Genomic DNA, 72,089 nt, shown 5'->3' on the forward strand with positions numbered 1-72,089 from the left:
AATTAATAAGCGAATAAAAAATATACCTGTACACATGAAAAAAACATAAGTTTTAAAAAATTAATATAATATTAAAATTAATTAAATAAATTAAACATGTGTATATAAAATATAAGTATGCGAAAATTTTAGTATAAAAAAACGTAAATAAATGCTTAAATATACATATAAAAAAATAATAATTGCATATGAGAATTATAAAATAAAAATTAAAAGAATACAATTGCATTATCAAAAATATTGATTTTTAAAGAAAATATGAAAATGGACTAAATTGGATCGCAAGTAAAGATCCGGGGTAAATTCGCAAATAAATAAAGTCTGGAGGACTTAATTGAACGCTCGAATTACATAGAGGGGCTGGAAGGGCAATTTTCCCTTCTCCTCTAAACGACGCCGTTCAAATTAGACCAAATTGAAATAAAAATAAATAAAAGGGTAAATTAAAAAAAAATTAATTACAAAAACATTAAAAGGCAGAGGGGCTAAATAAAATAAATAAAATTCGCAGTGGTATCACATTTTCCCTTTTTTTAAAATCGTAAATAAGTAAAAAATAATCAAAAGAAAAAAAAATAGTAAGCCACCTTTAAAAAACTGCCAATCGTTCTCTTTTTTATTCCTCCTTTCTTTTTTTTCTTTACAATGAAGGGAGAGGACTCTATTTATAGTTGAGCCTCCCCAAATCCAACGGTACAGATCAATTACATCAACGACTGAGATTAAAGGGTATCTACAAATTAAATCTCTAAGATTACAAAATCATATCTTCTAAGATTGCATATCCCTGAAGATTATGTTTCCATAAGCTTGTAGATGGACCTTCAACCTTTTCAAGTAATGGGTAATTCCGATCGGGCAAAATGATATTACTTTGGGTTTTTTTTGTGAGCCCGGGCTAAAATTGGGTATTACAGCTACCCCTCTTTGCTCGTTGTCGTGTAACAGGAACGGAGCAAAAACTTTAGAAATGGCCAATTTTTGCCCAGTCACGCTGAATCTTAGTGTTCTTCTTCTTCAAGCAGCCACATTCCATCCTACTGCATCTTCAAATGTATAAGAATTGGTGCTTCAATCTACTCCACTACAATATCAAGGAGATATGACTTACAATCTTCAACCTATTCCACTGCTAACCAAGGAGATATATTACTAGCTTCAATGTACTCCATTGTAACCACAGGGAGGTAAAATCCGCCATCTTCAATTTGCTCCACTACTGCTTAGGGAGATAAGATCTGAAATCTTCAATCTATTCCACTGTTTTCCAGGGAATTAGAATTACTGGCTTCAATGTACTCCACTATAACCACAGGGAGGTAAAATCCGCCATCTTCGATCTGCTCCACTACTGCTTAAGGAGATAAGATCTGAAATCTTCAATCTATTCCACTATTGTCCAGAAAAGTAGAATTATTGGCTTCAATGTACTCCACTGTAACCACAGGGAGATAAGATCTGAAATCTTTAATCTATTCCACTGTTGTCCAGAAAAGTAGAATTACTGGCTTCAATGTACTCCACTGTAACCACAGGGAGGTAAAATCCGCCATCTTCGATCTGTTCCACTACTGCTTAGGGAGATAATACCTGAAATCTTCAATCTATTCCACGTTGTCCAGGGAAGTAGAATTACTGGCTTCAATGTACTCCACTGTAACCACAGGGAGGTAAAATCTGCCATTTTCGATCTGCTCCACTACTGCTTAGGGAGATAAGACCTGAAATCTTCAATCTATTCCACTGATGTCTAGGGAAGTAGAATTACTGGCTTCAATGTACTCCACTGTAACCACAGGGAGGTAAAATCCGCCATCTTCGATCTATTCCACTGCTGCTTAGGGAGATAAGACCTGAAATCTTCAATCTATTCCACTGATGTCCAGGGAAGTAGAATTACTGGCTTCAATGTACTCCACTGTAACCACAGGGAGGTAAAATCCGCCATCTTCGATCTACTCCACTACTGCTTAGGGAGATAAGACCTGAAATCTTCAATCTATTCCACTGTTGCCCAGGGAAGTAGAATTACTGGTTTCAATGTACTCCACTATAACCACATGGAGGTAAAATCCGCCATCTTCGATCTGCTCCACTATTGCTTAGGGAGATAAGATCTGAAATCTTCAATCTATTCCACTGTTGTCTAGAGAAGTAGAATTACTGGCTTCAATGTACTCCACTGTAACCACATGGAGGTAAAATTCGCCATCTTCGATCTGCTTCGCTGTCAATGTAGGAAGGCAAGATCTGCTATCCTTAACCTGCTCCACTACAACCGAGGAAGGCAAGGTTTTGTTTTCGATCTGCTTCGCTGTCGATGCAGGAAGGCAAGATCTGCTATTTTTACTGATCTATTCTCTGGGGAACATGACCTGTATAATGAACCTAATTATGCCTAATGATTAGGATGGCATAATCAAAATGCATCAAATGCTCCTAACTAGACATGTGTGAATGGTGTTTGCATGAATACAAAATTTTATTTTTCCGAGAATGATCCCGCTTAGGTTGTCATTACTCGAAGTTTATTAAGGCTTTGTGACTGGCATGCTACAACGCCTTCTTGCTTGACTGACTTTTCTGAAGAAACATTTAGCCAGGTTGCCCTCCACTGTGAACCTCCAAGTTTAATCCATTAGGGCACAAAAATTCATACCATCGTTCTCCCACTGTAACCCAAGAGTATATGGCTTTTCTTCAATCCTTTCCTATCACAATTTAAGGATACAGGATCTAAATCTTTCTAGTCTCTTACACCATTCCCAGGGTGTCGTACCAAAGGCTCATGTGCAAATGAAGGCTCTCTTCCCGATGCAACCTCTTTCTATTTCCTGGTGATCATTACTTGCTTGTTGATTTAGGCTTTGTCATCAACACGACATCTTATTATTTTGTTCAACCAATGTTTTTGACAACAAAATCCAAAGCGAAAGTCCTAGTTTAGACTTTTCCTTTTCAGATTTCCAACCTTTAAACCTGATGCGTTCTAAATAATAGTCATGTTTCAGGCTCCTGTATTATTTAGAAACTTCTAGAGTAATATGCAAAACTTTCCTTGTGAAAGTTTTATTAGTCCATTGATCATTATTCCAATGCAACATGCTTACAAAAAGGTCATAACAAGGGATAAGAATAAATTATAGTAAAAAAAAGATAACAAAGAAATTGATTGGGAATGTGTATCTTTGAAAAGAATGAAGTATTCCAAGAATAACAAATTCAATAGTATGAAAATTGGGTACCCCAGATATCGCAGCTTGAACTTCTCTGTACAAATTTTTTGAAGATCCTTCTGAGTTTGACATGTGTTTAGGAGATCCACAGTATTCTGCCAATGCCCCAAGATTTTGCCTACTCTTTCCTGTTGATTCAGATATAACTAGATCACCACATGCCCCAATCTGATCAAGATTCGAGTTGCTCTGATCACCTCATGCCCTATTTTGATCAATATTTGAGCCGCCCTTTTCGGGTTTTCAACTCAAATCCCCTTTAGTCTCAAGGCGTCCTTTGCGGATTTTCACATTGGCCTCTCCCTTTTTTTTTGAAATATATTTTATTGAATCTGAACTCATAAGATTAGCCATGTCCTTGTTATCCCTTCTGATCAAAGTTGATGCTTTTCCAGATAAGGCCTTCCAAATAAGGTCCTTCCTAGCTTGGGATGAAGTTTTTTTTGTATAGGAAGGATCTTCTTCAATACCAGGTCTCTCTCAAGGAATTCTTTACGGCGGACCTTTTTTGTGAGCTCGCATCATTTACTTTAGGCGCATTTGACCATGACGGATAACTTTGAACATTCTTCCTTAATCGGTATTGGATCCAAAAACTCAGAGAGAAAGAATCTTGTCTTCAATAGGCAAAATCGCAATGGACCCAAGAGAAAGACATTGCCCTAGTAGATTTTGTTTTTTTATTTTTTTTGTCATCCCCTTTTTGGCGATATGGCATTAATCATGAACAGACTGCAAACTTTTGATATTGTGCTGTTGTTTAGTACATTGTCAGATATGATCCTTTTGGCGTTCCATACTGATTCTTCACGAATTTGCTAACTGTCGACTTTGTGACATTGACATATGAAGCAGCTTCCAAAAAGATGAATTGATGACCGTCAGACTCTTTTGGCGAGATCGACCAAATGACCTTCATGCCCCACATAAGGAGAAGTCATGCATCCCAATGATTCTTTGTAGGGTAAGATCTGTTTCTCAACTTGTTCTACCATCCTTAACAAGTCTAGGAATAGGTTACAATCTATATCATCTTCAAAGTCATGAGATCCCTCTAAACACATGCCTTGCTCAAAAGAAAATTCTGAGTCTGCAGCAGCGTCACTCATGTCATTGATATCTAGGGACCCATAGTAAGTTCCAAAGAATATACAAAGAATGTGCGAATTTATGAATAATTATTTGTACAATATAATTATGAATGAGAGAATAATGTGGAAGAAAATCCAAAAGAATGAAAGAATAAAAAGAATAAAAAAGTATGAATGCAAAGATGTATTTTATTAGAATAATGACGTTCAGACATGAGCCTATTTCGCAAAGGAATTTTTATCATTTTTAGGCTAAAACAACAAAATTGTTCTGAACATTACTCTAAATAAACTCTAAAAACTACAGAGATTTCTTTCGCAGTTCAATTACTTAGAACACCTCCAAGTTGATAAGGGCGAATATCTTCAAGGTTCCTTGTAAATTTTGTCTTCAAATATGACATTGATGTGTACGCCTCTCAACACTTCTTCATACATCACATTCACCCCCATTATCAAATGTGATTGGGTAGTAGATTTCCTTCACTAGATGAGTCATCAAACTTGACAACACCCAGGTTGATGAATCTTTCAACTAGCTTTTTGAAAGTAGTGCAATTCTCTATTGAATGCCCCGTAACTCCCGCATGATAATCACATTGTAGACTTGCGTCGTACCATTTGGGATACGGAGGCTATGGAGGCTTCACATGAAAAGGAGAAACAACATGTGCATCAAACAATTTTTGATACAGCTCCTTATACGACATTGAAATTGGCGTGAACTGGAGCTTCTCAGTGTCTTGCTTCACACCTAATTCTTGTCTTAATGAACCCTACTGATTAGTAACCACCTTTCTTGGTTGATTTGTCGTAATCGATTTGTTGTACGTATTCACGCTGTTCACCTTATTTTCTTTTCCCTTTGAGGCTTGCCTTCTGTTATTTCCTCCAGCATCAATCTTTCCACTTCTGATAGCATTTTCTACCATTTCACCATTCATGATTATGTCAGAAAAGCTTTTTGTGGCACTTCCCAACATATGTGTGATGAATGGAGCCTTCAATGTGTTAACGAAAAGCATTGCCATTTCCTTTTCCAAGAGCGGTGGTTGAACTTGGACGGCGACCTCCCTCCATCTCTGTGCGTATTGCCTGAAACTTTCACCAGGCTTCTTATCCATGTTCTGAAGAGTAATTCTATCAGGTACCATGTCAATCACATGGCTATATAGTTTTAAGAACGCCTGTGCTAGATCTCTCCATGAATTAATCTGGGTACGGCTCAATTGATTGTACCACTTGGATGCTACCCCTGCGAGGCTATCTTGGAAACAATGTATCAACAGTTGGTCATTATTAACATACCCAGTCATCCGTCTGCAGAACATAGTAACATGAGCTTCGGGGCTGCTAGTTCCATTGAACTTCTCAAACTCAGGCATTTCGAATTTATAATGGAGTACTAAATCCGGAACCAAGCTCAATTCTTTAGTGTCAATTCCATGGTAGCCCTCAATACTTTCCATCGCTCTAATTTTTTTCTCCAGCCATTTGTACTTTTCTTCGAGTTGTTTTGGCAATTCACCATTCATTTTCTCAACTGTCTCATCGAAGTCAGGGATAGCGGGATTAGCAAGGTTGTCTCCAGGGTTAGAGCCTGATCTAGCTTGAAAGTTCATTGGTGTTACATCATCGGCCTGAAACTGCTGAGGCTTGATGGTGACAGAGGACTTGCACAGATGTACCACAACTTGCTAAGGGGTAAAGCCTAGAGGATAGACATGTCCCTCATTGTCTCTTTCTTCAACATTGAGCACAGAGCCTTTTCCTTTATCAATTCACTTGTTCAACCATTGAGTTAACTGAACCATCATACTCCCTTGAGATTCCATCATTTTGTCTATCATTTTTTGTTGCTCATTCATTTGCTGTTGAAGTTGCTCCTGCATTTCCTTTTAGAACTGTTCTAGCCTTTCCATCATTTGATCCATGTCCTTAGTTTTTGTTCGAGTACCGTGGTGGTGTTTAGTAGGCTGGTTGGTTTCCAGATTAACTAAGGAATGATTTTTATTAATTAGAAATTTGTAGTGGACTTTAATGTTTATGATGTCATGCAATGCGAATGCATGAAATGAATACATAAAGAGACATTGATTCTGATTCAATTTCATTTAGAAAACTTTACTAGAAAACAAATCTCTTTACATAAAATGGATATTTATATGGCCTTGCCCTCATAGGTGGAGATATTCGATCCTCTTCTTCATTCGAGTATTAAGATAAATCTCACGAACTCTTTAAAAAACGTCTCTTCTATCTCCTTTTTTGCTCGATCCAGGCCGTAACTTGTTGCTCACTCATCCTTGTGATGCTCGTTGGCTTCTCTTTAAGAAGGTTCAGCAGCTTTCAAATAATCTTTGTCATCTTGAATCCTTGGGCAATGGAGCCATAGTCGTGTAGTCTTCCATTAAATTATCATCCTTCTCTTATCACGTGTTCTTGGACCATATTCGGACAACCATATTGTCATCCACTTTATCAAGAAACCCATTTCCTTATGACAAGCTCTCTATTTAGTAACTGAACGTGAATCAACACCTCTTTTTTTATGATGAAATGAAATGTCATGTCATGCAATCAAAATAAAACACAAAAAGTCAGTATCGAATATAAACATAGAATATAATCAAGAAAGAGTAAAACGCCTACTAGGATATCTACTAGGGTTTAGTATAGTTCTACCTAAGGTGGATTCCTAAAGTTCACTATATGAAGTTCGGCTTCTAGGGCAAAGGTACCCGAACCAGTAGATTCCTCGATCTTCACCCATTATAGGCTCATATGGACCGAGTTCAGTTCAGGGGAATACATTTCCCTATGGCTGCACAGAGATGAAAATCTCACAAAGACATAGGTACGGATGTATCCCGGAAGCAATCCACTACCTTACACGGAGGTGAAAACCTCACGAAGGCATAGCTTCTCACTCCCACTTAAAAGGGTAAAATTGTTCAGCTCATGCAATGTATAATGCAAACAATATTTAAACAAGGAGATAATGAAGGATGTCATGAGTTTTTTTATAAAAAATATTTCTTCGACTATAAAGCAAGGATTAATCAACTTTGTGGCTTGACTCTCTTAAGTTCCCCAGTGGAGTCACCAAGCTGTCGAAACTATTTTTTTGAAAAAAACAAAAATTTAGGGTTGTCGAAAAAAATGAAAATTGGGAGTCGCCACCAATCTTTTATTAAGGTGTGATTGGGTCGCCTAAAAACGACTTTGGTCTACAGATTTTAGAAAAACGGGTTCGGGAGTCGGTTACGTATGAGGAAGGATTAGCACCCTCATTACGCCCAAAAATTGGTACCTAGTTAATTAATTAATGTCTTAATGTCGAAAATTTGAAAATCGTAATCCTTAGAAAAAACTTAAAACGTTACGTATTAAGACCCTTATCATTTCAGAGAAATAAAATACCACACCCAATACGTTAGGGCACGACATTCTAATTTTCCCCAAAAATGAATTAGGGCAAAATACTAGTACAATAAAAAATGTAAAAGAATATCCATTTATTCAAGATTTAAGAAATCGCGGCCCAATACGTTAGGGCACAATTCCTCTAAAATCCCAAACTTGGAATATTTCCTTTATTATTTTTTAAAAATATTCATTTCAAGAAATCAATGCGTCACATCCAATACGTTAGGACACATAAAAAAAATATACATGTACACATAAAAAAAACATAAGTTTTAAACATTTAATATAATATTAAAATTAATTAAATAAATTAAACATGTGTATATAAAATATAAGTATGCGAAAATTTTAGTATAAAAAAACATAAATACATGCTTAAATATACATATAAAAAAATAATAATTGCATATGAGAATTATAAAATAAAAATTAAAAGAATACAATTGCATTATCAAAAATATTGATTTTTAAAGAAAATATGAAAATGGACTAAATTGGATCGCCAGTAAAGATCCGGGGTAAATTCGTAAATAAATAAAGTCTGGAGGACTTAATTGAACGTTCGAATTACATAGAGGGGCTGAAAGGGTAATTTTCCCTTCTCCTCTAAACGACGCCGTTCAAATTAGACCAAATTGAAATAAAAATAAATAAAAGGGTAAATTAAAAAAAAACTTAATTACAAAAACATTAAAAGGCGGAGGGGCTAAATAAAATAAATAAAATTCGCAGTGGTATCACCTTCTCCCTTTTTTTAAAATCGTAAATAAGTAAAAAATAATCAAAAGAAAAAAAAATAGTAAGCCACCTTTAAAAAACTGTCAATCGTTCTCTTTTTTATTCCTCCTTTCTTTTTTTTCTTTACAATGAAGGGAGAGGCCTCTATTTATAGTTGAGCCTCCCCAAATCCAACGGTACAGATCAATTACATCAACGGCTGAGATTAAAAGGTATCTACAAATTAAATCTCTAAGATTACAAAATCATATCTTCTAAGATTGCATATCATATCTAAGATTGCATATCATATCTAAGATTATATATTATATCTAAGATTGCATATCATATCTAAGATTGCATATCCCTGAAGATTATGTTTCCATAAGCTTGTAGATGGACCTTCAACCTTTTCAAGTAATGAGCAGTTCCGATCGGGCCAAATGATATTACTTTGGGTTTTTTTTTTGTGAGCCCGGGCTAAAATTGGGTATTACAATAGGTAAATCTTAATAAGAAACTAAAGGCAAATAAAAAGAAAATACTTCTAAAACTTAATAGGTAAGAAAAGATTGGTTGCCCGACATTGAATTACTAATTAAAATTAATTTATTAAAGATATTGAAGACATCTTTGCATTTAGGATCGAATTCTTAAATCAAACGGAGATTTTACCTTTGGTTAAAGTTTTTTCTCATTAATTTTTTCAAAACTTATAATTGTTGTGTTCTTCGTTTTAAGGTTTCAATTTAAATTTGGTTTCTAATTTAATTTTAATGTTCAATCTTATATAAAACCCCCCTGTAATTTAATTTTCTTATTTTGTTTAAGGATATGACCTTGTCGCTTTCTGTTAATCTCGTTTTTAAAGTAAGTTTTATTTTTATAGGTCTCGACAACCTATTGTTTTTGTTCTCCATCTCATTGACATTTCATGCAACTTAGCCAACTTGAAAACATAAGCTACAGAGGACGGTTCACTAGCCAAAACTCTGAGTTTAAGCTCTCCTTTTAACCCATTCACAAAACTGGACATAAAGTAACCTTTCTCTATGTGAGGATTGTATTCAAGCATACAAGCTCTTAGGTCTTCAATTTTTTCTTGATAATCTTCCACTGTTTCTCTTTGTACCAGCTTATTAAATTATGTTATAGTATCATTACAGGTTTTACCACAAGCTCGAACAAAGATCAGTAGCAAATTTAGGCCATGTGATTCTGTGTTTTTTTGCAATATATACCTATCATACCAAGTTATAGCCCTCCTAACAAGGTAAATTGATGTTATCTCTACCTTTTGAGCTTTATTGACAAAGAATATAGAGAAGTACCTTTGACATTTCTAAACCCATCTTCTAGGATTAGCTCCATTAGATGTTTGAAGTTTGATTTTAGGTCTAGGGGTAAATAGGCTCATATTGGTAGGGTTAGATTCTTAGAATTACTAGGGTTAGATTCTTAGAATTGCAAATCAGTAGAAGGTAAATGGCAGCTAGAACCAGGGTTAGGGTTGTAACACCCCATACTCGACCTGGTCGTCAAGTCTAAACTACGGAATGTCATATTCATTATCAGAGCAACTACGACTTCATTTTCATATCAAATAAACAATTTATACAAGTTCATGCTTTATAATCCCTATTAACTGGACATGGACTCAAGATAGATACATGCATCATCCAACCATCAATACAGTACCCAATGTCTCATCGAAACGTCTGAAGTAAATATTGCGCTCTGCGTCTCATGGGTATAACGAAAGTAAAATGTACTCTGTAGCTCATCGGACGTCTGAAGTAATAACGCGCTCCACACTTCATCGGTAAAATCAAAGTATAAACCCGTACATAATCTAACCCTATGACATACCAACTAAATCTAACTCTACTCGAATAGTTAATAACGTAACCAATGTTCCAACTACATATTATTTACATGTTCATGTATCATAATTCTATACCATTTCCATCATTTCATATCGTGCTTGTTTTTACTATACTCAAAACAATTCAATTCTCGACATTCAATACCGTCAAATATAATTCGATTCATAAGATAAGTAATAATCTTATCTCAATAACTAATATGCAACAATATTGTATGCATGTTTATATATATGTATATTGAATTCGAATCATGAAAATACAAACTAATTTGCCACACGTCTACGATTCTTGTCTTTTCCTTCTCTTATAACGATCCAGTGTCGTCTTTAACTGCGTTCAATAATTTAATTATAAAACAATGTTAGTTTATATCCCAATCACATTAAAATACATATATAGTCAAGATATTTTACATTTTATTTATTTTAGTCATTGTATCTAGGATGCTCATGATTTTTGATATCTAACATTGAATTAAAATTTGATTTTACATTCCTTTATTAGAAACCTTATACATTCTATTTATAACATAATTTCATAAAAATTTTCATTTTATTCAATTTAGTTCCTAATGTCACAAAGTTATCTAACAAGCTTAACTTAGTCCTTATCTAAATCTAAGCTTACTAACTACTAATTTTTTCAAATCAAACTCAAAATCATTAATTTCATTTTAATGGTAACTTATTAAATATTTAACAATTGAAGAAATTGATACATGAATTAGTTAAAGCAAGCTTTCATAATTATAAATCCATGAAAATTTTAAGGAAAAACGCTTGGTTACCTTGGTGAATTGAATGGTTGAATGTTACTTGGAAGTTGAAGTTTTCTCTTTTTTTTCTTTTAGCTTGCATGGTGGAAGAAGATCTTTCATTTCACTAAGTTTCCATTTATACTTAGTTTAATGTTTAATTAAACTTAATTAAATTAATTAATTAATTACTTAATTAATTATCCTTATTTTATGTTTTTTTAGTTGTAATTTCATTAAATAAATGACCAGCATCATCATTTCCCACTAACTTATAGAATAATAATGCTTTAATAACTATTTTCTGTTACTTGGATTAATGCTAATTAGGTCCCAAAAAATTTTTAAATTAAAATTTAATAGCGATTAGACTTTTACAATTTAGTCTTTGAATTTTAATTAATGATTTTCTCAGTTAAATTACTTAATCGATCTTTAATATATTTTCATATTAATTTCAATAGTATTTCTATTTCATTTTTACAGACTTAATTTACGAAAATGAGATCCTAAAACCGTATTTTTTTGACACCGTCAAAAGTCAGATCATTACAAGGGTCTTGGCTTCTTGTAGTCTTTTGTAATGGTAAAGTGTCGTGGTTAGGTTTGGATGCTAAGGTACCAGGTTCATCTGTCCCTCAGCTTTTGAGAGTGTTTGGGCAATAAACTGATTTGGTTTTTAGATGGTGAAGGTAGTGGGTGAAGTTTGGTGTTCTCCTCCTTTCTAAGAAAGGATTTCCAATATTCTGCTAATTTACCCGTGTTTCTGTAAATTTTGCATCAATGTTTTTCTATTGTTCATCAAATTTCTCATCGATGTTTTGTTTTTATTTCTCCCATCATTTAAGAATCCTGGATTTATCTTGTAGTATTTCTAGGTGCTGTTCCAGTTGTTCTTGGAGTTGCTGTAGGTTGGCACCATCTGAGCCAGTCATGGTAAGATTCTTCTTGTGCTTTTCCAATTCGAACGACGGATCTTTCAAAAGTTCTAATACCAAATTTGTTATGACCCGATTGTAAATTTAAAGATTTATGAAAAATTTAGGGTTGAAAAGAAAGATTTAGAAGAAGAAAGGATTGAGAAGAAAGAACTGGATATTTCATTCATAAAGTCGTTACAAGGCTATTCATATATTGAGTTGTAGCAACCTGGATAACAACTTGTACTGCCTAATTATTTATGGATAGTTGTCATCAGCAAATACTCTAGCTAGGAAGACTTAGATTTGATGATGGCTCAGCTGGTCATCCTTAGCGAGCTGATCCTTTTGTGGAGAGTTCGAGCCCATCACCTTGGCTTTCAATCTGTCCCGTTTTTGCTTTGCTATGATTCTTCAAGCCCGTGTCTCCCAGCCCAATTTGATTGATTGAACCCATACCGTTTGTTAGCCCAACCTTTAGGCCTTTCTCCCTTTATAACAAAATTATGGATAGTTTAGGCATAAAAAAAATCCAAAGTTTTGTATTTTCATTTTCTCGTAATGTTTAAATATTACCTCGCCAATACTAATAAGTGTTAAATGTAGTGGTAAAACATAATACACACTCAAAAGGAGACACATGTTTAAATTTTGGGAACGAAATTATTGAAAGGGATAACCATAAACCCCAAACATAAACTATAAAACAAACATGGATGATACAAACACTACCCACTCATTATAAACTTGATTATATTTAAAATATTATCGGAGATCAGTCTTATAGGACCTGTAGCGCATACTGTAATGCCCATTGTTAATATATACGTAAATCGGCCTATTTTGGATACCGTTTAGTCCATCAAGATCAGGAATTTGGTGGTTCAGCAAAGCAACATAGAAGGGCTCGCATTCATTGCATTTTATCTATAAGCCTTATCCATACATCTCCCTGTGTTGTTCTCACTTACCAAATATATTTGTCAAACATTATGATAATTGGCCCTATTTCATCACACCCTTCTCTCTTTTAGATTTGTCTAATCTATTTCTCTCAAACTTGATTATAGTTGTAAATCATTTTGAATTGGAGTTGAACTTGGACACAATGACATATTGCATAAAGGAAGTTGTAGTAAGTTTGGGATCTATCTGACTTGAAAATGTTGAGATATGAAAGCTCGATTCAAGCTAGCAATAACAAGGAGAAACCCTGAAAGACGAAATAAGAAATTGGACAGGAATTTCTTAGAAAGCAGCATTGCGTTGAATTTGTCATTTGATTAAAATATTCTGGGAAGACTGAAAATCCTGCTAGCAATCAACAAACAAGCTTAGTACGTGGCATATCATGATACTAAAAAATTCATCTGACAGAGAAATTAAAATTAAAAAGAATAAAAATGTTGACAAAAAACCCTCGTCTTCCAAGGGCATTGTTATCAAAGTTGGCTATGCTGACGTACGTCAAGTGTGTGGTTTGGATTTTACATTTGGTTATATAATGCTATGTTCCACAGTTGATTTTCATCTGTTGTTGAATTTTGGATACATTCTGGGCTGGGGACTTTTTGTTTTATGAACCATGATCATGGCTGGTTCCATGAGAGTTGTTGTGACATCCGTTTTCTTAGCTCTCCTCATCGAAACATCTACGTTCGAATACGTTTGCGCTGCGAACCGGAATGTGAGTTGCCATGAAGTTGAGAGACAAGCTCTGTTGAAACTCAAGCAAGATCTTATAGATCCTTCAGGTCGACTTGCCTCTTGGGGCAATAACCTCAATTGTTGCAATTGGAGTGGAGTTATTTGTGATAACTTAACTGGCAATGTTATTCAGCTTCGCCTGCGGAATCCTTTAGATCCCTACAACGGATTTTATATTCCAAGTGAGGCTTATGCAAAGATGTGGTTTTCAGGCAAGATCAATCCTTCTTTGTTGGATTTAAAGCATTTGAGGTACTTGGATTTACGTGGCAGTAATTTTGGAGGAATACAAATTCCCGAGTTCCTTGGTTCCGTGCACACGCTAAGATATCTGAATCTATCTGCAGCAGGATTTGGGGGATTGGTTCCACCCCAACTTGGAAATCTGACAAATCTGCATGTTCTTGATCTCCATGATTTTTCATCACTTGTGTATGCTGAAAACCTTCAATGGCTTTCCCATCTTGTGAAGCTGAAAATCCTTGATCTTAGCAGTGTAGATCTCAGCAAAGCCTCAGACTGGTTTCAAGTGACAAATACACTCCCTTCTTTAGTAGAGATTCACTTATCAGGTTGCCAACTTCATCGTCTTCCTCTACAAGCTGATGTTAATTTCTCATCTCTCTCCATACTTGATCTCTCTTCCAATTCCTTTAGTAACCCTTTGATTCCTGGGTGGATTTTTAAGCTCAACTCTTTGGTATCCCTTGATCTCAGCCATAACAATTTCCAAGGCCAACTCCCCCACGGTCTCCGAAACTTGAGCTCTCTTAGATACCTCAATCTATATTGGAACAATTTTAACTCTTCAATACCCTCTTGGCTTTATGGTTTTACAAGTCTTGAATTCCTAAACCTTGGGTCCAATTATTTCCATGGTTCCATCTCAAATGGCTTTCAGAACTTAACCTCTCTCACTACACTTGACCTGTCAGACAATGAACTTACAGGGGCTGTTCCAAACTCCATGGGAAGTCTTTGCAGTTTGAAGAAGATCAAACTCTCAGGTCTCCATTTGAGTCGAGACTTATCAGAAATCTTACAAGCTTCATCATCACCAGGATGCCTGTTAAACAGATTAGAGTCTTTACTCTTTATATCTGGATAGTTGTGAAATTTTTGGCCATTTGACTGATCGGCTTCTACTATTCAAAAACCTGGCAGACCTTTCCCTATCCAGGAACTCAATTTCTGGTTCAATACCAGTTTCACTAGGATTACTTGCGTCATTGAGGACATTGGACCTATCTCAAAATCGAGTGAATGGGACTTTACCTGAATCAATAGGACAACTTTGGAAAATGGAAAAACTATGGCTGAGTCACAATATGTTAGAAGGTGTGGTTTCTGAAGTTCACTTTGCTAATCTCACCAGGTTGCGCTTATTTCAAGCATCTGGAAATCCTTTAGTTTTGGAAGCAAGTCCTGAATGGGTTCCCCCATTTCAACTCGGGGTAATGGCTTTGTCATCATGGCATTTAGGTCCGAAATTCCCCTCCTGGCTTAGATCTCAAAGGGATTTTGTTTATTTGGATATTTCTGTTACAGGAATCATAGATACCATTCCCAACTGGTTTTGGAATTTGTCAACCATATATTTTTCCTTGAATCTTTCTCACAATCAAATCTATGGGGAACTTCCTCATCGCATTGGAACTTCTCCTGTTGCTGATCTTGTATATGTGGATCTTAGTTTCAATCACTTTGATGGTCCTTTACCTTGTTTATCCTCCAAGGTAAACACACTAGATCTTTCAAATAACTTGTTTTCCGGACCTATTTCTAACCTGTTGTGTTCCAAAATGGAGGAACCCTACCGGTTGGAAATTCTTCACTTGGCAGACAATCATCTATCAGGAGAAATTCCTGATTGCTGGATGAATTGGCCAAACTTGGTTTCGGTAGATTTGGAAAACAATAGTCTATCTGGTGTTATTCCAAGCTCCATGGGATCATTGAACCTTCTTCAGTCGTTGCACCTCCGCAAGAACAACCTTTCTGGAGTTTTGCCCTCATCACTGCAGAATTGCACCCGTTTATTAGCTATTGACCTCGGTGAAAACCATTTTGTGGGAAATATTCCTGGTTGGATTGGTGAGAAACTCTCAGATTCCATTATCATCAGCCTTGGTTCAAATAGGTTTCAAGGTCAGATTCCTGATAATTTGTGTTCTTTGAGTTACTTGACAATCTTGGACCTCGCACACAACAATCTCTCAGGGACAATACCAAAATGTTTCATGAACTTGAGCGCCATGGCAGCAAATCAGAACTCAAGTAACCCAATTTCTTATGCTTTTGGTCATTTTGGGACCTCCTTGGAAACTCTGTTACTGATGATCAGAGGAATATTGCTTGAATACAGTAGCACTCTTCAACTAGTAACAAGCATGGACCTTTCAGACAATAACTTAGCTGGTGAGATCCCAGCAGGGATGACTGATCTTTTGGGCTTGCGGTTCTTGAACTTATCGAACAACCATTTGACAGGAAGAATTCCCAAGAACATAGGCAATCTGAGGTTGCTAGAATCTATTGACTTATCAAGGAACCAACTTAGAGGTGAGATCCCTCCAAGCATGTCAGCTTTAACATTCTTGGGTTACTTGAACTCGTCAGAAAACAACCTGACTGGAAAAATTCCTTCAAGCACTCAACTCCAAAGCTTCGACATTTCCAGCTATGACGGGAATCATCTATGCGGGCCTCCATTGTTGGAGATTTACAGCACAGATGCCACAACATCCGGTGACCATAATAATAACGAGAATAATGAAGGTGATGGATTGGAAGTGGATTGGTTATGGTTTTATGCAAGCATGGCTTTTGGATTTGTTGTGGGATTTTGGGTTGTGATGGGTCCTTTGTTGTTCAATAAGTAATGGCGATTTCGTTATTTTCGCCTACTGGAAAGATTGGAATACAAGATCAGGAATGGTCATCACTAGATGCAACCATTTTCCTTTTCTAAACATAGAATATGAGAATTATTAGGCATTTTCTCTTGCCTTCTTCATGTCTACTCTTTCTAAACACTGGATTTCATTCATATTTGAGTTTCAGTTAATTTATTTCTCCAATTTTTTTCAAACTTTTAAATTTAATCTTCACTAAATATTATTGTAAAATTCTAAATATGATATTTATATTAATATATAATATATAATTATTTATATATGGTTCTTGATTTAGTGTCACGGATTAATCGGGTACCAACTTGATGAGAAAATTAGAGAAATATCTTTCCATAATTAAAATAAATCATACAAAAATCAAGAAAAATATGCATATTGTGAGATTTAAATCCATGCCAATTGAATTAGTAAAATCTTAAATTTATCATTCATCCAAAACTTTATTTTAATGGTTTTTATACATTTTTTTAATATGCACAATTTAATTTTTATTTTAATGTCGTATATATTTCATGTGTTATTATGATTAATTAGTTTTAAACCACACATTTCATTTTATCTTGAAACACACATATGTATTCTAAATTTATGATTTCCTCACACATACATATGTGATAGGATTTCTAGGAATTTATATAACTAGCTTTATTTCGGTGACTTATTGTATTTAATAATCAAAATATATTAAACTATATCCTACTAAATTTTTTAATTAAAATTATTTTAAAATAATATATGTGAAGATTAAAAAAATAATTACAAGATAATATTTTCAACAAAGAAGAAGTGAAAATAATAATGATAATTAAAGTAATTCAAAAAAGAATATATAAAATTAAATTATTGTAAGAAATAAGCTTTTATTTTAATGTATAAGTTTAAAGGAGAGTGTAATTATAAAAGATTTTTCTTTTTTTTTTAAAAAAAAAACTTGAAATGAATTTTAAATAGAATTTGTTTCTAATTTAAAAGAAATGGTTATAAATATAAACAACTAAAATAAATGAATTAATTTATATTGATTAAGACGTAAGACCTGAATCGATGAAGTTGAAGTTCACTTTTCACAATTCTATGATATCACCAACCACTATTTCCTAAACTAATTTTGTATTAAAATTTAAATGAGTAATTCCATTAGAACCCAAAATTGAAATGAGCGGATATTTGTCAGCTTTATTCCTTTAAATAATAATTAATCGCTCCTATTCTCTACATTTTTTTTCACAAAACACCATTTATTAATAGATAAATTATTAAAATAGTCACTTTTGCTTGTCTCAGATTACATTTTAGTCACTTATGTTTGAAATGTTACGTTTTAATCACTTACGTTATTGTGTTGTAACATTTTAGTCACTAAGCAGTTAATTTCCGTTAACGGTGTAACGATAAGCTGATCTGGAACGTTAAATCATCATTTCAAATGAAAATTTTAGATTAAATTATACAATTGGTCCCTATATTTTTTTCATTTTAAGCAATTTAATTTTTTTCTTTTATGTACTTTTAACATTCTTTTTTTTTCTTCTTATTTTACATTCTCTTCTGTTTCTTCCTCTGTTTTTCCTCCCTTCTTCATTTCTTTTAACGTAGTTTTTCTATATTTTCCATTTGTTAGAACTACTCCACAAGCTTGCATCACTCGAAAAAACTAAATTGTTCAAAAAAAATAGAAGTATAGTGTAACACCCCTTACCCGAATTCGACGCAGGAATAGGGTACGAGGCATTACTAGAAGACATACATTTGCATACGTATTAAACCGAGTTACAAAATTTCATCTGAATTAAAACTTTTAAATTATTAACGTGCTTTTATAATTCTTTACAAAATATCCTCGAAATATTATATTCATAACAAATAGGGCCTACGAGACCTGATATTTACTCATGTAATTCAAAGCTTCATTTCCATTTCATTCAATTCACAATTTCTCATGTTCACAATTCAAATCGATTTCTCAATCCAATATATATATTTCAATCATATAAGAATATAATTCAAGTTACACGAACTTACCAGGCTAAATTGCAGAAATACCAAAATTCAGGGATATTTTGGTAATTTTCTATTTTCCTCGAATTTCCACCCAATCTTGATATAAATTAATATTTCATTCAATTTATTAATTTAAATAATAAAACAAATCATTTCATGCAATTTGGTCACTTTTTAAAATTTTTACAAATTTACCCTTAAAATATTACTTTTATTCAATTTAGTCCCTGAACCTAAAACATGCAAATTATCCATTTTTAATGAAAACTCATGCTAGTTGAATAATCATATATTTTTCTCCTCCTCCTCTCCATTCCACATCCTTAATGTATATAATATGCTTATATGTAACATTATCTATAATTTCACTATTTATTTGTTCATTCAAAGCTGTCCACTTGAGTCATTGTCACAAAATTATTTATATCTTGAGTTATGTAACTCCGAATTGAGATCCGTTAATTTTCTATAAAACTAGACTCACATATCTTCTTACTATAAAATTTTCAGAATTTTTTGTGTTGCCAATAAGTACAGTTTATTCTTTAAATTCATCCATGTTCTGTTGTCTGACAGTTCTGACCCTTCTTCACTAAAAATTAATTATCTCCTCGTACAGGATTCGAATGATGTTCCCGTTTGTTTTTATTGAAAATAGACTCATTCAAGATTTTAAACATATAAATTTAAGCCCATAATTATTTTTATCCAAGTTTTGATAATTTTACAAAGTCAGAACAGGGGAACCCGAATTCATTCTGACCTTGTCTCACATAATCTATTATACCTAATGATTTAAAATTTCATTACTTACACTGTTTATTCTATGAGAAACTATACTTAATAATCTTTAATTCCATATTTTTTTCATCCTCTAATTCGATTTCCATAATTTATGGTGATTTTTCGAAGTTAGCCTACTGTTACTGTCCAAAACTGTTTTAGTGCAAAATGTTGATTACTAAGTTTATAACTTCCTTATTCATTTTCTCTATAATATTTTCCATCACTTTCTCTTATTTCCCTTCACTAATATATCAAGAACATAAGACTTTATTTAAAAAAACTCTACTATTACATCATTTCCATGCTTTTTCAATAATAACAAACTTAAAAATATATTGAAATCTTGATGTTCTTACCTTGTGCTATTGATTTCAATCTTTAACTTGATTTTCTCTCTCCTCCAGCTTCTATTTCTTGAATCTAACTTGATATTCTAGCTCCCCATTGTCTCCTTGTTATCTTTCTCTCTTGATGGATATGAAAATTCTTTTGATTTATAAGTGAAAATGGTGAATTTTTTGTGAAAGGACCAAATTGTAAAGAAAAGAAAGTTTCTTTCTTTCTTTTCTCTTCATACGTTGGATGCATGGGAAGAAGATGAAGATTCTTCATCTTTCCTTCCGTATATATACTAAATAGAATAATAATAAAATAATAAAATATCATTTAAAAATCAAATTAAAATATTAATAAACTAATAATTAATTAATTAATTAATCTAAAATATCACCAACATCATCATTTCCTTCTAGATTTATCTCTCTTCTAATTGACCATTTTTCCCTTTATAATCTTTAAAAATTTCATCCTTGAGTCATCACTTAATTTGGTAAAATTGCGATTTAGTCCCTCAAAATTATACACCTTTTAAATTTGGTCCTAATTCATCCATTTTCCTTAGTTTTTAGATTATTCTACCCTTAAAATATTTACACTATTGGTCATTCAACTTTTTCATATTTACACTTTAATCCCTAAAATTTCGAGTATTTACTCTTGGGCAACAAAGCTTTTCTCACTTTTGCGATTTAATCCTTTCTTGAATTAATATGTCATAATATAATTCCCAATGTTGCCATAACTCAAAATTTCCCTTTTTGTCACTTTATTTCCTTATTTTACTATTAAGGATACCTACTTTCTTACTATAATAATTTTCGGGGTATTACAGTAGTAATTTTCGGGATATTACATATAGGGACTAGTTTTAACAAATAGAAAACATAGAAAAACTATGTTAAAATAAATGAAGAAGAGAGGAAAACAAAGGGAGAAGTAAAAGAGAATGAAAAAAAAAGAAAGTTAAAAGAACATAAAAGAAAAAAATAAATTGCTCAAAATGAAAAAAAAATATGGGGATCGATTGTATAAATTAACCTAATTTTTTTTGAAATAATGATTTAACATGTCATGTCAACTTACTATTAACGTCAATTAATGGTTCTGTGACTAAAATATTACAACGCGATAACGTAAGTGACTAAAACATAATATTTCAAACATAAGTGACTAAAATGTAATATAAATTAAACAAAAGTGACTATTTTGACTGTTTACCCTTTATTAATCTACTTTTTAACATAATGTCTCAAAATCTTTTATTTTTCTATGTTCTATTCTTCAAAAATCATATATGCACCGAAAACATCATGCGTCTTTGAATTTCATTTTCTTTTATTATACTTTATTTCATTTTTTCTTAAAAATATTTCTTTTTTTTCAAAAATTCCAAAAAAAACTTTCTTTTTCCTTTTAAATAAATAAATACGCTCAAATTTTATAACAAAACCATTAAATTTTTTTAGTTTTCTTGAAAACCCATAAAAATTCTTCCCAAAATTTAGAAATCTAAAAAAAAAAACCTTTAAAGAGAAACTTTTGGTTATGATTTCATTATAGAAATGGGCAATTTCTTGCAGCTGCTCATTTCTTCATTCTGCAACATTTCTGGTTAAAGCGCCCCTAAAAAGTATAACAATAGTAATGTTTTTAATTAACTGAAATTTTATAAATTTAGTGCGCATTTAAAATTCGACATATTGCAACGTTTTAATAAATAAACGCCGAAATAATTCCTCAAACACCTAAAAAATAAATTAATCTTTTAATAGTATTTACAATAGAAGCGTTTTAGTGGAACGTCTCTAAAAGTAAACATTTACATTATATTTGGTTTAATGTAATGGTTATGTCATTACAACTTTATTCTGCGGGCCCATCACAAATAGCTATTTGGTTTAGTGGAATGTCCTATCATGGGCTTATGCAGGGAAATTTACTCATTTCTTCTACCTTCTCCCCACCCCCATTGAATGGCTGATTCGATGCTTAAGAAATCTATTTTACCCTTCCCACTTTCTCACCTCCAAAATGTTTTCCCTCAACCTGACAGTCACTCCCTTGCTTCCTTCAACTCCGACATAGCACTCCTCCCCTTCATTATAGTATCCTTTAGGTAAACCTTTTCTCTCTTCCGTTGTTCCTTTCGTTTTCTTCTCTGCCAATTTTTGTTACCCTGCAAACTTTTCTGTCTATTTTTGTTAAAATGTCTATCTTCATACCTCAATAATTCAAAGCACAAGACTGAATTTTTTTTTTTAATTTCAAAGTATTGATTTATATTTCTAGATTTTTAAAATTGAGCCCAACAAATGTATCATCTTGATTTATAGTTCTTTTGAGGACATTTGATCTGTTAGTTTTACTGTGGGTTTTTTTTCCTAAATTGATATCTTAATTGAGCCCAAAATTTTCATATAATAAAAAATATTTTCTTTGCTTAGTTAACTCTTTTCTATTTATTGCTAAAACCTTAGCCTAAAGGAAATAAATAAATAATAAAATTTATCAATCTTCATCAGTCTAGAAACCTCTCTGCCTTCATTTTTAATATCACCCAGAAACGGCTAAAATCTCAAAATAATTTCTGAAAAAAGCTACTAAAAAATTGACACATTAGGTGTTAAGGGTGCAAACAACTCCAAATCATTTTTCATAAAGCATTAATTTCATAATTTTCAAAAATACCTCAACAAGTTTACAACTTTTCCAATATAGATGGATTGTTGGGTTTGAGTTTAAAAGTGGTTTATAGAATAAGATAAAGAGTGAAGTTGATTGTGATTATCGACATGATCTTAAGAGGGTTTGATGCATAGGATAAAAAAGAGAGATATATATATTAGTAAAGACTGCCAACTAAAAGGCTCAATTAAGCAATGAATTTTTTTTTATGAACTTATATATATGTTTTAATTGTTAAGACTCTTAGAGTACATTGTTTTAGGATCATTTCGACAATCACTATCATAAGAAACTCAAAACCATAAAGAAAACAAGCAAAATGAAAGATAAAAAAAAGAATTGCTTATTAAATTATGTGTTCATCTTATGGTTTATGTAATATTGCTTTTTGAATTCGACTGTGATTAATGTATGTAATATGTATATATAATAGGATTTATTAGTAACTTGGCCCCTAAACTATACTCTGAATCTCATATATTGGTCTTTAAACTAAACTATCAGTTTTATCTCATTTCACCCCCAAAGTGTATGACATCCAATAAGAATATGTCGTTTGTCATGTTCTTATTGACTGATATCAAGGGCCAATTTACTAATAAGGCCTATATATGATTAAAGGAAACTTTTTGCTTTTTAATGCTTTTTAACTGTTTGATTAATCCTCATTTATATTGTTGTTCAGCTTATGAGAGTTACTCTTCTTTAGCATAGTGTTCCCAGTAGTGTGTCAATTTTAGTTTATACTTGTATACTTGTTAATATATTATTGCTATTTACAATAAGGGTTACTGCTGTTTAATATCATTGTTGGTCATTTTTTGACCATGTAATCTTACAAAACTTGCATTTCTAGGGTGATATTCCTTAAACCATTTCCTAAATTGTTTTTTTCCATGTTTTATCATTTGTTGCGTGTTTGTCCTACTTGTTTGAGTCATTTAATTTAGTTATATGCTAGATGAGTATGCTTTAATTGTTCAACCTAATGTAATGTTATGTGTTCATTTTTAGTTTTATTGGTTTCATGTTTTTCGTTCATATTGATGATGAACAAGTAAAATCAGGTAACAGTAACATGGAGACTCTTGTATTAGGAGTTTGATTGCATAATATTACATAAGGTTGAACAATTAAAGAGCAACATAAAATTTTCCAATTCTTTTGCATCGTTTTCCTTTTGATTAAATATTGAGATAAAATAAGATTAAATTAACCAAAATATAATCGATCGAGTTATAAAGTGATTAACGAGGTAGTTTGATAATTTATATTTGAGAATAAGTAATTGAGTAAATAAGCTTGCAACTTATATTGAAAAGCATAATATAATACATCAAAATAACAAATTAGTTATTCTTTTTAGCTTTACGTTATGTGCTTTGAAGATATATGCATCACATTTTATTTTGAAATTAATTTATAATGTGATATGAAGATATCTAACACTTTAATATCTTGTAGTAATGACTCGTTTGCCTTTAATAGTACAAAGTGAGAGGTGTCTTGCATTGACAGTATGGTTGCAAATGTGTACAGTTGCAAGTTGGTTCTTAGTTACATTGGGTGTCGTCTCTAGCCTACATACTTATAGACCAAGGATTAAATAATATATTTTAGATTTTTATGCACAACGAGATTATGTGAAAAGACTCATACATGCTAGTGACGAGACTTGTATTGAACAAGTTAGGATGAATAGAATTACTTTTTTTAAGTTATGTGAGATGTTTCAAACTTTAGGAGGATTGAAGTTGTCAAAGAACATGCTTGTTGATGAACAAGTGGCAATGTTCTTACATATCATTTCTCATCACCTTAAAAACTGAGTTATCAAGCATCACTTTAATAGATTTGGAGAAACCATTAACAGACCATTTCACAATGTTTTAAATGCTATCATACGGTTACAAGATTATATTTAGTGTCTTGCTTGCATTTGTTATTGCTAACTATTAAAACATAATGTTTGATATGTTTGATGTAATATAATTTTAATATGTGTAAGAACTTCTAATTTAAACATGATGATTTTTTATCATAAATTTAAACTATTTGAATGAGTGATGTGTTATATTGTTAAAGTTAGCAATCATCATATTCTCTTATCATAAATTTACACTAATTTAAACATGATGGTTTTTTTTATGTACAATGTGTTATATTGTTCACTTAAGGATTGCTCCACTGTTTTTGAATTCTTTCCAATATTTACGAAAACTTTATATGGCTTATTCTAGCTTACTTGGATAACATAAATAAACATTTCATTACCTTCATACAAAATAACAATTACGTTCGCAAAATTCAATCATCTTAGTCACCTCTTCTTACCCTTCCTCTACCTGTACCTCTTCCACCACCTTTGCCCTTATGCCTCCCACTCATGATTCTCTCCATTTTAGACCTAGTGCAATTTGCACAAGACCTTTCTCACGTACGATTTACCACTATATTTTGTATTGGATTGCAACCTTCAGTACTTTCAACTGTAGTATTTTATGTTGAAATTGTAACAGCCTGATTTTAGTGATGTCGAAAGCAGTGGTTTCGGAACCACAAATCTGACGAGTAAGTCTGTATTAGTTATCATTTAATTTGTATGAGCCAATTATAATTTGATTTGAGTTTTGATTTGGTGAACTTTAGTTAACTAAATAAATAGTTAGGTATAAGTGGTTGTTTTGAAAATCAAGTGGTTTCGAAAAATGAGATATCGAGACCTCGTTTATAAAAATTGAGCCTAAAAATATTTTTATTAAATAATTATAGAGCTATTATATTAGCATGTGAAAGTTTGATTCAGAAATTTTATTGTTGAATTAGTTAATTAATTAAAAAGGATCAATTTGTAAAAGATGTAAAAGTTAGTTATTATTGAATTTTATTGATTAAATGGCTTAATTAGCAAATGAGGAAGGATTTATATGACAAATAAACCATTTTTATTTTAGTGGAGGGTTAGTGGGTTTATTTTAAACATTTTCTTTATATAAATTTTGTTTTAAAGTTAATATAATAATAATAAAACATAAGAAATGAATTAATAAATAAAACATCATCTTTCTCATGGTTTACCACCGAAAAACAAAACTACTTTCCTCTATTAAAGGAGGTTAAGGTTCGACAATGGTTTAGCACACTTGCATGGTAAGAATTTTTGACCCGGTTTTAGTAATTTTTATGTTTTTGAGATCGTTGCAACTAAGTTCAGCTAACCCATACCTCCGTTTTTAATATTGTTAAGGATTTTGGATTTTCCTATTAATGAATCTTAGTTATTTTTTATGTTAAATGGTGAATTTGTAGTCATGATTGTTGATTTAAATTAATTTGTAAAGAGTTTTTTGTTAGTTTTTAGTTAAAGGATTAAATTGATAAAATACTGCAATTTACATGGAAATTTTGTGAATTGTGAATAATTATGAACTTTACTAGTCTAGAAAGAAATTCGGCTAGTAAGGAAAATTATTAAATTTTGTTCATTTTAGAATTTCGGGTTTAGGGACTACTTTGTGAGAAATGTAAAATTTCAGAGAAAATGTATAAATAATGAAAACTTAAGGGTCATATGCATAAAATGAGTTGGAAGATGTATTTAAATTTGATATATTGAATTTAATCATTATATAGATCAATATTTGAATTGTAAGAAGGTTAACCGGGGAAAAGAGAAATTTATGGATTTGCCCCTACGAGTCAACTGAATGTATAATTTAGGTAAGGTCATAGAATTATTGAATAATTTTATATGTTTGTAGATCATGTTCTTTTTATTTGTTTAATTATAAATTGTATTGATTGAATACTTAGTAATAAATTTTAATTATGAATTGTATATAATTATGTATAAATTAAAAGTGTACTATTCGAAAATTGAGAAATGATTGTGAAATATGAATGGCATTATCTCAAAATGGATGAAATAAATATATAGTATGCGTACATATATTGTGCAAGTGCCCTTGATTTTGTTAATGTGATGAATTCAGTTTAAATGCCCATTTGAATGTAGTAAACGATTAGGATATGATTGGCATGCCAATAGGGTTATTTACGCACTGTATGGGATATATGTGATGGTACAAAGGTATTACTGATTATATCGGAATCCAACATTTGTTGTGAATTACCGACTATACTGGTGTGGTGGAGGGATGTATTGATACTAATTATATGATGCCTACAGGCTTTGCACTCCGGTGCTTTAGTGCGTTGTAGTTTGAGCTCTTACGAGAGTTCTGGTGTGGTGTAGATACCCATGTATCTGTATTTGTTTATTATAGTTCATCAAGCCATATGTTGAAAATATATATGTATTGAATTCATGAAATATTTGGAGATGATATGTTTATATGAATATTGAAATGTTAAGTGATAAATTTGAATAATTAATAATTATGTATTTAAGAGTTGTTCGAAACAATATGAAAACGACTGGAAAGTTTATAATTATATTTATGAAACGCTTATCTAGTAAATGCAATATTAGTGACAAAGTTGTGTGTATAAAAGAAATGGAATATGAATATGAGTTGACATGATCAATTGGTTAATACAATGTATATGGTTAATTTTTCCTAATTGAATGATACGCAAATATATTGTATTGAATGATTGAGAGATTATACAAATGATATGTGAAACACTCACCTTATTGTTGTAAATGTCTTGACAAGAAATACATATTAAATTAGTTATATATGTTTACTTAATATTAAACTAAGGTAAGAACTTTGTTTTAGTAATTATGAACTTACTAAGCTATATAAGCTTACTCTGTTTTATTTACAGTTTTTTGTAGTTTTCGTTTTGCAGAACTGGTCGGACCGATCAATTTTAAGGCTCATACTATCAAGCTTCTATTTTGGTATTTTTTTGACTTGGTTATTTCATTTTGTGGCAAGTATATAGGGTTTTGGAGTTGTAAAATTTAAAATTTTAGTTAAATATGTAAAATAAGTGAATGTTGGTATATGAGGTAAGCTTGTGTTTCATGTTGATCTTGTGATGAATATGGAGTAAATAGTAGAATTATCATGTTGATCTTATTTGGTTTGAATGTATTTTGTGTCATTTGAATGGTAGGCATGTTTTGGTTTTGATATCTTGTGAATTGAAATGATAATGGTCATTTAGTATTGGTAACTTGTGGTTCTGGAAATGAGTATATTTGTCTTTGTTAAGTAGCATGAATAAGTGATTTTGGTAATTTAGTATTTGGAACCTTATTGATGATGAAATAAGTTTCATATGATTATTGCATTTTTAGTTAAATTACTTGTATGTACAATTGAGTTTAAGTTTGAATTTGTTTGTGATGGTGCCAAATGGCATATGGTTAGTATTAGGATAATGGTACCTAATTGCATACTCAGTTTTTAATTATAATAGGTAAGATGATTAATAAATCATGGTTGAATCATGGCATGTTTGTAATAGATTGAGTGAGTTTTATGCAAGTCATACGTGTACCTATTTGTATCCATGAATTAAGATATAGATTTTGGCATGAAATGAAATTTCAAACTTGTGATTTTTGACCATCTGGATAAAAGTATCGATACCAAGAACCAAGGTATCGATACTTGACCAAATGAATAGTGTTTTCAAATTACAAAATGCCAAAATGGTATCGATACCTATCATAAAAAATTGATACTTATTTCCTTGGTATCGATACCTAGTTCAAGTTTTGAAAATTTTACAGTTTGGTCATTTTTCATACCCAAATCTAATATATTGTATTTTAAAGCTCGATTTAGTCTCATTTTCATTTTTAATAATTAATATGTGTTTTTATATGATCATTCAATGTTTTAAATTGTATGTGATTGTTCCAAATTTATTCGTAGCATCTTGTCGGTCGGTTTGGCAATCGGATCGGGTATGGGGTGTTACATTTAGTGGTATCAGAGCTACAGGTTTAGTTAATTCTAGGACTGAATGTAGCATGTGTTGAGTCTAAAAATACATGCCACAAATACAGGTGATAGTGTGATATTTTTTATCTGGTCTAACACTATTTTCTTTAATTTAGAAGATGTTGGTCGATTTTAATATTGTCTTTATTGATTAAGTCAAAAGTAATGTCCCGACTTTCGAACAAGGAGCGAGTAATTAGCGTGCCAGTTCTACAAATGTCCAAAAATAAGGTAAAGAATGTTCTTTTGAATTAATAGGTCATTGTATTAATGAAATTGTTATGAATTAATCTTGTGGCTTCACAACCTCCATTCCTCTACTATTTGTGGTCCTCAAAGTTCCCCTTCTGTAGGTGTAACTAGATTTCCCATGAATAAAATTCATAAATGTGGGGCCGATGAGTTTAGAGGAAAAAACATATGACAATCTAGTTAGGGCTAAATTCTGGTTAGAAAATATTCAGAGAATATCTGATGAATTGGTATGTTCATTTGATGATTACTTAATATGTGTAGTATTATTATGAAGACGAAGTGTATCAGCAGTAGTACATTATTAGTTATTGTGTCAAAAGAGAAAGTTAATTGGAATCTTTTCTAAATTAAATATAGAAAGTATTATGTCAATAAATGATACTTGGAATAGAAAAGAAAAAGTTTCTCGAGTTGAAACAGGAAAACAAGTCTAAATCAAGTATGAACAAGAGTTTGTACAGTTTAGCTAGTATACTTGTGAGATTGTACCGATTGAATAATGAGATGTGTGCTTGTTGTGAAGATGGATTGTTTGATTAAAATATTGGTTGAAGTAATAGAAATATGGGGAATTTTTAATGTTTTCTAATCGAGCGCAGTAAATGGAAGAGATCCGTGAGAGTAACAAAAAGATTAAAATGAAATTTTGTGACTCTAGTAAAAGAAATATATCTAAATTGTCTTAAACTCCACTCTCAAAGAAACTGAGGTACTCTTAGCCGCAGTGTTATATTGTCTGGATTCACCATAAGAAATAAGTCGAGACATAATGGTTAAGATTCTAGTAGACACCGGTAATCAGTATTACAATATTTATAATGTTGATAAATTGTTGTAATCATGGTGGAAAGTTCTACAAGGATGTGCGTTGAGTTATGACTGGAGCCCGTTTTTGATGTGGATCTACCGAATATTTTGTGAAGGGTTGATCAAAGAAATCAAACATTTTTTAAAATCAAGTTGTTTCACAGGCATTTGTCTCTCAAGGAGGTAGACGACTAGGACAAGGCAATAATACTAGAACTTACGATATTCAAGCCAAAGAAGAGACTTTTGTCGTAGAAATATTAATCGGTAATACTGAGTATGGGCTGGTTGACTCTACATGATGATGAAGTATATTGTAATCAGAAACGAATCAATTTGAGATATCAGATTTAACGAGTTAATTACTGTTGAGTCAGACAAAATTGATTGTGTTATAAATGTTATATCTGTGATTTTTACTCAGAGAATGGTCTGTAAATGAGTTAATTACGAGCATCAGAGTTGAAGATTGATTAGTTATCGACAAATAGAGAAATGGTTGTGAAATATGAATGACATTATCTGGTAATGGATGAAATAAATATACGGTATATGTACAAATATTGTGGAAGTGCCCTTGATTTTGTTAATGTGAAAGTGTCACTTGCCTCTACACTGTTTCTTTTGCCACCTACTTGAGGATTATGGGATCACCCCGGGCTAATTATTCGGGTTCTCTTGGTGGATTACAGTGGCCTACTTTATCGATTGTTGTCAACGTGATGAGGTACCACTTCTCACTATTTTTCAACGTTTCTACCAACTGAAGGCCCACAACTGAGGGAAGTTATTAGGTTTATATTATTTCATCCCTTGCGAAGACGTGGAATCTATCATCTCCAATAAGTGTTCCAATCTTTGTTTGAATCGAAGCAATTATATTCGAGTGAAGTGTAAGCTCACAGATGGCTTTAATTTTCCTATTAAGTGGTCCTCATCAAGTAAGGATATATGCTTAATTCAGTGAAACATTACAACGGGAGGGGGTTGGGCGTAATTTGATAGGCTTCGCAAGGACTGTGTTCTAAATTTGGAAGATGTCTTAACCATGAGGAATGTATTCCAATTCTGTTTGGAAAATTTTAGCCTCAATAGATGGAAATCAAGTGATAATAATGAAATAGCTGGTGTTGTTAGGGTGTAACTTGAGAGGTTCACATGGCCACATGGGGCCAAAGATGACTTAGGACTGATACTGTTAGGATACAAAGAAGAACAAAAAAACTATTTCTATAATTACTATAAAATGAAGCCTCGTCCTTGGTTCTCACTGCCTTCGCCACATGTGGAAAGTGGTGTGAACCCTAACTTACTTACTGCTACTACTGATCTTAGAATTGTTGGTGGTGCAGGCATAGCTCGCAACATTGAAGACAGTTCAGATGAGTACTAGTTTGTCACACAAAATTAATAAATACATGAACATGCAAGTTTCTATGTTGGATATGCGTAAAAAGTGCAGGACTAATACATGGGTTGCTAATGTTGTGCTAAGCAACGAACAGGAAGAAGACTGTGCAATATTAGAACAGCTCTGGATAAAAATGACAGACCACACTAGACCTTCTACTATCGTGCTTGCCACTCCTAGTTCCCCTATTGCAAGCTTACCTACTATTGTCCATGTAAGTTCATCACCTATTGTTCCTACTAACTCACCCCCTTCTGATCCTTCTTCTTATCCCCCAACCACGGAGTAGCCTTAAAATGAAGGACTTTTTGGCACTATCATTGTGCATGGTGAAGCTGGTGCAACTATAAAATTTGTTGCGATAAGTGGTAATACTGGCGAACTGTTCCCTTGGTGTGAGCATGTGAGCACGAGAGAATTCTTTTATAGTCCCAATGATGTCACCAACCACCTGAAGATTTCTCTACTAGAAGTAGCTAAGAAGCGTATGTGTTTGGTTGGTTCGTCTAATTGTGTGAAGAAGCCTTCTCTATAAGAACTAGCTCTGTCCCTACAGGTTCTTTTTGGCTGAGGATAGTATGGTTGGCTTGGGTCTTAGGGAAGGTATAAGCAGAGCTGAAGTCAGCAAGAGGGAGTTCAATAATTCTTACCAAAATGCTATGCGAGCTTTAAAGAGAGCCCGTGAACTCCATTCCAAATTTAAAGAAGAAAACCAAGACCTGTGGAGGAAGAGTAAAAACTTAGCGGAACGTCTGGTGATCGCTGTGGGCAAGGTAGCAAAGTTATCCTGGGAGGTCACAACTAAAAGAGTAGAAAAAGAGAGCATGGATGTTGCTATGAAGAAGATGGTTGAAGAATATAAGGCCACTGTAAGCAAAATAGTTGAAGAGCAAAAGACTGGAATGGTAAGCTTAGAACAGAGGCACACTAAGGATTTGGAAGATTTTAAGAAGGAAACTTTTCAAAATTTACTGAATGCCAATATCTTGTTGCATGCTCAAGTTATTAGTGGCCCTTTTGATGCACACAGAGTTTATTTCGATATTCTTTACGATGTTGTCAGTGATCAATTGGGATTTGATGTTTGCTTCCCTTTTGGAGCTGCGTAGGAAGAGTTCGCGTCGAAATGGAAGAATTCTAAAGATTTTTACTTGGACGAAGATCCAACTGAAACTAGTGTTTCTCCTACCAATAAAGATGAGAATAATAAAGTTGACGAAAGAAGCGTAAGAGAGAACGAAGCCTCAAGTAACCCTGAAGGGGCTAGGGATATACTCTAATTTTTTCAAATATGAAATGAAAACTTTGAGTTTTGAAAAATATTTAAGTTTACTTGTTAATTTTATGCCATTATTACCTTTTCACGAACATCATATATCTTGTTGCACAACGATATTGTTAATAACGAAGAAATAGACTTAGCCAATTTTTTTTAATATGCTTTTATGAGCTTTCAATCGACTTAGTGTAGCCCAATGGCTTTATTTATGCGATTCTTAGCCAATTTTGACTCAAATAGTCTTATATAACTTGGGTTGGGAGCTTAACTCAATTAACAGCTTAGCTCAATTAACCTTTACACATTGGCTAGGAATGTAGGTCCGCGAGTTGTTTCAAAGTTGCGAGCTTAACTCTACTAACTCAAATAAATGAAGGCTGTGAGCATAACTTATCTAACCTTTAAACATAAGTTGAGAGTGTGGGTCCGTAAGCTGTGTTAAAATTTATCAGCTGGGCACATAGGTCTGCAAGCTGTTTTGGAGTTGTGAGCTTAGCTCAACTAACTCAAAGAAATGAAGGCTGTAAGCATAACTTAACTAACCTTTAAACATCAGCTAGAAGCTTAGGTCAAGTTATTTTGGAGTTGCGAGTTTAACTCTGCTAACTCAAAGAGATATAGGTTGCGATATTAAATCAGTTAACCTTTAAACATCAGTAGGGAATGTAGGTCCGTGAGCTATTTGGGAGTTGTGATCTTAAATCAGTTAACTCAGAGAGATATAGGTTGCGATCTTAAATCAACTAACCTTAAACATCAACTGGGAATGTAGGTCTGCGAGTTATTTGGGAGTTGCAATCTTAAATCAACTATTTAGAGAGATATAGGTTGCAATCTTAAGTCAAATAACTTTTAAACATCAACTGAGAACATAGGTCTGCGAGTTGTTTGGGAGTTGCGATCTTAAATCAACTAACTCAGAGAGATATAAGTTGCGATATTAAATAAGCTAACCTTTAAACATCAGCTAGGAACATAGTTCCGTAAGCTATTTGGGAGTTGAGATCTTAATTCAGCTAACTCAGAGAGATTTAGGTTGCGATATTAAATCAACTAACCTTTAAATATCATCTGGGAACGTAGGTCCGCGAGCTGTTTAGGAGTTGCGATCTTAAATATGTTAACTCAAATAGATTTAGTTGCGATCTTAAATCAACTAATCTTTAAACATCAGTTGGAAACGTAAGTTTGCGAGCTGTTTAGGAGTTGTGATCTTAAATCTGTCAACTTAGAGAGATTTAGGTTGCGATCTTAAATCAACTAACTCGGAGAGATTTAGGTTGTGATCATTCTAGAATAAAAGTACTTTATTAAAGGAAAGAAACTCATACATAATATTTCTTTAAATATTGAGCATTCCATGTTCGTAGCAAGATAGGTCCCTCTATTTTCGCTAATTTGTAAGCTTCATAACCTAAATTCTCTATAACCTTGTATGGGCCCTCCTAGCTTAGATCTATTTTTCCTTGTTGTGATGCTGGGAAAATAGCTTCAGTATTTCTGATAACCAAGTCACCCACTTGGAATTTCTTTTTCTTAACTTTAGATTTTATTACCGAGCCACCTGTTGAGTGCGTGCTGCATGTTTAACCTCCGTTATTTCTCTGACTTCATCAATGAGATCGAGGTTAAGTCTCAGAGCCTCTTGGTTGGCATCTTCATCAAAATTTCGTTCTATACGATTGCATGCCAATCTTGGCAAGAATTACTACTTATGCACCATAAATAAAAGAAAATGTAGTCGTCCCTATTGCTGTATGAGGTGAAGTTCGTAGAGCCTACATAATTCCTTTTAGTTCCTTCAACCAAGCACCCTTAGCATCGTCTACCTTCTTCTTTAAGGTTGTTAAAATCTTTTTATTCATTACCTCGACTTGACCGTATGTTTGTCGCGTTTTTGCAGAACTCTAAGCTAAGGAGATCTGTAGGTCCTTGCAAAAATTATTAAACTTTCCTTGAAACTGTGTGTCGTTATTCATTATGATCAAGCGTGGTTTACCAAACTTGTACACGATTGATTTCTAAAGGAAAGATTTCATTTGCCTCTTTGTATTGGTTACCAGAGCTTTAGCTTCGATCCACTTAGAGAAATAATCTACAGTCACCACTATGAAATTCTTTTGAGCTATAGCTATTTGGAATGCACCAAGGATATCAATTTTTTAGGTTGCAAATGGCCAAAGACTTGACATAATTTGTAAAGGCTCTACTGGTTGTCGCTGCATTTGAGCACACCTCTGGCAAGAGTCACAAGTTCGAACCAAATGGTGAGCATCCTTTTGTACTATCGGCCAATAATACCCATGTCTGATAACTTTCTGCGCTAATAAATTTCCACCCAAATGATCGCCATAGATGCCCTCATGAATTTTTCGCATCACATATTCAGCCTCAGAAGGTGTTAAGTATGGCAACAACGGATGTGAATAGCCCTTTCTATGCAGAACACCCTCTAGAAGGGTATACGTAGCAGTTGTATAACAAAATAAATTGTTTTAATTAATTATATAATTTTGCGAGCTCTTTCTTGTCCATATGACTTTCCTCTCCTTGTAACGTGTAAATTATTGGAGTAATCCACGTCTCTTTTTGATCCAAGCTAAAAATTTGTAGGATGTTGTAGCTTGGGGTGTCTCTATATTCTAGGAAAAATTGTCTTCTTTGTTCAAAGACAATTGGGGACGCCAAGTTAGATAAAGCATCTGCATACGTGTTATCCTTCTTTGAAAGTTGCTTGACTTGTATTTTGTCAAATCCTGCGAGCAATTGGGCTGCAATTAGATGATACTTCTTTAAAACTGACTCATTCACCTCATATTCACCGATTATCTATTTTGCCACTAACAGGGAATCTGTATGCACAATAAGGTCCCTCACCCCAAGTTGATGAGCTAATTGTAATCTTGATATTAAAGCTTCATATTCTGTATTATTGGATGTTTGTGATACGAACTCGATTTAGTAGATTAATTCGAGTCGATTAAGTGCCCGATCGTTAAACGAAGAAGTATGATTTGATTTTAGAAGTTAATTGAGATGTAACTAAGTTTGGGTTAATGGTAATCAAGGATGGCTCGAAATAGGAAGGAAAGATGTATTTAGGTTAGGATGGAAAGAAAGGAGTTCGGGTTTTGGTTGATGGTAAATAAAGGTATGAAATGGTTTAGGTTAGGTTGAACTGAATTTGGTTTCAAAATTTGGTTTGCAAAGGAAATGGTTCAAAATTGGGATTAAGGATCAAGTAAGAACCAACACTATATTAAGTGCCGACCCAAAACTTATAGGACCTTAAGGTGAACAGAATTGGTAATTTTTGAACCTTGACCCGATACTTAGGTAAGTATGAACCAAAGGTATAATTGGGTGAAAGCCACACTCGTTAAAGGGAGTGATAAGTTTGGAAAGGGACTAGACGCCACTAGAAGCTAGATAAGTTTTTCGGGTCTCGAATGAAATTAGAGAGAAAGTGCCTCATAAAATGGGCAGCAATTCATTAACAGGAATGTTAAAATTTATTTTTACAATGAAAAAGCAAAGTATTTATAGCCTATCTACTAGCTAGCTGAATGGTCAGCAAACAAGCTTAAAGACCAAGTAAATGTAGCTAGAATAAGCTAGAAAATTCAAGAATTAAAACCATTAAAATGCTGTAGCTAAATTCAGCTAAATGTGAGTCCAAGAGGCAGCTTCTAGATTAAGCAATGAACTTGGAAAACTTGAATGGTGCATGACAGCAGCTAGGTTCGGCTAATGAGCTTAAATAAGCTCATTCAATGTGCAACTATTGCTGAAAAGTTACCAGCAATTAAAGAGGTCTTGAGCAGTCATTTGAGGTGTGCAAACTATAAAACGAACATCCATATCATGTGAAAAGGATTCCAGTAATGTGAACGTCTTTAAACTTACTTGGAGAGCTCATTGGCTGACTTGGGAAAATGGAATGGGCGGCCGAATAATTGTGAGCTGACATAGCCTTTTAATTCCACGAAAAGGTACCTAAAGACACTCAAAACAGTAGTTGGTTTTCTTTAATTCGGCTTTTTGATAAATGAAGCATTAATTGGTGCTAAACTTCATGTATATGCTGCTAATGCATTCCCTCAAATAGGCAGAACATTGATGGCATTGTGGTGACCGAAAAAGGCATTCGGGAAAGAGGAATTAGCACCATTAAATTGCAGTCCAAACATGCACCTGCACATTAAATTCAACAATTTAAAGCAGCTTTGAGGCATATTTAATCAGCATCATTAAATAAGGCTGGACACAGTTTAGAAAAGGAAGCAGCATTAAATTCTGTTGGACACAATTTAGACATTATTAAATTTTTCTAAACTTTGGACATAATTAAAACGTCTGAATCTAGGACACATTAAAAAGCTGTACTAATTAGAACATATTTAATAGATTTAAGACATATTAATAACATGCATAAAACATATTTAACACACATAATTAAATTTGTCTAGATTTAAACAAATTAAACACTAACAATTAATTGAGCTGATTTAACTAATTTAACTAATTCAAATAATTTATTCCAGCAGCTATATTGAAGCATAAATTAAATGGAGCTGGATTTGAGTTAGTTCGAGCTCATTGAGCTGAAATGGAGTTAGAATCAGCTTGCAAAAAGTTGCACGGGGAGTTCGTGGAGCTGGCCCAATTGTGCTCAACGTTTCTAGCTAACATCTCGTCCCATAATTGTTGAATTAAAGCCGATATCGCTTCCTTGAATTTCTTAGCACGGGCTCTCGTAATTGGTCCTTGAGGAAGCACTATGGTGTCCTTTCCTGAGCTAAGCTCATTACGGGAGAGGGGGATGACTTGTCCTCAAGTCAGAATCTGCATCAAATGGCATTAAGTTAGAAACGTTGAAGCTCGCACTAATGTTATACTCAACTGGAAAATCAATGTTGTATGAATTTTCGTTAATGCATTCTAAGACTTGAAATGGTCTGTCTCCTCGGGGTAGTAATTTGGACCTTCGTTGGGCTGGAAATCGCTCATTGCGCATGTGAACCCAGACCCAATCACCAGGTTCAAACACAACTCGCTTTCGACCCTTGTTGGCTTTTTGCCCGTAAATCTTCGCTCTTTCCTCAATGTTATCTCGCACCTTCTTATGTAGTTCCTTCACATACTCGGCTTTATTCTTAGCATCTGCATGAATAAGCTGATTGTTAGGCAGAGGCAACAAATCTAAGAGTGTCAGGGGGATTAAAACCATAAACTATTTCAAAAGGAGAAAATTGGTTGCCGAATGAACTGATCGATTATAGGCGAACTTAATATACAGAAAACATTCCTCCCATGACTTTAAGTTTTTCCAGATGATTGCTCTAAGTAATGTCGATAATACACGATTGACCACCTCGGTTTAGCCGTCAATTTGGGGATGACAAGTGGTTGAGAATAAAAGTTTGGTTCCGAGCTTTCCCCACAAGAATCTCCAAAAGTAACTTAGAAACTTGGCATCGCGATCAGACACGATCATTCTCAGAATTCCATGCAGCCGTACGACTTCCCTAAAGAAAAGATTAGAAATATGACCAACATCGTCAGTCTTTGTACAGGCAATAAAATGCGACATTTTAGAAAACCTATCTACTACAACGAAAATAGAATCCTTCATCGTTTTTGTTCGCGGCAATCCGAGGACAAAGCCCATTGGGACATCAATCCAAGGGCCTTCGGGTATTGGCAGCGGGGTGTACAATCCATGGGGTTGAATCTTGGACTTGGCTCTCTTACATGTTATGCAATGTGCACAAATTCGTTCAACATCTCTCTTCATTTTAGGCCAATAGAAGTGCTCTTGGAGTGTCGACATAGTTTTGCTAATTCCAAAATGGCCCACAAGTCCACCGCTGTGCGCCTTGAGCACAAGGAGATCTCGAACGGAACTTTTTGGAACGCACAATTTTCTTTCCTTGAAAAGAAAGCCTTCGTACCTATAGAATTTCTCAATTGAGGCATTCTCACAGGCAGCAAATTTCTCACCAAAGTCATCATCATTAGTATACATATCTTTCAACAAAGAAAATCCAAGCACTTTTGATTCAATGGTGGATAGTAAAGTGCACCTTCTCGATAGTGCGTCAGCCACTATATTGTCTTTACATTTTTTGTACTTGATGACGTATGGAAAAGATTCGAGATACTCGATCTATTTTGCATGGCGTTTATTCAACTTGTGCTGCCCTTTAATATACTTCAAAGCCTCATGATCAGAATGAATCACAAATTCCTTCGGCCACAGGTAGTGTTGCCACGTCTCTCGGGTTCAGATGAGCACATACATCTCTTTGTCGTAAACGGGGTAATTGAGGGTGGCTCCATTTAGTTTCTCGCTGAAGTACGCAACAGGCCTTCCATCTTGAGTCAACACGGCCCCTATACCAACACCTGAAGCATCTCATTCAATTTCAAATGTTTTAATGAAATCAGGTAAGGCAAGTAAAGGTGCATTAGTAAGATGTTCTTTAAGTAAAACAAATGTTTTTTCTTGCTCTTCGGTCCAATAAAAGGACAAATTCTCTTTTATCACACTTGTCAGAGGTGCGGCTATAGTGCTGAAGTTGGGCACGAATCGCCTATAAAAACTTACCAATCCATGAAAACTTCAGACTTGGCTTCTGCTAGTCGATCTCGACCACTCTTGGATTGCTTTAATCTTTTCTTGATCTACTTCCAAGCCTCTCGAACTGACCACAAAACCTAAAAAGACAACATTGTCAGAAAAAAGTGCATTTCTTAATATTAGCAAATAAAGTCTCCTTTCTAAGAACTTCTAGACCAGACCTGAGATGCGTGATATGATCTTCTAAAGTTTTACTATAAACGAGAATATCGTCAAAATACACAACAACAAACTTACCAATGAAAGATCTTAACACGTAATTCATTAACCTCATAAATGTACTAGGTACGTTGGTTAGGCCAAATGGCATGACCAACCACTCGTACAGGCCGCGCTTGGTTTTGAAGGCTGTCTTCCATTCATCGCCTTCTCGCATACGAATTTGGTGGTAACCGCTATTTAAATCAATTTTTGTAAATAGCTTGGCACCACTTAGTTCGTCAAGCATATCATCTAGGCGAGGTATCGGATGCCGGTACTTAATAGTTATTTTGTTCACGGCTCGGCAGTTGACACACATTCGCCATGTGCCATCTTTCTTTGGAACCAACAGGACCGGTACGGCACAGGGGCTAAGAATTTTACGGATGTAGCCTTTCTCCATCAACTCTTTGACTTGCCGTTGTAACTCTTTGGTTTCTTCAGGGTTCATCCTATAAGCTAGCCTATTTGGAATAACAGCGCTGGGAAAAAAATTGATCTGATGCTCGATCCCGCGAAGAGGTGGTAACCCACTTAGAATTTTTTCGGGAAACACAACTTGAAAATCCTGCAAACGAGTCACAATCGAAGAAGGCAATTTTTCAGGCAAGTCGTTAGTAATAAACATATTTTCCTTGTACATAAGCACAAGAAAGGATTGCCTCATCGTCAAAACTTTCCGAACATCACTAACTTTCGCAAATACACTCAATTTTTCACATTCTTTTTCTTTCTCATTTTTTTCTTTTCTCACTTTTTTTTTCATTTTCTTTCGTGATTTTTTCTTTCTTTTTTTCATTTTTCTTCTCTTTTGTGTTTTCACTCTTTTCTTTTTCTCTCGCTTGTTCTACAAAATGTTTCAATTGGATTTGGTCTTCATAGACTTTTTTAGGCGTCAATGGGGAAAAAGTCACATTCCTTTCCATATGCTTGAAGGTATATCTATTTGAATATCCATCGTGCAGAACTCGACGGTCAAATTGCCACGGGCGTCCAAGTAACAAATGGCCTGCGTGCATAGGGACGACATCACAAAGTACTTCATCGGAGTATTTTCCTATGGCGAAAGAGACGAGTACTTGCTTCGTAACTTTTAGCTCACCACCATCATTGAGCCATTGGAGTTTATAGGGCTCGGATGCTTAGTGGTTGGCAGACCTAATTTCTCCACCATGAGAGTGCTTGCCATGTTTGTACAACTGCCACCGTTAATGATTACGCTACAAATTTTTCCTTGAACTTGGCAACGAGTATGGAAAATGTTTTCTCGTTGTTGTTCATCTTCCACACTTTGAATGCTAAGGCTTCTCTTGACAACAAGAAGCTCTCCTTCGGAAACTTGTTCTATTTCTTCTTCCTCATCGAAAGTCGTTTTGATTTCATTTTCAAGCTCTTCTTCGGATTCAATATCTCCATTTGCGCGCACCACCATGGTACTTCGATTCGGGTATTGGCTTGCAATATTCCCTCTTCCAAAGCATTTAAAACATTTTATGCCCCTCGAACGATTAGAGAACCCTTCAACAACCTTGCCTTTGCTCGGTTCAGCCACGGATTTATTCATCTTTGATGGCACGGGGGATTCTTTAGATCGGTTCATTGGAGTAGTTTTGCTAACACCTTGGCTCCATTTGGAAAGAGTCGTGGTAGAATAGCCTCGAACAGCTCCTTTGTGTCTTAGTTGCATCTCCACCTTGATGGCCATGTGTACCATGTCCACCACTTCGACATAATGCTGTAATTCTACAACGTTGGCAATGTCGCGGATGAGACCCGCAAAGAATCGCACCATCGTTGCCGCTCGATCTTCTTGGACATCGGTACGAATCATTGCGATTTCCATCTCATCATAATAATCTTCTACACTCCTCAACCCTTGAGAAAGGTTTTGGAGTTTCTGGTAAAGCTCCCAATGATAGTAAGATGGAATGAACCGTCTCCGCATTAGTGCCTTCATCTCAGTTGAAGTGGCTATTGGTTGCTCACCATTTCTTCATCGACTTGTGGTGAGTTGGTCCTACCAAATCATAGCGTAGTTGGAGAACTCGTCGCCGCTAACTTCACCTTCTTGGCCTCAGAGTAGTTGTGGCAGTCAAAAACTAGTTCTATCTTTTTCTTCCCACTCCAAGTACGCTTTCGGATCAGACTTGCCTTGGAACGGAGGAATAGCAAGTTTTATATTCTTAAGATCATCGTCAACTCGTCCTCGATCTCTTTGGCCTCGGTTTCGTTGACCTCTCCGCCGATCGATTAGATTAGAACCTTGGTAACTCTTGACGTCACTAAAAACATCAAAGTCTTCCTCGGGGTCTCGTTGCCTTCCGCGGTTCCTTCGTGGACTTTGAGGCATTCTCTCTCGTCGGCCTCATTCTTCAACTAGGTCAAGCCTTTCTTGAATAGAGCTTGCGATCGAATAAACGCTCCACTTCTCGCAACAGAGCTTGAAGGTTAAGATCTGGGACATTACGAACGGGTTGCCTTTCATTCCTTTCAGCCATATTCCTCTCCGGACTTCTAGACATGAATGAAGTTTAAAAAGAAATAACCTCACCACAAAACCTTACGTTCACTCAGAAAGAAAGAGTAAATGTCACTCACACTCGCGTTTGCGCTCTTTTTCGGCTTTTACCTCTGCTCTAATGCGTTCACACACTCGTGCCTTTTTTCACTCAACTTTCTCTCGTGATTTCGTAAGAGGCTCGATGTAACATTATCGTAAACTAGGGGGTCAGTTTCGAAGGGGTTTGTAAGGGATTAGTTGTTTGTTTGGGTAGGTTAAAGAAACAAAGGTCGATTTTAAAAATGTGGCGTAAGAAAGAAGGAAGAAACAGTAAAGAATTTATCGGACTTACAAAGATGAAACAAATTTTCTTTTTTCTTTTTATTTTTTTAATCACGATTTTTTTAATTACGAATTTTTTATTTTGAATTCTTCTATTTTTTTTTTGAATATATTTTTTAATTTCAAATTTTTTCAACTTTTTTACGTACCTAAACCGAGATATCCTCAAGTGTCCGTACTTCTCAGTTTAACCAGCTCTGATACCAAATGATACGAACTCGGTTTAATAGATTAATTCAAGTCGATTAAGTGCCCGATCGTTAAACGAAGATGTATGATTTTATTTTCGAAGTTAATTGAGATGAGACTAAGTTTGGGTTAATGGTAATCAAGGATGGCTCGAAATAGGAAGGAAATATGTATTTAGGTTAGGATGGAAAGAAAGGAGTTCGAGTTTTGGTCGATGGTAAATAAAGGTATGACATGGTTTAGGTTAAGTTGAACTAAATTTGGTTTTAGAATTTGGTTTGCAAAGGAAATTGTTCAAAATGGGGCTCAAGGATCAAGTAAGAACCAACACTATATTGAGTGCCGACCCAAAACTTATAGGACCTTAAGGTGAATGGAATTGGTAATTTTTGAACCTTAACTTGATACTTAGGTAAGTATGAACCAAAGGTATAATTGGGTGAACGCCACACTCGTTAAAGGGAGTGATAAGTATAAAAAGAGACTCGGGTAGACGCCACTAGAAGCTAGATAAGTCTTTCGAGTCTCGAGCGAAATTGGAGAGATAGTGTCTCACAAAATCGGCAGCAATTCATTAACAAGAATGTCAAAAGTTCTTTTTATAATAAAAGAGCAAAGTATTTATAGCCTATCTACTAGCTAGCTGAATGGTCAGCAAACAAGCTTAAAACCAAGTAAATGTAGCTAGAATAAGCTAGAAAATTCCAGAATTAAAACCATTAAAATGCTGTAGCTAAATTCAGCTGAAAGTGAGTCCAGGAGGCAGCTTCTAGATTAAACAATGAACTTGGAAAACTTAAATGGTGCATGGCAGCAGCTAGGTTCGACTAATGAGCTTAAATAAGCTCATTCAATGTGCAACTATTGCTGAAAAGTTACCAGCAATTAAAGAGGTCTTGAGCAGTCATTTGAGGTGTGAAAACTCTGAAATGAATAGCCATATCATGTGAAAAGGATTCTAGCAATGTGAACGTCTTTAAAATTGCTTGGAGGGCTCATTGGCTGACTTGGGAAAATGGAATGGGCGGCCGAATAATTGTGAGCTGACATGGCCCTTTAATTCGACGAAAAGGTACCTAAAGACACTCAAAACAATAGCTGGTTTTCTTTAATTCGTCTCTTTGATAAATGAAGCATTAATTGGTGTTAAACTTCATCTATATACTGCTCATGCATTCCCTCAAATAGGCAGAACATTGATGGCATTGTGGTGACCGAAAAAGGCATTTGGGAAAGAGGAATTATCACCATTAAATTGCCGTCCAAGCATGCACCTGCACATTAAATTCGTCAATTTAAAGCAGCTTTGAGGCACATTTAATCAGCAGCATTAAATTCGGCTGGACACAGTTTAGAAAAGGAAGCAGCATAAAATTCGGCTGGACACAATTTAGACATTATTAAATTTGTCTAAACTTTGGACATAATTAAAACGTCTGAATCTAGGACATATTAAAAAGCTGTACTAATTAGAACATATTTAATAGACTTAAGACATATTAATAACATGCATAAAACATATTTAACACACATAATTAAATTTGTCTAGATTTAAATAAATTAAACACTAACAATTAATTAAGCTGATTTAACTAATTTAACTAATTCAAATAATATATTCCAGCATCTATATTAAAGCATAAATTAAATGGAGCTGGATTTGAGCTAGTTTGAGCTCACTGAGCTGAAATGAAGTTAGGATCAACTTGCAAAAAGTTACACGGGTAGTTTGTGGAATTGGCCCAGTTGTGCTCAACGTTTCCAGCTAACATATTGTCCCATAATTGTTGAACTAAAGCCGATATCGCTTCCTTGAATTTCTTAGCAAGGGCTCGCGTAATTGGTCCTTGAGGAAGCACTATGGGGTCTTTGCCCGAGCTGGGCTCATTGCGGGGCGTGATCGCATCAATTTGAAAAGCAAATGATAGCCCATATTGCCACTCATTCTCGCTAGGATCAACTAGAAGTACCCTTGCTCCTGATTCGGTTTTTGTTGTAGAACCATCAACATAGACTAATCACATTTTTGATCTATCAGTCATGTTTACATCCTCTTGAGGTAAACTAATTGTTGGACTAACAGGCTTCTCAAAAGAACATTGAACTATAAAATCAACTAGTATTTGCAACTTTATTGTTGTTCTCGTTGCGCACTCTACATCAAACTTGGCTAACTCGATGCTCCACTTCGTCATCCTTCCTGATGTGTTAGCTTTGGATAATATGATGATCTTGGAAGTAGGGACACAGCTTGTGAGTTGCAATAATCAGAGAAAAAAATAAGCTTTTTAATTTTTGAGTACCTTACCTCACCATTCTGTAACACCTTACTAACGTAGTACACTGGGAACTGGTGAACATCTTCTGCTCTAACCAAGATAGCTGCAGCTGTTTCCTCTAAGGCAGTTAAATATATGTAAAGGGTTTCTCCCACTCTTGGGGACATCAAAAGTGGTAGGGATGTAATGTATAACTTGAGCTTTTCAAAGGCTACCTGGAACTCTTCGGTCCATGAAAAAGAAGTGCACAAGGCTTTAAAAAAGGGTAAACATTTTTCTCCTATTCATGAGACAAACCTGTTAAGTGCGACCACTCTTCTTGTCAAACGCTACACATCCTTTACCGTCTTTGGAGGAGACATATCCAGGATGGCACAAATCTTTTCTGAGTTTGCCCTAATTCCTCTTTATGAGATCATAAAACCTAAAAATTTACCAACTCTGACATCGAAAGCATATTTGTCTGAATTTAACCTCATGTTATAAGCTCACAACACAGCAAACGCTTTAGTCAAATTCTTCACATGCTCACTAATGGTAGAACCCTTTACTATCATATCATCAACGTAAACATCAACACTTCACCCATCACTAATGGTAGAAGTCTGCCCATGTTGTTCACTATTCTGAGCCACAAAATCTTTGAGCTCACTGTTGCAAATCGCTTCCACAATAACGTCTTTTAAGGAAGTACATTCTTCAGTTTTATGACCTCCATCTTCATGAAAGGCACACCTGTCTCTTGCATTTGATCTTCTCGCATTATACCTGATAGGTGGAGTAGTTGACAAAATACCTAAAATTTGACTTGAGTCAGAATATATGCACGTGTAGCATTCAAAGGAGTATAAGTTTCAAATTTACCATAATGAGGGTACCTTCTTACATGCTTAGGCTGCGATCTCTGGTAAGTTTTTGGTGAATCACCTTGCGATTTCCCTTTCTGTTGTTGTTGAAAGGTGGTTAGCATGCAGCATTGAAGACCACCATGCAGAAGCAGCAGTTTGCACGAGAAAGCAAGGATGTTTAGTTTCATTTGAATTTTTTTTTGTTTATGTAATGTAACCTAGTTCATTTTGAACTATGACAAGATGATATTTGATGTAAACTTGATGGTGATTGAGCTGTTTACCAGCTTTATTCATTTGCACAAGCTATCATTCCAATTTACTAGGAAACTTAGTGGTAGTAGGTATAGTTTTGGTTAACCTACTGTCTTGACAAGCTAGAAGCTTGATTTATGTATTGGCATTAAGCCATTTTTTTGATGAATGAATTTAATCAAGTTTTCATTCAAAAACTCTCTCCATTCTTCTTGCTTTATTCTCTTTAGTTTTCTGTTTGTTTCAGCTGCAAGCCACGACACTTGCTGCTCAAGCAATAGGCTGAAACTTGTTGTTAGTTGCTCTCAGCTCCAACAATTGGTATCTAGAGCCCTTGTCTTAGTGGACCTGTTGTTTCAAACCAAGGAACCCGATGGCTTCTTCAGGATTTTCACCAGCTGCACCACCTGTCTTCAATGGAGAAGGATTCCATATTTGGGTTGTCAAAATGAAGACTTACCTACAGGCATTCGACCTATGGGAGTTAGTCAATTCAGATGCAGAGCCAGCACCTCTCAGAGCAAATCCAACAGTTGCTCAAATGAGGCAACATGCTGATGAAAGAACAAAAAGACACAAGGCCATGTCATGCATACAAAACTGTGTTTCAGATGTGATTTTCACAAGAATCATGGCTTGTGAAACACCAAAGGAGGCTTGGGACAAGCTGAAAGAAGAGTTTCAAGGGACTGAAAGAACAAGGCAACAACAGCTTCTCAACTTGAGAAGGGACTTTGAAAATCTCAAGATGAAAGAAGAAGAAACAGTCAAGCAGTATTCAGACAGAATTATGGCTGTTGTAAACAGCATAAGGCTCCTTGGAGAGCAGTTCAATGAAGCAAGGATAGTGGAGAAGGTTATAGCAACTCTGCCTGAGAGGTATGAGGCAAAAATCTCATCTCTCGAAGACTCAAGGGACCTGTCCACCATCTCCCTGACAGAGTTGATCAATACTCTATATGCTCAAGAGCAGAGGAGAGCAAGCAGACTGGAGGAGCACCAAGAAGGTGCCTTTCAGGCAAGAACAAATACGGCCTACAAAGGCAAGAAGGACTGGAGAGACAAGCCAAAGAATGATGCTGCAAGGAGCAATGACCAGCCCTGCAGACATTGCAAGAGGCCAGGTCATCCAGAAGACAGATGCTGGTTCAGACCAGATGCAGTATGCCAACACTGCAAGAAGAAGGGCCATGTTGAAAGGGTTTGCAAAAATAGAACCAAGCCAAGGCAGAGTCAATATCAACAACCAAAGGTTGAAGCTCAAGTAGCTGAAGACAGCAGTGATCAAGAAGAGCAGGTCTTTTCTGTTTCTTGCTTAGCTGCTGAGAAGAAATGCTCAAAAGGTTGGTTGCTGGACAGTGGATGCACAAACCACATGTCACCAGATGCAACCATTTTCAAAACTTTGGACAGAACCTGTAAAACCAAAGTAAAAATTGGAAATGGTCAGTTTATAAAGGCTGAAGGAAATGGGGATGTGCAGATATACACTCCTACAGGCATCAAAGTCATCTCGAATGTGCTATTAGTACCTGAGATTGACAGAAATCTTCTCAGCATAGCTCAACTTCTAGAGAAAGGATACTCAGTTGTGTTTAAGCAGAAAGAATGCCAAATTTTTGATCCAAATGGATCAAATTTCATGACAGTCACCATGACTGACAAGTGTTTTGAAGTGGAATGGCCAGATGACTCACATTCAGCCTGTATTGCCTCCATTGATGACTCCAAGCTATGGCACCAAAGGCTTGGACATGTTAACTTCAAATCAATGGCTCAGATGATTAATGAAGAATTAGCTGAAAACTTCATCAAAACAGTGAAGAATGATGAAATTTGTGAAGCGTGCCAGCAAGGAAAACAAGCAAGATTGCCATTTCCTGCAAACACAGCATGGAGAGCATCAGAGAAGCTGCAGCTTGTACACACTGATGTGTGTGGACCAATGAAGACCGAATCTCTCAATGGGAACAGGTACTTTATTCTTTTCATAGATGATCATACAAGATATTGTTGGATTTATTTTATGAAACAAAAATCAGAAGTTGCTCATGTGTTTTTGAAGTTCAAAGCTGCTGTTGAAACTGAAATTGGCCACAAACTTAAGACACTAAGGTCAGATAATGGAACTGAGTATACCTCAGCTCAGTTTCAACTCTATTGTAAGAATGCAGGCATTAAACACCAACTGACCAATGTGTATACACCTCAACAAAATGGGGTCAGTGAAAGAAAAAACAGAAGTTTGATGAACATGGCAAGGTGCCTCCTGTTTGAGAAAAATCTTCCTAAAACCCTGTGGGCTGAAGCAGTAAACACTGCAGTCTATCTTCAAAATAGACTTCCAACTAAAGCCTTAGCTCAGAAAACTCCATTTGAAGCCTGGTTTGGGTTCAAACCATCACTGGCTCATCTCAGAACCTTTGGTTGCATATGTTATGCACAAGTTCCAGCTGTGAAAAGAGGAAAGCTGGATAAAAGAACTCAAGCAGGGATTCTGATAGGCTACAGTGCAGTTAAAAAGGGCTATAGAATGCTGGAACCTTCTACAAATAAGATCCTTGTGAGTAGAGATGTTGTGTTCAATGAGAAGGCATGCTGGAACTGGGATAAAAATGAACCAGAGGCTGTAACTGAAGAACTTGCATCTGATCAAGTTGGAACTAATCAAGACACATTTGAAATGGATGTGGATGATGAACCAATCAGAGGAACTCGATCATTGGCTGATGTTTATGAAAGAGCTCAAGTAGCCATGGTAGAACCAAGTTGTTTTGAAGACGCAGAAAGTCAACAAGGCTGGAAGCAAGCAATGATAGAAGAGATCAGCATGATAGAAAAGAATCAAACTTGGAATCTAGTTGAAAGGCCAGCAAACAGGAAAATCATTGGAGTTAAATGGGTTTATCGAGTCAAGCAGAATGCTGATGGAAGCTTAAACAAATTAAAGGCAAGGTTAGTTGTCAAAGGCTTTAGTCAAAGGTATGGATTAGACTACCTGGAAACTTTTGCACCAGTGGCCAGGCTTGACACCATCAGATTGGTAGTGGCATTAGCAGCACAAAGGGAGTGGAAGATACATCAGCTTGATGTAAAGTCAGCATTTCTAAATGGATCCCTTGAAGAAGAGATTTATGTGGAACAACCTCAAGGTTTTGAAGTGTCTGGTAGAGAGGATATGGTATATAAGCTGAACAAAGCCTTGTATGGCTTGAAACAGGCTCCAAGAGCCTGGTATAGCAAGATTGACAGCTATTTGATCAGTTTGGGATTTGAGAGGAGTATTAGCGAGCCAACTCTGTATGTCAAAAAGACCAAGGCAGAAACTCAGCTTATTGTCTCATTATATGTCGATGACCTATTGGTGACAGGAGGAGATCAAGATATGCTGGTCAGTTTTAAAGCCAAAATGCAACAGCATTTTGAGATGTCAGATCTTGGGTTGATGTCCTACTTCTTAGGCATGGAAGTAACGCAAGCTGAGAAAGGAATTTGGCTAAGTCAGAAGACTTTTGCTATGAAGATTCTCAGAAAATTCTCAATAGAGAATTGCAAACCTACCAACACACCAATAGCTGTTGGAGGAAAGCTATCGAGTCAAGAATTTTTTGAACCAGTGTGTGAGACAACTTACAGAAGTCTGATTGGTTGTTTGTTATATCTTACTGCCACTAGACCAGACATAATGTATGCTGTGAGTTTACTCTCGAGATTCATGCATTGCTGCAATGAAAGTCATTTTAAAGCAGGCAAGAGAATTCTCAGGTACATTAAGGGAACCCTGAGCTATGGAATGTTGTATACCAAGGCCAAGCATTCAAATTTGATTGGTTACAGTGACAGTGATTGGGCAGGCTCAGTGGACGATATGAAAAGCACTTCAGGCTATTTTTTCAATCTTGGCTCAGCAGTATTTTGTTGGAGTTCAAAGAAACAAGCACTGGTGGCTCAATCTACCGCAGAAGCAGAATATGTAGCAGCTGCTGCAGCAGTCAATCAAGCCATTTGGCTTAGAAAAATTCTAGTCGATCTCAACCTTGAACAAGAGGAAGCAACAGAGATAATGTGTGACAATCAATCGGCTGTTGCAATTGCAAAGAACCCTGTTTTTCATGGGAGGACAAAACATTTTAACATTAAGCTTCATGCAGTTCGAGAAATGCAACAAGCTCATGAAGTGAAACTGGTTCGTTGCAGTTCTGATGAACAATTAGCTGATATTTTAACAAAACCTCTTAATGTTTCAAGGTTTCAAAGCTTAAGAATGAAGATGGGAGTTAGCAACATGCTAACCAAGGAGGAGTGTTGAAAGGTGGTTAGCATGCAGCATTGAAGACCACCATGCAGAAGCAGCAGTTTGCACGAGAAAGCAAGGATGTTTAGTTTCATTTGAATTTTTTTTTGTTTATGTAATGTAACCTAGTTCATTTTGAACTATGACAAGATGATATTTGATGTAAACTTGATGGTGATTGAGCTGTTTACCAGCTTTATTCATTTGCACAAGCTATCATTCCAATTTACTAGGAAACTTAGTGGTAGTAGGTATAGTTTTGGTTAACCTACTGTCTTGACAAGCTAGAAGCTTGATTTATGTATTGGCATTAAGCCATTTTTTTGATGAATGAATTTAATCAAGTTTTCATTCAAAAACTCTCTCCATTCTTCTTGCTTTATTCTCTTTAGTTTTCTGTTTGTTTCAGCTGCAAGCCACGACACTTGCTGCTCAAGCAATAGGCTGAAACTTGTTGTTAGTTGCTCTCAGCTCCAACAGTTGTCCACTACCCTGTACACGCAAAGCCTGAGAAGATAGACCCTAACGATTGTGAAACGCTTCTCTATTTCTAGAACTTCTATCCTCCCTCTAGAATGTACCATGGGCTTTCCTCTTGATCTCTTCCGCCTCAGCGAACTTGTGAGCCCTTTCATACAAATATGCTAAACTTTGTGTTTTATTGTCTATGAACAAATACTGTACGTGCTCATTTAAGACTCCCATGATAAAAGAATCAATGGCCTACTGGTCTTCTAGATTCTTTTTATTAACGTTATTGCATGAAAATGCTTAACATAATCTTACAAACTTTCTCCTTCTTTCTGTTTAACAGACATCAGGCTCATAGGTGTATTCATTATTGTCTTGTGCGCTCAAAATCTACCCAAAAAATCTGTCCTAACTGTGAAAAACTTTGAATAGAACCTTGCGAAAGGGACAAGTACCAATCCTTTTCACTTCCTTTGAGGGTTGTTGAGAAAGGTTTACACTTCGCAGCATCGGAAGCTCCCAACACATTCATGCAATCATTGTACTGTATGAGGTGTGCTCACGAGTCCCTTCTACCTTCGAACATTTCTTTAGGGACCTTAAAATCTGACGATAAACTCACTACTGCCACCTCAGCAACCAACGGATTATTGGAAAAGAATAGCCAATCCATGTCCTGATAATCCGGATGCAAAGCTCGCACATCTATTCGTAGAGCATCTATTTTATTCTGCCAAGGTTTTGCATACAACCCAAAATCACCCTCATGAACATTGCTATTACCATGGAGATCAGAGTCATCAGATTGTACCTTCTTCTTAAGTTCTTCATTTTGTTTCAACAACTTTTGCTGAAATGCTTGTTGTTGTTCATATCTAACACTTTGCAAAGTCACTTGCTTTCTCATCAACCTCGTTGTTTCTTGAAGAGCAATAAATTGTTGTGGAAATGCCTCATAGTCAAAAGAGAATGATAACCCCTGGCTAGAATGGTTTCCATGACCGACGAGGACATTCAAGTCCAAAGAGTTTAAGGCTCCTGCATGAGCCAAGTTACCTAGGTTCTCTAGCCGATCCGCAAACCAACCAACGAATAAATCCATCTCACTAGGTTGATTCCTAGCACCATAATTCTCAAGCTGTCTAGAAAAGAAATCGATGGGGAAATTGTCATAAGGGTGAGCCATTTCTAATTGAGAATCCAAATATTGAAAATTCTCCACGCTCACCGTACCAAATTATTGAGTATTTTGATGTGTATCTTTAAGATGGGGAAATCGAGTATTTATAAAACATGGTTACTATTCATTGAAGTGATGTCCTAGGTAGCTCAATGCATGCCAACATGTATACTGTTTTAGACTTAACACATGTTCATTTGTCCACTCACTTAACTTTGCAACCTTTACCTGTGAACATAATATTTCTTTTAAGATATCATTTAAGATATCATTTTTTTTCAAGTATTGTTTTAAAATGATTTTGATTCAAAACATAATATTTCTTATATCAAAATTATTTGCCAAGTAAAACTTAGTTTAACACTTAGGTTTTCAATATATCAAAACACGAGTTATGTACACATAACTAGTCATTTATCCAGAATTGAGGTAAGTTATACCATGAACGTCACGAGTGAATAAATACCTAAATGATAGATAAATTCAACTTGGATCCAATCTAATGTATTGTTAGTCTTAACAATCACATCTATTTGTCTATTTCTAGAAGTCAATTACTTTGATAACCAAGATAAGCTATCTCCCAATTAAACTTATAGACAACATAATAGTTTCCTATTTATTTTGAATCAATAACCCAGTTTGACTCTTGTAGACTATGAACAATTTAAATTACCTACTAATATAAGTTTTCTTCACATATTATAATATGTTCTTATAATGTAACTTAATATTAATTAAATCTTGAGTAATCAAAAAGCTAATAGTTTTTTTGTACATTTACTTTTCATGCAAAAATTATGGAGTACAAACACAAAAGATATAACTAATTAATCATGCAAAAATTTATTTATTTATTCAACCAATTTGAAATTTACAAGTAAAATGAAGAAATCAATGCACAAATCCTAAAAGATGGTTCACACAATATTGAGGTGTTGAAAATCGCTACAAGAGAAAAGATAGTAAATATAATCAAGGTAGAAAGTTCTTGAAAGACCCACCTAAAACTAAGGATGGGTATAAGTGAGGATTATCCTCCACTGGTCCTAGGTTTAGATACATAATCGGGGCTAGTCTTATGGTGGTCGATCACTTAGGTAGCATAATAGCCTCCTAGATAGGCAAAGATGAAATTAACGTGAATTAGATGAAATCCCACATGTGTTCTGTGTGAAAGGAAACTCAATACTAGTCTTTAATGAGATAAGTCAAAGATGTACCATATAGAAAGTGGAAATGTCTGCAAGAATCATAGCTAGCATGGCATTGTCCATAGATGAAGTCATCATTGCTGAGGTCGAGACGATGCGAGGTGGGGATGAGAAGACAAGTTTTGACAATGTACTGATAACAAAAATTGTTCCCACGTCTCAATGTGGAAGTCGCCTCCCTAATGGTTCCATCATTATAAATAAATTAAAATAGGTAAAACAAGTTAGTACGATTTGAGGACCATGGCAATTGCTGACCCCTCGCTCTTGTTTTTAGTAAAAGATGGAGGACCCAATGTGTTGTTCATACATAAACACAATGGATTCTCTGGTTAACAAAATATAATTGGATTATTTTCATTTTTTCTTAATACAAATAACATTGGATTTTTCTTCATAAAGTAGTTTATTCTTTTAGGGTATACTATATTGTAAATTTAATTTTTTTTGTCATTAAATTATGAAAAAATATAAAATGGTAATCCAATTAATCGTATTTTAATTTATTTATTTATTGTTAACCATCGTTAATTTCTTTCTACAAAACTTAATCCCTAACTTTTACATATTGTATAATTGTAAAAATTATACAAAATATACCCATTCATCAAACTACAGAAAGCTGTAAAATAGAACATTGTAGAACCAAATATTTCAATCTATAAAAAATGTTAGAACTTGTCTAAGCTCCAAAGATCCACCAGCTTAACATGGAAACAAACAGATGAAAAACTAATTTACTAACAAGACACACTCAAATGCCATTTAAGCATAACAAATTTGACCCACAAAGAAATCCAAATAAAAAAAAAAATTGTTTATAGCTGGAAACCACCATATCTCTCTATCTCTTAATTTGCATAAAAAAAATGAATTACAATGTCATTTACTATTTTACTAATTCAATATCAATTTTAAAGATTCATTTTATTATGTTACTTGAAAATGAAGTATATGAGTGTAGCAACAACATATTTAAATTCTAGGCCTATGGTTGGGTTTGGATTTTGAATTATGGATTTTGATAAATAACAATAGAGAAAATGGTGAGGGAAAAGGAAAAAAAATGTTTTCTTAAAACTATTATAAAAATTTAAGTTTCAAATTTTAGAGATATAAAATTATTTCATAAATTTTTTAAAATTAAAAAAAAAAAGTTAGAATGAAATCAAATTACTCCATGCTTCGGTTATCCTGGTGACAAAAGAGAAACTGAAATAAAATTAGGAAACCTGCCATATTTTTTTTCTTTTGAAAATTACTAGACTTGACCTTTTATAACTAATAAAATAAATTTAATTTAATATTATAATAATTTTGATTTTTCATAATCATATATCTATTGTTTATTTAATTGTTTCAAAATACCCTACGTATATAGTTAAAGTTTTGATGATTGAAACATCAACAATTATTGGACTTACATCTTATTCAATATATAATACTTCATTTAATTTAATAATGATTATAAATATCTTTTATATTTAGAAACCAAAATCTATTTAATTTTTTTAAGTCTTAAAAATGAAATTTTCATTTATAATTGAAATTTCAATTTTTTTTATCCAAATAAAAAGTCATAAATTTCAAAACTACGCTAAACATAAACTTTAATTTTGTTTAATTTTATACTTCAAATATTAATTTAATTCAATTTTCATAAATTATTAACTCAATTATCAATATAACACTATTTTAAATATACATAATGTAATACAAATAATTATATATATATCTAATATAATAAACTGATATAATTATATTCTTTTAAATCTATACAATTAAATCGAAATTAAAGATATTTGTATCAAATCAAAGTTTATGTGTAGTTTTAAAATTTATTCAAATAAAATATATTATTTTTCAAATTTTCTATTTTTAATTCATATAGTGAATCCTTTAATTCTTTTTAAAAAAAAGAATATTTTAATTATCAAATACAATAAACCTTACATGATGAAACTAATTTATTTCTATTAAAGCTCAAGTAAATATAAAGTACCTTGAGAATATATTTAACCACATAAAAAGATTAAATTCTATTTACTTACTACTATAAAATATTGAAATTATAGCAAGCTTCCTCAAACTTTAGAATGTTTTAAATGATCAAAGACAAGAAATTATTAAACAGCTTTCACGAACCGTAAATTACTGAATAATATCTCGTTAGAACACGTATTTATGTCGGTGCATATTGCTGAACGTGCACGTGTATACAACATAAAAATGATCAATGAATGAACAAAATTTTCTTCGTGACTGCTAAAACCAATCATAGTTTTCATACCCATCCTTTGCCAATGGGGGATTTCAAGCACCGACTTACAGTGAGTTGCAAAAATTTATCTTTGCTTACCTAAAAGGAGTTCTTCATGTGTGAAAATGGTCGATCAGATGTTGGATTACGTCCGCACCTTCTGTATGCATAAATTCATCTTTAACCTGCAAAATGTGCAGAGTAGGAATTAGCACATCAAAACAAACTTAAAAGCATAAATGATCTCACGCATGAATATAAACCATTGGTAGTACCCAATGAATGGATAGAGATTCATATAGAAAGAGAGGGCAACCTGTATGACACTGTGAGCAGCAAACCTCAGTCGACTGTTGTGAAAACTAACATCTACTTTTTCCCATGAAACTCGGGATAGGCCTCTAACCAGTTCCTCTGCACAACATTATTGGATTAATGGAGTTGTACAATCTGGAAACACTAAAGAAAGTAACATATGGTAATAGGAGGAAAAAGCATGCAAGTAAGGTTACTTAGTCATGGAAATTCATTAAGAAACAGACAACCATTTAGATGCAATGGAAATTAAATTCATAAGGATAAGGCAACAAATTCACTAAAAGTCGGACAGAAGAAAGCTGAACACTTTTTTTTTCCTTCCATGGTAAAAAGGAGACCAAAGCCTAAGAGGAATTAGTGAAGGAGCATTTGTGAATGTTGGGGATTAAACCTTGCTGGAATCCAACTTCCTAAGTTGAACCATTTGCGCTAAGGCTCGGATTGAGAGAAACACAACATAAGATAAAAAGTTTATTTTGGGAAAGCAAGCTAGTGAACTTTGAACGCTGAAGACAACCAGAAAAAGCAAACAAAACAAAAGTAACATTCCATCTCAAGTCAGAAACTAAGTTTGTATACCTTCTAGCTTGTCAGATGAGCCATCATCCTCTGTTGAAATAGTTTCATACTGTTCAGAATCACATGCCTTGCAGTGCTCTTCATACACAATATGTGGATACTTTTCATTTAGAGACTCCCCCCACTAATAACATTACAGAACTAGTCATTAATAACCAAAAGAGTAGTAAATATGAACTAAATTGTAAAAAGTTCTCAAAGATGATAATACCTTTGGCAGTTCACTTTCCCGTCTTATTGATGATGTTCTCCAGCCCACAATATCTAATGAATATTTTATTAACAGAAAACAAATAAAATTCAGCACAGATCTGGAATGGGTGACAAAAAAATTGAACAGTTCATGGGGAAAGGATACGATCATAGCCAACATTGGCATACAGCACCCGTCGTTTGAATAAACGCAGTGCAGACCTGCAAAAAAAGTTTACTATTTCAGTCATTTTACGAATTTAGGTCTTAAAATATCAAATCTTAAGTAACTTGACAAAAAAAATTCATACTGCATACATGAAATAACACTCTTCATAATCTTCCAACATTCGCTTAAGCAGTGGAGGCTGCAGTTGAGGCTTTTCTTCATCATCATCAGTAAGAAAAAGGTGCCGACCTGTTCTCCTAAATATCCAATGAATAACATAACTTGCAGCTTTCTCAAAAGCAGTTACCCCAAAAAGAAATGGTACCTGTAAACAAACATTTTATTATTAAATACATAAACCAACAACTGCTAAAATCTATAGAATAAAAAACAGGAGCTGAACTGGTGAGGATCCAATGTAGAAGAGATTTTAATATTAAAACACTATTTTAAGTTTAAATAAAGTTAAAGGCTCAAATCTCACTGCTAACAAGTAATTTTTTGATAATAAAAAATAAAATAAATATAAAACCGGTTTCTGCCAGTTCAATAGGTTTATAACCAGTTCAATGAAATCCATGTTTAATATATGTTATTGAACTAGAGAAGCCACTGGTTAAACCAATTCGGCTTTTCATTCACTGCTAAAATCCTTGACATACCAACACTGGTGAGAGATAATATGCTGTATAACACACAAAGTATGCCATACTCTATATGCTTTGTTTTACAATCAGCAAAACATAAGATACAATCAACAAAGTACAACAGCAAACACAAAGTCATAAACCAAATCTATTCCAGACCAAAAACAACCAAATTAGAGAACACACTCTGAAACATAATGAAAGCTGGAAATGTTGAATAACTCCTTCACAGCGATCTTTGTGTGTGACTAAGCATGTGCAGAACACACACACAGAGAGAAAAATAGCGTGTTTTAGCTATTACATTCATCTATGCATGTTAAGACAAAGAAGCTACCTGCTTATTGCCCCTTGAACCAAGATGAGGTGTCGCAACAGTTATAAAGTTAATAGCCTCTAGGCCACCAATTGTAGCCCTTGGTTCTTCCTTGCATCCATTACCGGATATATCATCTTTAACTTCTTCCTTAGGTGGTCTATAGAGTTTCCCAATCGCATATCTAGCCACTAGTCCTCCCACAGAATGTGCAACAAAAGAGATCTTACTTAGATTAGGCTTTTCTTGAATAACATCAAGGACCTAGCATTGAAACATTTTTGTTGATAGCAAATAAGATTATGTAATTGATACTCTTATATTAGAACAGATAAATTTCATTGATTTTGAGTTTTGACAACTTAAATATGGTATTATTAACAAAGTGCGCTAACCTCATTTGCCAACCGTTCACCCATTACATCCACACCATCTAAAGTAAGCTTAGCCATATTCCGTTCACTGCCTGCAGAACAAGTTAATCATCCAAGTAAAATCAAGCAGACATACTGTATCCATAAACTTAAACATCAACATTGCTGGCCTTACAAACTAAACACTCAACTGCTTACTAAAAAGTAAAATCTTGTTTAAAAGGAGATTTTTGAGCAATGCAGAAAATCAACTCAATGGTTTTTGATACCACTATGAATGAATTGATGGTTCCAACATCCCCTACATTCTAAAGAAGATATGAACAACTAACAAACATACAAGAGAAGCAGCAAGCGCTGTTTTCTCTGAAAAAGGATGCCCAAAAATGTTACTTACAATGGACAAATACTTTATCGGGTAGCCTTCTAACAAATTGCTCTGCTCCATACTTCCAATTTGAAGAACTGCACAAGCAAGCATACAACCAATGCCGGAACCAATTTCAGGAGAATTTGTAATAATATTAATATTCGATAATACTCCGTAAATAGAAATTATAACACGATTTAACACAAGGGAATCGAAAATTTCCATGTGAATTGGAAATGATGCAATGAATGATCATGCTACAACAGAAGAACAAAAGAAAATTTTCAATTCAAATTCAACATTGATAGAGCTAATCCAAGAATCAGATCATAATTTAACATCATAATTTAACAACTTCAAATTAAACCGAGCATAAAATATGGCTACAACTAAGAAAGAAAAAAAATTAACAGTAGAAGATAAATAAATCAAAACAAATCCAATTGAAAAAACATCTCAATGTTCTTTTAAAGGAAAAAAAAAAAACCAGACCTGCCGAGGATTCCATGGACCATGATAACAAGATGATCAGCTGATGAAGAAAAAGAATCTTTACAACTCCAAACATCGCGACTCCCATTCACCGACTCCGACGAACAAACTCCATCGGTGGCGACGTCGTTTTGCATCCTCAATAACTTGAAATCCTTGAATTATATATATTCTTAGTGATGTTCAGTAAACTAGCAATAACAAGAAGTTAATTCGAATTTGAGTTGAAACTTAGTTCGGAGATGATCCAAGATTGTCGACAAAATATTAATAAAAAGGAAGGAGAAAGCGCGAGAAAAACAAGGGTAAGAATTTGTTGGAACTTTGAAAATAAATAAATAAATGAGGGATAGGAAAAACCTGAAAGCGAAGGAAACGGAGTCAGGGAAGACGTGGCGAGGAGAGCCTACAAACGGAAACTCTATGCATGGTCAAATTTACATATGCTCCTTATACTTTCCCTTTTTGTGCATCCTCTACTGTTATTTAGCTTAATTGGTCCTGTATTTTTGAAATGTTAATTTTTAGTCCAAATGTACACGAAACAGTTCCCCTGTTGAGATTAATCTCTGGTTTAATTTTTTTAAAATATATTTTTCACAGACCCTTTTCCTTCTCCAATGAAAAGCTATTGAAAAGATAAGTAAATAATGATGGGTGAGAGTTGAGTTTAGTCAATCTATACTCTTTTTTCTTTTTGGTTTAATAATTGAATTTTATATTTTTTTAATTTGGTACTTAATTTTTTTAATTTAATATTTAAATCTATCAAACGTTATACAAATTACTTCAATATACTATAATATTTATTTTTTATAAGATAATAAAAATAATAAATGTATGATCCACATGTGGAAGATGACATGAAATTTCTTTTTTGTATTTTAAATATTCAATTACTTTTTTTATTTTATTTTGAGTTTTAAAAGTCATGTTTTTTTTTTAATATTCATTTGTTAAGCATAGCTCAAAGCATAATTTTTTAACATATTTCCTTTGCTACTAAAGATATTTTTGTGGATTTGAGGGTTTTGTGAAGGTTAGTCCATACTTTAAACATGCAATCTCTATTAAACCATTCCTGTCGTTAACAGTTTAAGTAACCTCAACCCATATGTAAAGTAAAATGTGAGCATATTGTTGTGAAACAAAGGAAACTTCAAAAAAAAAAAGATAAGCATTATTGTCATTAAATTTCATATCTACCTCTTGTTAGTCATACTGTATTTATTTTTGTCCCCTCATATAAAAAAGACTAACACCGGTATCGTTTTGAGATAATTTATATAACATTTGACAAGTTTAAGTATTACATTAGATAAAAAAAATTTTGAGCACCAAATTGAAAAGACATGCGAAGTTGAAGTACGAAATTGGATTTTTTCTTCTTTTTCCTTAAAAAAACCAGCTACATCTATTAGTGCTCTGAGAACGTGGAACTTGAAAAGATTGTTGGTGATACTAGTAAGTAAATAAAAGGAGATAATTAATGTTGAAAAATAAATACTGAGTTAAATTATAAGTTTCTAATGCAAATTGATTATTTCCCCTCAACAGTCAAAACTTGAAAACAGTGGGAGAAATAAATACCATAAAAACGATTACACACACTTAAGTATTTATTCTATTTATTACACTTACCTTAACTTTACACCCTTAAATTTTAATTAAACTGATTTCAATCGGTTAAATTAGTTTTTTAATCGGTTTGTATTAATTTCCAATCTAATCAATTTAAAAGTATTTTTTACACTGATATACTAATCGATTCTTGATTTAACTAGTTTGACCGACTAATCCGTTTAAAAAAAATATTAGAATTAGGGATACCAAATTATTAAAATTTAATTTAGTGTTAGAATGTTAAGATCCCTTGTATTAATTACAATTAAAGCGTTCACTAATCACCATTAAATGTAAGGGTAAATTACAAAAATGTTACTAAACTATTGCTTTTAGTCTATGTTGACCATTAAATTATTAATTTTTTTTGATTTAGTCACTAAATTTTTGAAATAAAATATTTTGATCACTCTTCTATTAGTTGTCGTTAGATGCGTAATGAGAAGCTTATGTGAGCTTTAATTTATTGGTTTAATAATAAATTTAGCCTTTAATATTTACATATTCTATCAATTTAATTTTAAATATATATAAAATATTTAACAAATTTAACCCTCAATGTTAACAAAATATGTCATTTTAGTTCAAATTCTAAAAATTCAATAAATATAACCTCAAAATTTATAAAATTTATTAATTTAGTTCTAATTTTGAAACTTTCAGAAAAAGCAAAGATATTTTTAAAATTATATAAAAGAAAATCCAGTGGCATCTAACATTTTAAATTCTTTTCTTCTCTCTTCACATTTCCATGGCTAAATCAAGTTAGAATGTTCAACTTGAATTTGAATTTTGAATTTCGTTTGATATAAGTATCATATTTTATAAAAATTATAAATTAAATTAATTTATATATAAGATAATAATAATTTAATTATATTTTAATAATTATATAATATTAATTTAATTATTATTTTTAATCATATCATTTGATACTAAATTGAAGGCTCAATTTAGAATTAGAACTAAATTGATAGAGGGTTAAATTTATTGAATTTTTTAAAATTTGAACTAAAATAACAATTTTTAAATATCGAGGCCTGCTCGAAAAGTGAGAAGATTTAGGTAAAAATATAGGCTTGAAAAATAGGTTTGGGCAAAAAAAAATGCCCGTTTATAAAGCAAGTCTGGCCTCGGGTAAGACATTTTGGCCTGGGTCCGTCCTGAATTCACTAAAGGACAAAAAAATCTGATTTTTTTTTTGCTATTTTAATGCTATTTTCTTGTTGTTTTCACCCTATTTTTCTACCATTTCACTATTATGATGCTACTATCTTGTTGTTATTGTATATTGTATAACACTTGTTTTATTGTTAATTTTGTTATTATTTTAGAGGCATTTGTTTGTTAAATTGCATCTATCTTAGTGATATTTAAGTATACATATTTTTTTAAAATTTATTTTCAATTTGTTGGGAAATATTTATTTTAATATTTTTAATATTTTTGATGTATTATATATATTTAAAAATTATATTAAAAATTAATATGGGCGGATCAGGCCTGAATTTTAGCATTTTTATCCAGACCGAACTTGAACAAAATTTTAAACTCATTTTTTGAGCCAAACCCGAGCCTAAAATTTTAATTGGACCTAACCCGGCCCATGAACATCTCTACTTGACACCCACAAATGGGATATCATTTATTCTATACTAAGTGCACTCTTTTATATATATATATATAAAAAAAGAATCTAAACTTGAGAAATATGATGGTTGAACAACTTATAAAGGAACTCAATATTCATAAGTATGGATGAATGAAATTCATCTTCAAAAATAAATTCTAAATATACCTATTTTATTATTTAATTAATTTCTTTGTCATATCTATATACTTATAAAAGGAAGATCTAATTGACATATGGTTCCACCTACATGTTTTTTATGACATTTAAAAAAAATTAAAATTGTCTCGGTGCCTTTGTTATGCCTAAATTTAAAATTTAATTATTATAATTAAATTTCTAATATAAATTGGTCAATGTATTTTTATAATATTATTAGCTAATCCAAATAATTAATATTATTGACTTTTCAATTAAAATGTCACATGTTTATATATAATTTGAAAAGCCTAAATGTCTTAGAAATATACCATCTTCCAAAGTCTACTTTGCTTTTTCCTTTTGATATTATAGGACAATGATCAAGTTTTTGCTTTGGCCCTTATACTAAATTAAAATTTGAATTTAAACACGTATATTTTAATTTTAAACATAATATAATTTTTTTACTTTTATTATGTCATTAATCAATTTAAACAGTTAATATTGTTAATTATTTCGATTAAAAAATTTTATTTTATCATTATAAGTTAAAAGGGACTTCATTTTTTTATACAAACATTTCCATTCATTTTTTGTTAGTAAATGTTTCTTCTTTCTTTATTGGTCACATGCATTAATTATTTGCTGAATGCTGGCACTGTCACTGATGCTGATTCAAAGCTAGTTGAATAAATTTTCTCTTCCTTTTTCCCCTCCCCAAGTGCTGTAGGACAGGTTAATGGTGATCCACTAACTATTCATCTAAATTTCTTAAAAAAAGAGAAAGAAATGGCACCCTTACACAAACACAAAAAGCATGTCTATATTTTGGATTCATTCCAAGCCAATTTGATTAGAAAATGTCTAACTACAAGAATTTGTTAAATGAGAATATATAATAATCTAAAGTCAAATTTATTCAGATTTTTAAAAAGAATTAAACCTAAATGCTCAAAATGATTCAAAAGCAAACTGGTTTGATTTTAAAACTAAAGCAATTTGGACCCCAAATGATACAAATCCAAGGACTCAAACTAGAATAATATAAGTGTCGTTGACCTGAGTAATTGCAGAGGTAATAAGGAAAACTTAGAGCTCACTTGATCAGATACTAATGAAAAATCACTGCAAACTATATGTACATATAAGGTAAAAAGATTGACTTCTTTGAGATGGGATTATTCTTATTTGATCCTTCGCTTTTTTCCTTTAGGTAATGTTAGGGAAACAAACAAAAAATCCTTGGTACTCAGTTAAACCTCATTACCATCAGTATACTGCAATGATCTTCATAAACATGCAGGCCTTTTCATTTTCTTACCACAAATAATGGGGGCCCAAGAAGTTTCCTAGTTTTGAACCTTAGTATTGAAAAAGACTGGTTTTCGTTCCAAAAAAGACATTGAGGTCGCCTGCCTCATCCTCCTGGTTCAATTCTAAAGAAGATTGTGCTTTTTCAGAAGAAACTATCCTCACAACTGAATTGAGACTTCATGGTGGTGCTCAAGGTTCCGAAGCACAACTTTTGCATAAATTTTGGCTTGAATAGGAGCTGTTGACGTAGCTGCAGTGGCACGTAAGACCCTTGGTGCTCCTGCATTTTGAAGGAGGCTTGAATGGTGCATTGCATGTCGTCCTCTAGGTAAGGTGAACTGCAAAATGTATTGCAAAATGGGAATTAAACAATATAAAAAATTTTAATAAATAGGATAGAGAATAGGCGTTTTCCTGCAAAAGAGCAAATGCAGAACATGACTTAAGTACAGAAGAAGGGTCCCTTAACATTCTGAGAAAGCTGTCAATCTCGGCACCACTGGAGAGATGTGTAAAGGAATAAAAAACGTATTAGAATACAGAAATGAATCCTGAAGGTAAGCCATGAACATGGAACTTGTGAAAATGTCATTTACATAGAAAAAAGTAGTAGGTATGGAAACTTGTTGAAAGCTGGAATGCAATGCAACATGGAACCAGTAGCCAGCTACTGTCAAGCTTAGCAGTAGCAAAGCAACTAGAAGTGCAGCATTGAAGCTTGACCGAATGCAACAGTTGCTTAGTTGATTTTTTTTTAATGTAATCTTGCTTAGTTACAAATTTGTGTAAGGAAGTTAGTAGGATTAGTCTTTGATGTAATGGCTGATTGGTCAGCTACTTTCGTGTATCATTTTAGCTATAATCTAGTCTTGTATTAGTTGGGGCAGTTAAACAATTAGGTAACTGTCAAGCTGATTTTTTTAACTCATTATATTTCAAAATTTGAATGAAAATACATGGTTGTTCAGTTACATTTGCTGGGTGTTCAAGTTCTGCTTGCTGTTTTTATTTTCATTTTCTTTTGCTTCAATTTTTCATTGGTTTTGCTTTGCAAATCTGTTATTGTTGTTGCCAATGTTCCAACAAATGGTATCATGAGCCTAAGTCTTTGAGGGGCCTTTATTATTGGTTGTATTTTGTCAAAAACAAAGCTTAAAAAAGGGAAAATTGAAGGCTTGAATTCAGTCTAGCAAAATGAGTTTCACTCCACCTCTACCACCTGTGTTCACTGGAGAAAACTATCACATTTGGATAGTTAAAATGAAGATATACCTCCAGGCACATGATCTATGGAGTGTGATTGAAAACAATGCTGAACCACCTCCATTGAGGCAGCATGCTGAGGAGCGAGCTAAGAAGCACAAGGCTATGGCATGTTTACAAAATGGTGTGTCTGATGTGATCTTCACTCGCATCATGGCCTGTGACTCACCTAAACAGGCATGGGAGAAGCTAAAGGAGGAGTTTATGGGGACTGACAAAACAAGGTAGCAGCAGGTGATCAACTCAGGAGAGACTTTGAAAATTTGAAGATGAGAGAATTTGAGACCATCAAGCAGTACTCAGACAGGATAATGGCCATTGTCAGCAACATAAGGCTCTTTGGAGTGCAATTTAGTGAGAGCAGAGTTGTTGAAAAAGTCATTACAACTCTCCCTGAGAAATTCGAGTTAAAGATCTCTTCACTTGAGGACTCGAGAGACTTATCAGCCATCTCACTGTCTGAGCTGATAAATTCCTTGTATGCACTTGAGCAAAGGAGAGCAAATAGGCAAGAAGAACAGCCTGAAGGTGCTTTTCAGGCAAAAGCCAGTGAAGGCTCGAGTTTGAATGTGAAAGGAAAAAAGCCTTGGCATAATAGGAGAGACAAACCAAGAAGAGATAAAGGAAAAATGGTGTTTCCACCATGTGCCCACTATAGGAAAACAACACATTTAGAGAATTATTGCTGGTATAGGCCAGACATCCAATGCAGGAAATGCAAACAGTTTGGTCATGTGGAGAAGGTGTGCAAAGGCAAGGCAAAAGAGGCTGCTCAGCAACAAGCTCGACCTGCTGAGGATCTGCAAGCTCAGGAGAAGCATGTGTTTACAGCATCCTATTTTGTTGGCACAACAAAAGCCAGCAGTGATTGGCTAGTAGACAGTGGCTGCTCATACCACATGGCATCTGATGCAAAGATGTTCAAGGACCTTGACAGGACCTTCACCTCAAAGATTAGAATTGGAAATGAGAAGCTAATTGAGGCCAAAGGCAAAGGCAATGTGTTAGTAAGCACTGGTTCAGGTAACAAACTAATCACTGATGTGCTCTTTGTACCTGACATAGACCAGAATTTGCTTAGTATGGGCCAATTAGTAGAAAAGGGCTATACTTTAGTCTTTAAGGATGGCTGTTGCATTGTTCAAGACTCACTTGGTCAAGAGCTAGTTACAGTGGCCATGACTGATAGGTGCTTCATGCTGGATGTAAGTCAAGTAGAAAGAAAGGCATACACCAGCCTTGTTATTAGCACTGATCTATGGCATAGGAGATTAGGCCATGCTAATTTCAAGTCCCTTGATCTGTTGCATAGGCTAAATTTGGTTGAAGACATGTCTAAAATTGATGCTAGTGGAACTGTTTGTGAGGTTTGTCAGCTTGGTAAGCAGGCTAGATTGCCTTTTCCTGCTGATAGTGCTTGGAGAGCTCAAGAAAGGCTCGAATTGGTGCATTCTAATGTTTGTGGTCCTATGAAAACACCTTCAATCAGTGACAATAAGTATTTTTCTCTGTTTATAGATGATTTAACAAGGCTTTGTTGGGTTTATTTTTTGAGGTAGAAGGCAGAAGTGTTTGAGGCCTTCTGCAAGTTTAAACCATTTGTTGAGAACCAATCTAGTTGTAAAATTAGAGCCTTGAAGATTGATAATGGCTCTGTATATGTGTCTGATAGATTTCAAAAGCTATGTAAAAGTGCTAGAATTCATCATCAACTCACAACTGTCTATACTCCTCAACAGAATGGAGTCTGTGAGAGGAAAAATAGAACTGTGCTTGATATGGCCAGATGTTTGCTATTTCAAAGCAAACTTCCAAGCCAATTTTGGGCTGAGGCAGTTAACACCTCAGTATACCTGCTCCACAGATTGCCAACTCGAACAGTTAAGGATAAAACTCCTTTTGAGGTTTGGCATGGAGTCAAACCAGTTGTAGCACACTTGAAAGTATTTGGTTGTGTGTGCTATGCTCATGTTCCAGTGGAAAAGAGAACCAAGCTCGAGAGTAGAGCTGTTCCAGGAATTTTTGTTGGTTATAACAGTAACAAGAAGGGTTATAGGGTGTATAATCCATCAAAGAAAGTTTTAGTCAGTAGAGATGTGAAGTTTGATGAAGATAGGGTATGGAGCTGGAATGGTGCTAAAGCAGGCTTGTTTGAAGAGAATCAGTTAGATTTGGTTACTGAACCTACAGAAGAAGGACCAAATGCTGATGCTATTGATGATACACCAGTGAGAGGCACTAGAACCTTAGCTGATGTTTACCAAAGGTGCAATATTGTTGTAGTTGAGCCTACTGACTATGAGGAGGCTGTCAAGGATAGGAACTGGAAGAAGGCAATGGAAGCTGAATTGGATATGATCAACAAAAACCAGACATGGGTGTTAAATGGGTGTTTAGAGCCAAATACAATGCTGATGGCTCATTGAACAAGCACAAGGCTAGGCTTGTGGTGAAAGGCTACAGTCAACAGTATGGAGTTCACTTCATGGAGACATTTGCTCCAGTAGCAAGATTGGACACAATCAAGCTTCTATTTGCTTTAGCTGCTCAGAAACAATGGAAGTGTATCAGTCTGATCGAGGTATCTTCATCAGCCAACACACATTTGCTTCGAAGATACTTGATAAATTCTGCATGCAAAACTGTAAAACAGTCAGCGCACTAGTGGCTCAAGGTGAAAAACTGACTAGTAATGGAGATCAGGAAAGGGTTGATGAAAGATACTATCGAAGCCTAGTAGTTTGCCTGTTATATCTAACAGCAACTAGGCCAGATATTATGTTTGGTGTCAGCTTGCTATTGAGATTCATGCACTACTGTAATGAAGCTCACTTGAAAGCAGCAAAAAGGGTCCTTAGATACGTTAAAGGGACTGCAAAGTTTGGTGTGATGTTTGAAAGTGGAAAAGAGTTGAGACTTGAAGGATACTCAGATAGTGACTGGGCAGGTTCTCTCGATGACATGAAGAGTACCTCTAGCTACTTCTTCACACTTGGATCGAGTGTGTTTTGTTGGAGTTCAAAGAAGCAATAGGCTGTTGCTCAGTCCACAGCTGAAGCAGAGTACATTGCAGTTGCAGCAGTTATCAATCAGGCCATATGGCTCAGGAAACTCCTTCAAGACCTTAATGAAAACCAAGCTGAAGCAACTGAGATTTGGGTGGACAATCAATCAGTAGTTGCTATAGCTAAAAACCTGTGTTCCACGGTAAGACTAAGCACTTTAAGATTAAACTTCATTTTGTTCGAGAGGCTGAGTAAAGAAAGGAAGTCAGCCTAGTTCATTGCAACTCAAGGGCACAATTGGCTAACATGTTGTCTAAGCCCTTGGGAGCTACTCGATTTGAAGCCTTGAGAAGTGCAATTGGTATGTGTTGCATACAGTCCAAGGAGGAGTGTTGAAATCTGGACTACAATGCAACATGGAACTAGCAGCCAGCTACTATCAAGCTTAGCAGCAGCAAAGCAACTGGAAGTGCAGCATTGAAGCTTGACCGAATGCAACAGTTGCTTAGTTGATTTTGTTTTAATGTAATCTTGCTTAGTTACAAATTTGTGTAAGAAAGTTAGTAGGATTAGTATTTGATGTAATAGCTGATTGGTCAGCTACTTTTGTGTATCATTTTAGCTATAATATAGTCTTGTATTAGTTGGGGCAGTTAAACAAATAGGTAACTGTCAAGCTGATTTTGTTAACTCCTTATATTTCAAAATTTGAATGAAAATACATGGTTGTTCAGTTACATTTGCTGGGTGTTCAAGTTCTGCTTGCTGTTTTTATGTTTTTTCTTTTGCTTCGATTTTTCATTGGTTTCGCTTTGCAAATCTGTTATTGTTGCTGCCAATGTTCCAAAAAAACTCTCTTTTTATGCAAATGGAAACCTCACTTGTATTTATAAAAATACATGTGGAAATGGACGCTAAAATTGACAACAGCTTCAAATTCACTACCTAAAGCTAGATATTGCAGGAGTGACTCTTCAATTTATGAAGAACCTATGTCTGACACCCTTTTTTGACATATATTTAGACAAGGACCCTTTAATACTAGGAAAAACTTGGAAAAAAACCAAACATAACGGTGTCAAATACATATCTGTATCTGGAACTGATACCCAATCCAAGTACCATAGGCTGGAAGTTTTTCCACATACTGCTCATAGCTATATGAGGATCAAGACGAACCTGGTGTAAGATTGGTAGCATTTTCGTCATCAAATACTTTCCCCCCATTGATTCATTTTCTCAATCTGATAATTTAAACTCTAGTTTGACTTCTTTGATTGTTCACCCCTTTTAGTTAACACTTTCTGGGAACTCCTTTTACAAGCAGGAGTGACAAGCATGGATGCAATAGGCATAAATGTATGATTCACTCAAAACTTGCCAATTGCCATGAACTATTACAAGAAAAGGTGCTAGTGTCTTGACTGTCAGCTTGTAAAGGCATTTCCTACAAAATGTATGGTGTAGACATATTGAATTTCATACAAATATGACTGAACAATGTTGAAACAAGTTGATCCCAGGTACAGAAAGTCCAGAATGGTGTTCGAGTCACTTTCTAGTCGAGTGAAAAAATAATCTTTTACTACAAAATGACTGGGGTGGTCTACTGGTCTTTTGCGTTTACTACAAAGTTCCAAAAGTAGCAAGAGATGCATACTGTGCTAGAGGTAAAAATGAGGATTCAAGAGATGGAGTCACTAAAACACAATGTTTAGCCTTGGCTGCTTCATAAATGAGTCTAGGGTAGTGTCATTAGTGAAAGGTACATATGTTGATGTTTCAATACATAAGGGGCAATATAAGTCACATCAACAAGGTCTAAGGCCTTAGGGTAGTTTATAAAAATCCAAAGGCTACCATCTCATCAGCAATTACCTCATGGGACTCGTTGCTCTTTTGGATTGATTTGCATTGTCTATGGAGAGATAGATAAAAGGGAGAGACGAATGAGAAAGACAGATACAGAGATTAAGGAAAGTGACAAGTGGATGCAAACATCATGTTCTTTACAAGAAGTGAGGAATGGTGTTAGAGAGTCGGTTAACAAATTAAACAGATTGATACAATATGCAAGTTTACTACCATAAACTCCTACAAATTTACCAGTTGAATATCAAATGCAAGGGCCAAAACATTTAAACCTGCATCTTAGATGTCCTGCTTCTAGTATTCTTATGGCTTCTGCTATCTGTGCCAAAGCATTTGGGACTAATGATGCAGCTGCGTAATGAAAGGTTTGTGGATTATAGAATGAGGTCACAAATTCTTCAACATGCTTCAAGGCCATCCTTCCAACCCCATCCATGTTCAGAATCTATGAACTGCCTGGTGATGAGGGCCCAATCAGAACAGATGTGTCTATTCTGTAAAAAGTTAAGCCAAAAGTTCTCAAAAGCAATTTTTAGAAGCATTTTCCTAGCAGTCAATTCTACCTTTTTACCAAAGCTTAAATAGTATTCTTTTCTCTTCTTATTTGCTCCTCTTGAGTAGAAAGCACTGCTTTTTTAATAATATATTTGAGGCTCCTAAGGGTTGAAAGCTGATTGCTGAAACTAAGAGTCCAGCATTCTAACACACAAGTATTGACAACTCGCACCAAGTAATTTGACATACCTCACGTCGAACATGTAAACCAAGGCTAATGCAGCCATAAAACGTGACATTTTTTAGACTGATGAAGAGCATAGATGAATATGGGGTTTAACTCCACCATCTTGTACTATATGGAGAGTATTTTCACGATAAAAGGCCAAATTCTAGAGTGCTCCAGCAGTAGTCTCATGGACATCCTGAAACTCAATCAAATACCACAACCTCAATTTACAGTTAGAAAGTAATACAAATGAGAAAATTATCAGTCACGTGGAATGCATGTCGCACATTGTTTTCAAATATGCAATTTAAAACATCATCATTTATAGGAACCATTATATTGATTTTCTATTAAAAGATCCAGTCTTATGGATTAGACTGAGATTATACAAAGAGGTTCAATATTTATATTGTTTATTGCAATGTAAAATTTTCAGGTTGAGTGCCCCAAAAGAAGGTTTTATTCTCTAAATAACCCTCATTGGCCAAAGCCTAACAATAATATAATCTGTTGTTGAGAATAAGAATTATAGCTGATTTTTAGAGATTCTAATTAGAGATATTTTTTCTTTACATGATTCAATACTTCATGTATATATATCTGTACATATTTATGAGAAATAGTTTTTTTTTTGATTGAGTTTTTCCTCAATATATTTTTAGAGTATTCATCTATAATTTCATCATGGTATCAGATATTTGATTCATTTTTTGGATAATTTTTTTTATTTTCAAAACTTTGTTCCAAAAACCCTAGAAACACTATATTAGTACTTTTCACCCTAGCCTTTATTTTCTCTCTCACCGCCCCTACCATTGGAGTCGGACTCTACTCGCCAACAAAAACCTAGAGTTCAATGACCAAAAGACGTGTGTGGGCCTCACACATCGCCACAAGGTTCTGCCTTTTTTGTTTCACGCACCGCACGTGGCCTTCACCTGCTACTGTTGTGTTTTTTTTATGCCATCGTTGTGCTCTCTGCTCCCTTTCGGACATTCTCCTCTAATTGGTGGTGTATTTCAGCTAAGTTTTTTTGTGTGGGATCTCTTTTGTAGTTTTTTGGAGTGATTTTTGTTATAATTTTTCCAGGTAGATTTTTTTAAGGTATTAGTCGTTTTTTTCAACATTATGTCGAAGGACGAGAAACTTGTGATTCCAACCAATAATCCCTCATTGCAAATTAATCCTGGGAAGCTTGATGGGAGTAATTACCTCGTTTGGTCAAAGTCTTGCTTGTTGTTTATCAAGGCTCGTGGATGGCAGGGATGCATCACCAATACCATGTCAAAACCTGAACTCAATGGTTTAATTTTTAGTTAGTGGGATTCAGCGAACTCTTTTATTATGGCATGACTTATCAACTCTATGCAACATCATATTTCCAAAACTTATTTGTTGCTTACTACTACGGAAAAAATTTAGAATATTGTTACTCTCACCTATTCTCATATTGGGAATGATGCGCAAATATTTGAGATTCGTAATAAAGTGCTTGGTACAAAACATGGGGAGCTAATGATTTCTCAATATTTTGTTGAATTAAGTGGCTTGTGGCAGGAACTTGATTATTATCAAGATTTTCAAGCAACTTGTACCAGCGATGCTGGGAAATTTCAAAAGATGATGGATAAGAAGCAAGTTTTTGATTTCTTGGTTGGGTTGAATATTGAGTATGATCAAATTTAGGTTCAAGTTCTTGGCAAAACTTCGTTCCCTTCTCTCTATGAGGCATACTCTTATGTACAACAGGAGGAGAGTCGGCATGTTGTTATGCTCTATAATCCGTCAATTGAGAAAGCTAGCCTCATTGCTAACCAGGATGGTCCGTCAAGTGATAAGTCTGGCAAGGATCACTTGAAATGTGACTATTATGGTAAGCCTTGGCACATTAAAAATTCGTGTTGAAAGTTACATGGTGACCCCACTGAGGTCGTGGTGGAAACCAATGGGGTAATTCTCATTTTCAGGAAAATTTGTCAGACTCTGTGACAACAGAAGTCAAGTCCACTTCTACTAGGAGTTTTACCTCAGATGAGATTCAACATCTCTGACGTCTCTTGTCTCAATTGGACTCTACCTCGGGTGCTAAGTGTAATCATATGAAATCAAGTATTGTTTTAAATTTTCCATCCACTTTTGAATCTTCAATTATTAATTCCGGTGTGAATAAACATATAACAGGGTCAAACAAAAACTTATTTAACTATACCACTTGTCCATCTAAAGATAGTGTGCGAATAGT

At 34.2% G+C, this 72,089-nt stretch overlaps 3 protein-coding genes, 1 long non-coding RNA gene and 1 pseudogene across 6 annotated transcripts; 3 read left to right on the top strand and 2 right to left on the bottom strand.

The window, feature by feature from the left end:
* The first annotated feature begins 13,624 nt into the window (after nucleotides 1-13,624).
* LOC121215421 (receptor-like protein EIX2) lies at nucleotides 13,625-14,848 on the top strand. The gene has a single exon (XM_041089897.1). The coding sequence runs from the start codon at nucleotides 13,625-13,627 to the stop codon at nucleotides 14,846-14,848; it is 1,224 nt and encodes a 407-aa protein (XP_040945831.1).
* A 193-nt stretch (nucleotides 14,849-15,041) lies between these two features.
* On the top strand, nucleotides 15,042-16,622 carry LOC107949680 (receptor-like protein EIX1). Its single transcript, XM_041089898.1, has one exon. The coding sequence runs from the start codon at nucleotides 15,042-15,044 to the stop codon at nucleotides 16,620-16,622; it is 1,581 nt and encodes a 526-aa protein (XP_040945832.1).
* A 5,100-nt stretch (nucleotides 16,623-21,722) lies between these two features.
* On the top strand, nucleotides 21,723-27,553 carry LOC107950825 (uncharacterized). The gene is made up of 2 exons (XR_001698220.2): nucleotides 21,723-21,897; nucleotides 27,285-27,553. It is a non-coding gene; the product is annotated as an uncharacterized lncRNA (long non-coding RNA).
* A 15,162-nt stretch (nucleotides 27,554-42,715) lies between these two features.
* LOC107949679 (lipid droplet phospholipase 1) lies at nucleotides 42,716-58,658 on the bottom strand. Of its 3 annotated transcripts, none has more exons than XR_005911369.1 (12): nucleotides 58,276-58,621; nucleotides 57,811-57,878; nucleotides 57,435-57,505; nucleotides 57,061-57,303; nucleotides 56,226-56,401; nucleotides 56,074-56,129; nucleotides 55,927-55,979; nucleotides 55,716-55,839; nucleotides 55,135-55,232; nucleotides 54,918-55,003; nucleotides 52,568-52,737; nucleotides 42,716-43,291 (listed from the first exon to the last, which is right to left on the bottom strand). XR_005911369.1 is itself a non-coding variant. In XM_016884408.2 (10 exons), the coding sequence occupies exons 1-10, from the start codon at nucleotides 58,410-58,412 to the stop codon at nucleotides 54,932-54,934; spliced, it is 1,098 nt and encodes a 365-aa protein (XP_016739897.1). In that variant the 5' UTR covers nucleotides 58,413-58,658; the 3' UTR covers nucleotides 54,694-54,931. The 3 variants fall into 3 exon arrangements, 1 of the variants encoding a protein (XP_016739897.1); XR_005911368.1 differs by lacking the exon at nucleotides 42,716-43,291 and adding an exon at nucleotides 52,200-52,460; XM_016884408.2 differs by lacking the exons at nucleotides 42,716-43,291; nucleotides 52,568-52,737 and having other exon boundaries at nucleotides 54,694-55,003; nucleotides 58,276-58,658.
* Nucleotides 58,659-62,745: 4,087 nt separating this feature from the next.
* The window catches only part of LOC107949889 (protein ARABIDILLO 1-like), a 23,108-nt pseudogene continuing 13,764 nt past the window's right edge, over nucleotides 62,746-72,089 (bottom strand).

The sequence above is a fragment of the Gossypium hirsutum genome, chromosome D03 (assembly GCF_007990345.1).
Source record: "Gossypium hirsutum isolate 1008001.06 chromosome D03, Gossypium_hirsutum_v2.1, whole genome shotgun sequence".
Lineage (NCBI taxonomy): Eukaryota > Viridiplantae > Streptophyta > Magnoliopsida > Malvales > Malvaceae > Gossypium > Gossypium hirsutum.

Bases quoted from the DNA above. Each gene is read 5' to 3' on its own strand.
- LOC121215421 (XM_041089897.1), top strand. From the start codon at position 13,625: ATGGCTGGTTCCATGAGAGTTGTTGTGACATCCGTTTTCTTAGCTCTC.
- LOC107949680 (XM_041089898.1), top strand. From the start codon at position 15,042: ATGGAAAAACTATGGCTGAGTCACAATATGTTAGAAGGTGTGGTTTCT.
- LOC107949679 (XM_016884408.2), bottom strand. From the start codon at position 58,412: ATGCAAAACGACGTCGCCACCGATGGAGTTTGTTCGTCGGAGTCGGTG. The intron at 57,879-58,275 runs GTCTGGTTTTTT...TTGCTTGTGCAG, and splicing joins GTCCATGGAATCCTCGGCAG to TTCTTCAAATTGGAAGTATG. The intron at 55,004-55,134 runs GTTGCCCTCTCT...CACATTTTGCAG, and splicing joins CTGCTCACAGTGTCATACAG to GTTAAAGATGAATTTATGCA.